The sequence below is a fragment of the Labrus mixtus genome, chromosome 23 (genome assembly GCF_963584025.1).
Source record: "Labrus mixtus chromosome 23, fLabMix1.1, whole genome shotgun sequence".
In the NCBI taxonomy this organism is placed as follows: domain Eukaryota; kingdom Metazoa; phylum Chordata; class Actinopteri; order Labriformes; family Labridae; genus Labrus; species Labrus mixtus.
In genome coordinates, this window is record NC_083634.1 from 6848874 (window position 1) to 6919997 (window position 71124).

Consider the following 71124-nt stretch of genomic DNA (forward strand, 5'->3'; position numbering starts at 1 on the left):
TGCTGTCCGTCAGTTTGTGTAGGTAGAAGTCCAGGAGTCAGTGGATCGGCTCGTGGCTCCGCTCTCTCTGTGTGAGTGTGTGCAGTCCTACGGCTGAAGTATCAAACATGTCAGAAAGTAATTCAACTGATGGAGAGCAGCTGATCGGTGATCGTCTGTCGTGTCTCAGTCGTACGACTCAAACATCGGGTCTAAATGGGCCTGAAATCGTACAGATTACGCCCGGACTAGGAGCTAGTTTACATCTGCAGTCCATCATCGGGTCACAATTAAAACATCACAAAGTAATGAAACATCGCTAAAAAAATAAACAAAACAAAAAAAGATGCTGTGTTGCTAAGATACTATGGGAGGGATGTCGCTGGACGACGCCTTCTTTTTATCCTCCTGCCATGGATGGATGTCAGTAACTGAGCTACTTTCCTTTTTGCTCTCCTCTCCTCCGACCTGAGGGTTCCTGTGGACGCTGTGTTGCTCATGTATGATAAGATAGTAGCCGTACAACCGGGCTTGATAAGGTTGATGACACTTTTGTGTATCTTACTGTCTCTGACGTAACGTTGCCAACACAGTGTGCTTTTCATTTCTGATAATTCAAAACGACAACCGTCCCGGTATCGGGGGTGTAGGACTTCAGTCTTTGTTGTTGTGATGTCAAAACGTTTGATTTTACTGTTAGTTTAAGTTTAACATTCTGCTGTCTTGTCTAGTTGCAGGACGCGGTGAAGAAGGGTGACAGCTCTGGTATCTCACCCTGGAAGGACCTGGCAGGCTCTCTGTCCGCTGTGGCGAGCGTGTGCGCCGCAGAGAGGCGACAGCAGAGAGCTGATGAGTGTGAGCCGGACATCCAGACCTCCAGCTGCAGCGAGGACGAAGAGGAGGAGGAGGAGCCAGCGGGGGACAGGACCCGGGCGTTCACGCACTGCAGCCCGCTTCTCATGCACAGCTACCCGGGCAGAGATGGGCGACCGGGCGCCAGGGAACCGGTGAAGGTGAGGGGGGCGGCGTAGTCGTGGTTATCAGGGTGGGGAGGCGGTCTCCTGGGTTAGGGGACGTCTGCTAAAGTTTGACGACACTAATTAGAACTTAAACCTCTGAGCTGGTCATACCGCTTTAATGGAGAGGTCACAGGAAGTTCCCCTCACAGATCTGACCAGAGACCTCAGGCCTTTAGGCGCCCACCGTGTCTTTAATTATCTGTGGTATGTGAGTCTCTCTGATAAACTCTCTTGTTGCACCGTCTCTGTGCTGCAGATGAGTCCAGACTTGACTGAACGTTCAGCTCCCGAGGCGCTGTGAACCAGATCAGGTCTCCGCCTGTCGGTCTGCTGACTGGGGGGGGGGGGGGGTCCTCAGACGTCTGCTGACAGGGAGGAGGTCCTTGAACAGAGACAACTGCTTCCAAGGCTAACAGTCGAGTGCTCTGTGATGCAAATGTACGAGAGCAGCATGTGAGCTTCATATTTCATAACTTCTTCATGAGTTATGAGACACTCTGTTCAAAGCTGAAGAGCGATCAACTCAGACACTTCTAGTCTAAACTGGAAAGATTGTCCCTTCAGGCTCACCGTAGATAGTCCTCCTCAGTGTCTCCCTGTAGTCACAGTGATGTAAAAGAAGGACTCTGATTGGACCGCTGAAGAGAGACAGGAAGTGTTGGGAGGAGAGAGTGTGTTGGTGACGTGCAGCAAAGGGCCGGGGTCGGATTCGAACCCACGGCCGCTGTGATGAGGACTTCGGCCTCTGTACATGGGCTATCAGCGCCCCCAACAGCCCAATAGAAGAGTCATCATCATCATGTTCTTCTGCACAGATTAAAAAAAAAAAAACATCCTGAACACGACGGCTTGTTGTCAGAAACACGAGGGAAACGTTTGCAGCTTGTGAGTCTGCCTTCTTTACATCAGATAAATATGTGATGTGTGAGTGAATTCTACTCGTGAAATACTAAAACTAAGTTCCTTAAACAGTCAAACTGAAATGAGATAAAAGAAAGGATTTTCACACCTCCAGAAACCTTTAAGTGTTGGTGCTGAGCGTCATGTGTGAACTCAAACATCTGAATGTTTGTCTCTTCACCCGGAGTTTCTCCTCCAGCCTCCTCGTGTTTATTCTGCAGAAAGTCAGAGTGAGCTGATGTGAGAACGCAGCAGGATATAATCAGGAGAATTCACCTGGAGCGAGTGGGAGGGGGTGGTGACGTTTATTCCCTGTGATCGCTGCACGACCATAGACTGTCTGCACGCCACCTCTACCATCTCCGTGCTCTAATGAACCTGCTGCATTATGTTTCCTGTTCTCCAGTATGTTCTTCTCCACTCTTTAGTTCACATTGAGATTCTGTTCAACTACACGTAGCATTGATAGAAAGACACATATTCTCATTATAGCGTTGTATAGAGGACTCTGTCCACCACTTTTACGTCACGTCTTGCCTCAGGAGACACCCCCCCCCCTCCTGTCTGACAGGGATAGTCTCCTAAACTCAAACACTTCACATTAAAATCGACGTGCAGCTGCAGCTCTGTGCTCTGATTATTTTCACACATCGTCTCTCTGTGTCCTCCTGCAGTCTGCTCTGGTTCTGGACGATCAGGTCGTCTTCTGTCTCACCGTCTCTCTGGACAAACTGCCCGTCAACACGGTCAGAGCAAAGGTCAGACACACACACACACACACACACACACACACACACACACACACACACACACACACACACACACACACACACACACACACAGTAATGATGTGATCAATATGCCAACCGTTGTACCTTTCCTTTTAAAATCTGTCATTGGCGGTTAGTGAAATATTGTGTGTGTGTGTGTGTGTGTGTGTGTGTGTGTGTGTGTGTGTGTGTGTGTGTGTGTGTGTGTGTGTGTGTGTGTGTGTGTGTGTGTGTGTGTGTGTGTGTGTGTGTGTGTGTGTGTGTGTGTGTGTGTGTGTGTGTGTGTGTGTGTGTGTGTGTGTGTGTGTGTGTGTTCTCAGGTGGTGGTGACGGTGTGGAAGCAGGATGACGAGGAGGTGGAGGTGAGAGAACACGGATACCTGACTCTGCTGCAGCTAAGGAGTCCAGCACAAACCTTCAGACAGGACCAGAGCTCCTTCAAGGCTCAGGGTAAAACACACACACACACACACACACACAGTGTGCAGGTAAAGCTCCCGCTGTGACTTTGTTCTCATGTTGTGTTTCATTCTCAGTCAGCACCTTCCTCAACGTTCTTCCTCCTCCCAGCCTTCAGTGTCAGCAGATGACTGTGTCTGGAAAACACCTCACTGTCCTCAAAGGTAACACACACACACACACACACACACACACACACTCGTCTGAACAGGTGAATTTTTAGAAGCTTGTAGGGAGATGCTTCCAGAGAGTGGGTGCTAAAACAGCGAGGGCCCGATCACCTTTAGACTATTAGGTAGAGGGCGGGATGGAAAGCAGGCCTGGAAAGCCCTCCATCATCTGGCCCCTCCCCCCTTCCTGTCTAAGCCCCTCCCCCTTACCTGTCTGAGCTTCTCCACCCGCACTCTCAGGTCTGCTGAAGCGAACTCCCCTTACAGGATGTTTTTCCTGCATGACTTAAAGCCTCCTGATTTGTGATTGGTCAATGCTGCTCAGACTACAAGTGATCGCAGAGCACATGCTGAAGACCCAGATTCTACATTTAAAATAAATTAAGAGTATATGTTCTCTGACCTGACAGCTGATTCTCTGTTTCCTCCTCAGTGTTGAACTGCAGCTCTCAGGAGGACGTCTGTCTCAGAGACATGAAGATTCTCCCAAACTACAACTCGTCCTACCTCCCCATGATGCCCGACGGCTCCGTCCTGATCGTCGATACCGTCTGGTGAGTACAGGAGCGCCGAGTCGGTGAGGTGTTCTTCAGAGCCTCCACACAAACACTAACTCTGTCCCACTGCAGCCACCAGCCGGCTGAGGTCTCCACGGCGTCGTTCTGTCGGATAGACAGCGAGTCGTCACGTTTACCCAGCATGCTCAGCGCCCTGGAGGAGCAGAACTTCCTGTTCCAGCTGCAGCTACAAAACTCAGACGATGAAGACTCGAGTGAGGTGAGAGGACACGATGAAGGAAATGTCTGTTCCCTTTAATCGTCAGTGTGGGAGACAAACTTCTAAACATTGTAGAGACCTTTAAGATCCAGAATCCCAACGTTTAATATCCTTTAATCGAGGTTCGAGGTTGAAGACTCACCTGTTTACAGCTGCCTTTAATGAAACAATTTTAATAAGATTTTAAACTTTTACTCCGCACTGTAACTTTTAACTCTTTTTATATTTTTACTTTAATTATTTCAGTGATTTTTTAAATTTTCTATTTGAATGTTTCTTTACTTTCCTCTGTCATGATGCTTTTATTATTATTATTATTATTATTAATAATAATAATAATAATAATAATAATAATAATAATAATAATAAATTATCTTTATTGGTTTTTCAAGCAATCACAGGAAAAACACACATTAACATCACACAATATTCAAAACAGTCAACACCCCCCCCCAAAAAAACAAACAAACAAACAAACAAGAAAAAAAAACTAACAAAAAAACAAAACAATATCACATACCATACAGTACAAGGCACATATAGGCATCAAATTGGATTTATGATGCTTTTGATATCTTGTGTGAAGCACTTTGAATTGCCTTGTTGTTGAATAAAATAAATAAACTTGCCTATCCTTTATGCAGTAAAGACAAAGTGTGACAAAGACTGTTTGAACAATCTCTGCAGAAATCATCTGAAATTTAAATAAACTTCAAATCATCCCGTGTCTCTTCTCTGCAGGGTTTGGAGGTCCCGTTGGTGGCTGTGTTGCAGTGGTACACTCCAAATCTGCCGTACACCAGGTAACGGCTCCTCCTCTCATCGACCTTTAGCAGCTTTAAAAAGTGCGTGGAGATATTTCAGATTCAATCGTAGAAGAATGGTCTTTAGATAAGAAGGCTTACTCTGTGACGTTATGAACATGACGATTAAAGTGGTCAAATTAAAGCCATAGCCATCCGAGTTATCATCACCGTGCATATATCGGTGTGTGGCTCCCTGTGTTTCATCGGGCCTGGCTAACACCTGGAGCCGCCCCCTTGCAGCTTTTTAAAATCTATTCCTGCCGTGAAGTCTGGTGATCTTGGTTCGTTGTTTTAAGAATTTTATCCTCCTCAGTTCTAATAAAAACTCTGTAAATCCAGCGGATTATGAGGGGTTAAAGTGTTTATAATTGTTTAAGAGTAACGATAGAAACAGGAAGTGTTCCTGTGAGACGGTTAAAGATTTCGATCAGAGGCGAGGTGGTCAGTAACTGCTTCATGTCTCACAGTTTGTTTCAGCGTCTGACTTTCTGCCGGATTCATGTTTAATCTGCACGTGACGTGGATTTCATTTGAACTGAAAATGTCCCAAAAACTTCAAACAGATCTGTTTAAAATCCTCCGCAGGAAGAGGAAGTACAGCAGCGGAGAGGATCTACTACAAAGTAAAAGTCTTTTCAGAGACGGTTTGAATGTTTTTCATGTTTAGTGTTTTAACTGGAGGAGCTGAACCCTGGATTGTCCCACCTCCATGCAGGTGTTGGAGTTCATTTGTTTCAACATCACACCCTCGTGTCCGTCCTGTCCACATATGTTTATGGAGATGTCCTTTTTGTTTCACTGGTGCATGTCTAAGTCCTGGAGTGGCTGACTTTCATGACCTCACTGGTTCCCACTAGATGTCAGGAATCTATCATGTCCTCTGTATATCAGGGGTCTGACTAAATCCTGGTCATGTGACTTTCATTCCAAGGTTGAGTGATACCAGGGTGGTGATGTTGAAGGTGAGGGCTGTACATCCGTGTGTAAGCAGACTCGAGCGGTAAAACATTGATGATACAAATAGAAACATGTTGACAGAGGGGTTTAAAAATGGCGGCTGGTGGACCAATCACTGTGCACTTACCGTATGAGTCCCTCCTCTGGAGCAGAAACTCAAAAAGGTTCCTCTAAACTAAAATAGTTCAGATGTCCTGAGGTGCAGATTGAAGTGAAAAGGGGGAGGGTCCAAAAGGTTCCTGGAACCATGAGAAAGTCCGTAGTCACGGCTCACTGGGACACTTTAAGGAATAGTTCTTTTGTTGCTATGACAACCCAAAAAAAACGCCCTGGTCAAATGTTCAACAAAAGGAAATGACACACACTTCTTTCTCGCTCTCCAGATTTATCTCCAGTTGTTACTCGTTGCCGAGTATCCGCCTGGATCGTCCTCGCCTGGTGATGACAGCTTCCTGTCCCCGGGCGGTCAGACCTCTGGAGCTCTTCTGGGTTAAATACACCCTGCTCAACGACCTCCAGGACTTCCTGTCCGTCCGTCTGATCTGGAACGCTGAGGGTGAGCACCTTCTCAGTTTGACCTCCTGCTTTAAAATCTGTTCGTGTCATTAACAGACAAATGGTTGAAAACGTCTGAAATCAAATGTACAAGTCAGAATGGGACTGTTCAGGAGGAGGACGTCCCGGCAGCTTGGTCAGATATTTGTGTGTTAAACAGAAGATGAGATAAAAAGTTTGTCATGTCTGATTTAATTACCCAGCTCAGTCCGGGTGTGTCCACATTGTTGTGAGTTGAAGTCATCTTCCCTCGTCTAGCTGTGTTGCCATGACGACCGTGTCAATGTCCAGATGTGACAGATTCAGTGAAGTCAGCGTTAAAATATTCTGAAGCAGCTTTCAAAGTGTTTGAGGGAGTGTCGGAGGAACAGGACGCTGAAGATGAGATAATCTTTTGGCGCCGGTAGTCTAGTGGTTAGTGCGTACAGCGGACGGCCCGGGTTGGAATCTGACCTGTGGCTCCTGAGTGTTTTAAAACACTTACATGATTCAGTTCTAATAACTTCAGATTATTACTTCCTCTCTGTCCGTCCCTCAGCTCGGCGAGGAGGTGCGAAGGACGCCATGTTGGACTCTGTGGTGTGTCAGTCTCCTCTCAATCACCTGGGTCGGTGTAGAAAAGGCTCCGTCCTCTCCTTCAGCGTGGCGTTTCAGATCCTTAACTCAGGACTGTTCGAGGTAACCTCATTGATCACTGATGACCTGAACTCTGATTTTAACTCAAAGACTTATTTCATCAGAATCCTGAAATATCTGCCGACACAGACCATTTCTCTCTCTCTCTCTCTCTCTTTCTTTTGTCCGCTCGTCTGAATCGAGCGGACGTCTCCACTTTGGCGGTGCTTCTCTGTGCGTTAGTGATCGTCCTGTTTCTAATATTCTCGCCATGTGATCACCGTTGAACTGCTGTTTTTATTTTGATATGTTTTACTTTTCTGTAGAGCGCTTAGGTTTGTTTAAAGTCCTGTATAAATGAAGTCGACCTTGACCTTGACCTTATACCCCCACAGCTGAGTCAGCACATGAAGCTGAAGCTGCAGTTCACCTCCTCTCCTCCGGGGGAGCCTTCGTCCCCTCTGAAGAACCCTCCACCATCATCATCCTCACCTTCAACCAGCCGAGCCGTCAGAGACCTGCAGGAGGGACACGGCCTGGGCCGCTCTCAGAGCTTCTCCCATCAGCGTCCGTCCAGGAGTCACCACGTCAGGTACGAGGAGCAGCGTGGTGCCTTCACTGCCCTCTGTTCAAACCGGAGACTCTAGTGTTTTCTGTCCTCACTGACTCTGCTGTCTGCAGGTCGGGCAGTGTGATGGACCCTCACATCATCACCCCTCCTGTGGGGTCTCCGTCGGGTCGAGCAGTCGCCCCTGAACACGCCTCCCTCCCACTGGACAAGATCGCAAAGAGAGAGTGTAAGGTGTTGGTGCTGCAGCCAATCAGAGGGACACACAGCAGGTAAGCTGCAGGAGGGTCATTTGAAGCGTTAAACGACTCCAGCGTTACTCTGTCGTTATCGGAGTTCAACTTTGGGGTAAACCTTTTTTAAAGTTTCCTAAAAGTTTAAGGAGCAGAAGTGTCTTTACGTCCTCATCCTCAGAACGACTCTGAGCGAGGAAGGACTGAAACTTTGATCTTATCGAGGAGGCGTGGTCGGCCCCGTGTGACACGTTCTTTCAGAAGCTGTGATTGGTTGATCCAGTCCAGAAGTCGATTAGGTCCAATCACAGAATCCAGTCAGACATCGTGTAGTGTTAACCTGCGTTTATGTGGTGTCGGACGCAATGGGAAGACGAGTGTTCGAGTTTGAAAATGCACGGGGACGCCGGCTCAAGTCGGAACAACAACTCGTAAACTCTGGAAAGAACGAGGTGCCCGACTTGCCGGCGCGACGTCATATTCGTCATCAACATGAGGGGCAGAAGACGTTTACTTTATGTTTAGATACTTTTGATTTATTCTCTTATTCCACATCAACGTTTAGCTCAAATATTACTCGTTAGAGAGATTCACACGTCGTCTTCTTTGTTGTCGTTGTTTCTACTTTCAGACTTTAGGGACTGTGCAGCAGTTAGTCAGTGATTGGATGAAACTCAACATGCATGATGTCTCACTCTGCACGGAAAGAAGTCAGAATGTCTGCTTTATCATTTCTCTCTGTTCGTCTGAAATACCCTGAAGAGAAACTGTGTTTGATTTTCTGTTCATCCATCACGCAGAGTCTCATCTACCGCCTGAGAGAGAGGAACCGAGGCGAGGACGAGGAGATGAGAGGAGGAGGAGGAGGATGAGGAGATGAAAAGAGGAGAGGAGAGGAAAGAGGAGAGGAGAGGAGAGAACGAGGAGATGAAAAGAGGAGAGTAGAGGACAAGGAGATGAGAGGACGAGAGGACAAGGAGAGGAGAGATGCTGCAGGGTAAAGATGATGAATAACAGAAAATATGGAGTGAAGAACATTTTTTCACTTAAAGAGTTTACACTGGTTCATCATCTCACTGGTTTATCATGACCTGTGTCCACAGACGGCGCCCATAGCCTCATTTTCAGAGCGCTTCACACTAGTGTTCATGGTTGCTATGGTTACCAAAACTAACTTCCTCTTTAATTCATCATGAAGACGATGTAGAGGAGTCGTGTCCTGACGCCAGCAGGAAACTGTTCCCTCCAGAAGACGAGGAAGACCAGCGTCTCCTCCGCCATTGTTGTTGACAAAGACAATGTTGTAAGCCCCGCCCCTTCTTGATTCTGATTGGCCGGAGAAGAAGAAGATATCGACGAGTGTGTCGTTCCAAAAGTTGAACAGACGGCAAGGGCGTTTGAGCACTCAGGACGCTGAGACGCTGACTTACATTTGTTCAGTAAGAAAAAAGGGCGGTGTCTGTGGACATGGGCCTAATGGTTCCTTTCCACTGGTTTTTAAATGAACTGGTTTATCCTTCCATTCATTTAATGAATCCTTCACTGGGATTTAGTTTTTCTGTTGTCTTATGATTCTGGTTCATTTCTAATGGTTTATCATTTCACTGGTTTGTCATTTCACTGGTTTATTATTGTACTGGTTTATCATTTCACTGGTTTATTATTGTACTGGTTTATCATTTCACTGATTTATTATTGTACTGGTTATTCTGTAATTTCACTGGTTCATGGTCTTACTGGTTTTCTGTTCTATTGGACACAAAACAGAAATTTGATTCCACTGATTTATCGTTTACAGTCCATTGTCATTCCACTGGTATTTGAAGTTTAACTGGTTTATCTTTTATTTTGAAAATCCTTCCATTGATTTCTTGTTGAGTTATCAGTTTATGATTCCACTTCCTGTGGGAGCTCGTCTCCTTCACATGAACGTCAGAGTTTTAATTTGAAGTTTGTTTTAACACGTGCTGCTTTATTGTGTTAATGGTTTCTGAGAGTGCGTTCCAGTTCAGCGTGGCTCAAACCTTCAGGAGCCCGAGCTAAAATCAGGGCCCGACCGATATGAAGGTTATATACCGATATATCGGCCGATACCAATATGAGGCAGATATCTTTCTTCGATCTGTCGAGATATATTTAGATATTCACATTCACTGTTTTGATCCCTCAGTTATCAAACACCGGAATGGAACGCACCATGAAGAACATTTGACAGACTGTTGGAGAATCTGATTCTCTGCTTTGTTTTTAGTTTTTAGTTTTTCTGGCAGCTTTTGGTTTTTGGTCGGTTTAAAAACAAGACCGTATTCTTAAACTGTTCGATGGACCGAAGACGTCGGTGTCAGTCGATGTTTTCATGGAGAAACACGGAACACGTTCCAGTTCAGGTTTCACGTTTGACGACTTTGACTTAAAGAAATCCAGCCGACGTGATGTTTGTTCATGAAGATGTGATTAATGTTCTCTTACTTGATCAAAGCTGAGTCTCCGCTCATCTTTACGACGGCTCGGGAGAAAGATTCTTTCCTTCTTAGAGGTTTCTGAAAGTTTATAGGCTTCAGGTTCTTCTTTTATTTATTTAAAGTGTTGGAACGTCAGGAGTTTAAAACACTCCACGCTGCAGCAGAGCGCCCGTTTGTTTCAACGTGTAGTTCTGCTCAATTCAACGTCCAAACTTTCAGAGCATGAAGCTGAAAACGACCTTTACAATGTGAGCTACATGCGTCCGCCATGTGGCGCCGCTTTGTGCGTCCTTATTTTACATTTCAAGTCTTTGACTGCAGAATTACTTTGAATTTACTTGATAGGACCCTGAAAGCAGGGGCGTGTCCAGAGGGGTGGAATGGGGCCCTCCTTGAAATCTTATTGGCCCCCCCAGGTGCCACCCCAAAATCCTTGACTATGATTGGCTATTTGCTATTAAGTTGCAATCCACCATTCAGGCTGTGTTGTAACAGCCAGCCGAGTCGTCACTGTTTTTAAGAATTGACTTGTCAATCACATGTAGCCCAGCCCCTAACTCCTCCCCCTATTCCTGGTCTCTTTGGCTGTGTCGTAGACTTTTGTCCTTCAGACTCACTGTGATGTCACAGCGCGCATGAAGGATGATCTGAAATCATAGGAAGACATTTTGTGTACTTGAGAAATATCCGGATGTTTACGAGAACGACCAGAATTATGTATGAAACGGGAGCCCTCTGGTCGTACTAAACCATCCCACAATGCACTGTGGCTCTCAGACTGTCCAATCGAGGAGCTCGCCAGCCAGCCGACTAGCGGCTTAAATGAAAAGTTCTGTGCTGAAATACATTTGACATGTTCTTTAAAATGATTCAAATGACCACGTAGCTGTATTAGTAATGAACGTTAGCATTTTGATGAATTATATTTACGGACCGACGGTCGCGTTAGCTTGATGCTAGCTCATCAAACGGAGCTCGGCCAGAAGTACGTTGTTGCTAACGTACTTAATGCTAAAGGTCGGGTTAGCATGCCGTATGTAGGATGTGTTTTCGGACTTTGACTCTTAATTGGGTAATAACGTACTAAATGGACATCACGCTGTGGAGAAGGACACTTGGATCTACGGGTTGAAACAATAAACTTGTTACTGAGGGAGCCTACATGCTCTTCTACACACTCAGACTGTGGAGTCTCCCCCTACTGGCTGTAAGGCAGAATGCAGGTTTAAGCTGCGACATCTTCTTATTTACACTCTTTGGTATAGATACGATGTTCGTATTGACCAAAGGTGCCACACAAAATCCTGGCCTACGATTGGTTATTTGCCAGAGGTGGGACCGTTCACAGGCAGAGGAATTGTTGACGCTGAGGCGCTGCACCCCGACAGAGATGACAGCGATCACAGCTGCTGTGTGACAAACTGAACGTGCCTTCTTCTAACACTCCTCTAGCGGCTCACATGTTCAGAGTCCCACTCCGTATGTCAAAGTGTTTTTGTGCTGTCGTCTCCTGCTGCGACAAATCTCCTGGTTTCTGTTTACTTGAATGAAGAATAAAGTATTTCTAGGTGACACGTCTCCGTCGTTCTGTGTTTCTGTGTGTGTTTATGTTAAAGTGTTTGCAGCAGCCATGTTTTAAGACAAACTCAGAGAAACGTTTTCTTAATAAGCATTTAATTTTAAAAATACAGATGAACATTCTCACGGTTTCTTCTGATTAAACAGATCGGACAAAATATCACATTTCAAAGCATAAGTTAAGAAAGCAAAACAACAACATTCACAAAACACGATATTCTTCCATTAGCGACGATTTCCTGTCTCCTTAGAGGACGCACGTTTGTTCAGTTCAGCTCAGCTCACAAAGCGCCCGTTTGTCTTCACATGTTGGTCAACTTTTCTTTCCTCTCATCGTCGATGTTATTATAACGAATGCCTGAAAGGAGAGAGAGAGAGAGAGGCGGGGAAAGGTTACACAGAGCGCCATGATCAGGACGAGGTCTTTGTGTTTCTGCTCAGATTTTGTTACCGTGACGACCCTTCGTTCCAAACAAAAGAACAAAGTCCTCCACCGACTCTGCGGTCAGATGGTCGACTGTTTGAGTTTAAAGACGTTTCTTACTTGATGAAGATGTCATGCTGATGTTTGTGGAATCAGTCATCTTCTTCCTGCAGAGACACAAACTGAGGTTAACCACGAACATATTTCTGCACGCAGCTACGACAGACGAGACGCACAGATTGTTAATTAGCCCCTCCCTCTCCCACAGCTCGACCACGGATTCAGGTTGCACATTGTTCTCACCTATAAGAATATGACTGCTGAATGACATAAGTTTTTGACCTGCAACGAAAATGAAACTTTTTGTTAACTGATCACATCCCATTTGTACCAGAGCTTCTCCTCGCCGCGTGTTCAGACCAAACGCAAAGCAAACTTCAGCGAGCAGTTTGAGGGCTGAGATCTGACGGCAGGACAAAGAACCCCAAACCTAACGGATCTGAGGTTTGAGGACATGCCGGCTGTAAAGCTGCTGAAGTAACGACGCCATGAAGAGGATTTGTTAAAAGTCTGAAGTCTTGATTCGTGCGCTCGACAAGAAAATAACTCTTAAAATACTCGTTTCCTGAATGGGGTTTGGTTTGCCCGACTGATGCAACGATTTAAAGGGACAGACTGTCAGCTCAAACTCAGCTTTGACTTTACGCACACTTGATGGATTCTTCTGCCAAACTGCACCGCTTCATTCGTTTCTCTCTGTTTTCTAACCGGAGGCGAAGGAACCAGCAAACATCTAAACGTTTCGCCTGAGCCTGCAGTGTGCATCAGCTGACGGGCTGAGCATCAACGCTCGCCGTTGTTCCCACAAATCATCCCAAAAACTTTAATAAGATGTATTTATGCTGCAGCCCTGTAACGCCTTTGCTTCTTCATTCCCGTCGCCTGACATGAAATCTTGTTGATTATCTTGAACTCTTTATTTAATGGTTAAGGCCGATCCATATGAGATGTTTAGGGCCGATACCGATATCGAGAAGAAAACACAGTGTGGAAAAGATTTATAATGAAGACAAGATGGTCACTCGACTGGAAAGTAACTGACCACGTACGTGCGTCACCGCTCGACTCTCTGCAGAGTGATGATGTTTGTTGTAATCCATATAGCGCCCTCTGCTGGTGACAGAGAACTGCTAGTGTAACACAATGAAGCTCAGATTAAATGCTTTTTGTCCGGAGAATAAATCGAGTAATAGCGGATATCTGCCATACAATTAGCTGATACTAATAGTCACTTGATATGCTAATATCCAATGATAATATCGGCTGGTCGATTCATCGGTCGGGCTCTGGTCGTTTGCTTCGTCTCTGCTCTGAACACGGCGGCCGGTTTGCGGGATGTGAATCAGGAATTTCCTCAAATCATTCAGCAGTCATAAAGCAGACAAACACGTGCATTAAGATCCGGACACAGGAACTTTAGGACGCTGCACAGAATCACACTGACCTCGATTTGTTCTTGCAGACACACACGGCGGTGACCACGACGATGATGATGACGGCGAGGGAGACGAGCACGGCGATCAGGATGATCCACTTTGTCTCTGAAACACAGAACACAAAGTCAGACTCTTCATGGAAGGAACATAACCTCGATACATTCCAACACACTTCCTGCAGCCAGAGAGAGAAGTTTGAGCGAGACTTACCGAGTCCTCCTTCGGGGGGCGGCGTGATCTCCACCTCACAGTTGGAGCCTGAGAAGCCGTCCACACACTGACAGGTGTAGGTGTTGTTGGTGCTCACCTTGCACGTTCCTCCGTTCTGACACGGGGAACTGAGGCAGGGACTCTCTGCGGCACACAACCACACCATCGTCATATTTTGTCACAGCAGATCGGGTGTCCTTCAATCTGCTGCTTTAATGTTGTTACCTTTGTAGCAGTCTCGTTTGAACTCGTAGACGGTGCACACGTATCCTTTCTGGCAGCCCTTCGATTGACACACGGCGCCGGTGGTGGTGCATTCACAGGCCTGAGAACAATCCTCCGTCACAAACTTCTCACTCAGCTGCAGGACGGGATGAGAGAGAGAGAGAGAGAGAGAGAGAGAGAGAGAGGGTGAGCGGAGGTCACATGATCACCACGCTCTCAGGTGTTCTGAGCGATGTGGACTCTTACAGGATAATATCTGTCGAGGAAGGTGCAGCCGCACCGCGGGTACGGCACACACTGGCCCTCGCTCATCACGAAGCCCGCGTCACACTTGCAGCCTTCGGAACAGGAAGTGACGTCACACTCGGAGGGGGCCGCCAGGTTGGCGCAGGAGGCGGGGCAAGGGGACATGCAGGTGGAGTAAGAACTGTTTGCACCGCAGGAGAGGACTGAAAGAGAGAGAGTCAGACACCTGTTCACAGTTTGTAGTTTATTGAATGACTGTAGTTGTAGTTTCAAAAATCACACAAATGGCTGTAGAAGTGGAAGTGTCTGTGAGGCCGTGTTTCCACGGCAATGATTTCAGACTAAAACAGAAACCTTGTGTTGCGTTTTAGCTGAGGTTTTTTTTCTGACAATAATCCAGCTCCTCTGAAAACGGAGACCTTCTGCACATGCTCAGTACGCTTCTAGCCAATAGCCATGAGCGAGTATGTGGACTACAACAACAATGGCCGACTCCTGAGTTCTGTTTGTGAAAATGACGACTGTCATATCGCCCAGTCGACGTTTCCTCTAAACGTTCTCTCTGTTGTTCAGGGTCACTCTGAGTACCAAACTCACCTCGTCGTCCGTCCACACAAACGTTTGTGTGTCAGACATGTTTGTATGTTTACTCCTCACCGCCATGTAAGGAGGAGGTGTGTGTGTGTGTGTGTGTGTGTGTGTGTGTGTGTGTCTCACCACAGCCCAGTTGTCTCCTCCAGGCTCCCAGTTTCACTCCGGTCTCCTGACATGCTGCAGCGTACGCTTCATAGCTGGCACAGCGCAGCTCTGCACTGCCCTGCTCCGCACACAGGTCGAACACACAGTCACTGAAAAAACACACACACACACACACACACACACACACACACACACACACACAGTCAGTGATCTAACACTCACACATTAAAACAGCACGCTAACACACACACACACAGAGGGGTAACTCACTCCTGGTAGGGTTTTGGCGGCAGCCCCTCGTGGCAGAGTGAGAACACCCCGGTGGGGTTGGACAGAGCGCCACACTGAGACGCACTGTTGAGCTCCTCGAGCTGAGACTGAGAGCAGCCTGACGTCTCAAAGCCGTTGTCCGGATCTGTCTCTGTCTCACGTCTGAACACACACACACACACACACACACACACACACACACACACACACACACACACACACACACACACACACACACACACACACACACACACGGAGGAAGCAGAGATGTCTTTAGGTTTCCCTAAAACAGCCACTAAATGATCAGATAAGAACAGTCTTTGTGTTTCACGCTGTGGTTGGCGTCCTACCTGTGGACGGTGTGAGGGTGGGGACGGTCGTAGCTCCTCATGGCGCCCGTCTGTCTGTCGGTGGTCCTCCAGCTGTCTCCGAACGTGTTCAGGTTTCTGACCACGACGCCGTCCGGCTTCATGTACTCATTCCTGGTCAGCCCGTCGTAGTTTCCACACAGACCTCTCACCTGGTTGGTGTAGGTGCTCGGCAGGATGATCTCTGAGGTGCAAATTTAAGAAATGTGAGTTTTCTTCTTTTAACGTTAAAAATCTAAATCCTAAAGTTTTCACATCAATTTGAGACTTTCAGACGGCGAGGGCGAGGATCTCTTCTTCTCACCTCCTCGGCTGTTTCCGTCAAAGCGCACCGTGAGTCCAAAGTCGGTGCTGAGCTGAACCTGCCTGGAGTTCATGGTGATGGTCAAACCGTCCACGGGGCTGAGGGGCGGGGCTACACGCTCGCCGTTCACCTGCAAACAAGAGTCCATCGTTTGAACAACGAGAAACAGCAGAAAACAAACGCTGTGTTTTCATAGGACGAAGACCGAACGACTGACCAGGACCGTCTTCTTCTGCAGGAATCGAACTTCCACGCCATACACGGTAATGTACATCTGGTCGAGGAAGGACACCCTCCTGTTCCCGCCGCGCCGGATGTTCTTCCCCCTCACCAGCAGGGGCTGCAGGTTGACGTTCTCCACGTTGTGACCCTGAGCCAGGATGTAGGTGTAGGGACCCTGGTAGTGATGAGTGAAGCCGTCGAAGGTTCTGTAGTGAGGATCCCCGGAGATGGAGCACCTGTTGAACTCTGTAACACACGGGATCAGAGCGATTAGAACATGAAACACGTTAGAGTCAGGATGTGCAACATGTTCCAGACATCCAGTCTCTCCTGTGTAAATGTGTCTCTGAGTCATGACTGTCTACAATGAGTGAGAAGCTCGAGTCCCGCTGGCTGTGTTGTTGTCAGAGCTGTGTTTACATGGACGGGACGGCCGGCTCCTCCCCTTGTGTATAAAAACTGTTTTAGTCAAGAACTAGAGAAGAAGAAGAAGAACATACTCACTGATTATTTAGATGTTAGTAAGAGTTTTTAGATCACCGTCATTCTGTGTCAGTTTACATGCAATGTGAAGCTACGAGCTAACTAAAGAGCGCTAACATTAGCTTGCTAACACAACAATGCAGGACACAGGAGATTGCAGCTCGAGCAGAGGACCATTTTGGAGGAGGCGTGGCCAAACAGCAGTTTGTTATTGTTTCGTGCTGGAGCTCAGGGGCGACATCCACTGGATCAAAAAAGTCACACATTCTTCCTTTAAAGGTTCAAAGCGTCTAAAGGGAACCTGAGCAGGTGTTTGACTCACTGGTGGGTTTGCAGTAAAGGTCTCCCAGGTTGTCCAGAGCACACAGGGAGTTGGAGTTGCAGCTGTGGTCTTTACAGGTGATTTTACCGCCCTTCTCACAGGTACAACTGTCTGTACATTTATCTGTCAGCCATGAGTCTCCCACCTGCAAACACACACACACACACACACACACACACACACACACACACACACACACACACACACACACTTGGTTAGAGAATAATCAGATTTTTTTTTGAACACCTCTCTGACACCAAAGAGGACTAAATGAGTTTTATTGAACAGATTTGTATTTCCCTGCCTGACACAGGCCGATGCCACTCCAGGCCAGTAGGTGGCGGTAATGAAACTCTGAGCTAGCAGAAGTAATCGTCCTCCCTGACAACACTTTGTGATTTCGTTACTCACGTCGTGGTACTCTCCGTCCTGGTCCAGACAGCCACAGCGGTCCAGAGGGACGCAATTGGTGTCGCTGAGCACGTGCCCGGCGTCGCACTGGCAGCCCTCCACACAGGTGGTCGGTGGGAGGTGGCAGAAGATGGGGAACAGGTTGGAGCAGGTGGGGGGGCAGGCGGCCGTGCAGTCTGAGTAGTGGCTGTTGGGGGGGCAGGGCAGAGCTGCGAGGAGGCGGAGCATAAAAACAGACGTGAGAGGAGAATAACACCAGGATCATTCTGTATTCAAACCGTTATTTCTACTCACGACAGAAGGTGTTGTTCCTCCAGCTGACCGTCACGCCGGCGCTCTGACACGCCTGAGCGTACGACTCCACGTTGTCACAAAGCGTCGCCTGCATGCCGTCGTACTCGCACATGTCGTAGATGCAGTTACCCAGGAAGGCCTCCGGGGGCACCAGAGAGTGACAGGGCTTGAAGGTGTCTGAGAGGATGATGGAGCTGCACTGAGCCTCAAACTGAGTCTCTTCTTCTGTGGTGCAGTTAGGGTGGATGTCAGGGCGGGTGTCGGGCGTACAGCTGGAGAGGGAAGATGATTGGACGGTTCATTAATATGTTGTTCTTCTATGTTTAAGGATTTTAATCACAGATGACGTCACATGTTATACTATCTTCGACTTCGATCTAAATTTTGCTTCTTATTTATCAAAATCAACTCAACGAGAATAAAGCTCAGCAGTAATCATAGAATAGTTAACGATAAGCAGCACGCCACTCCTCGCTCTGTGAGTCAGATCTAAAGTCATGAAACTGAAACAGGAGGACTGACCCCGGGTCGCTGTCTCCCTCCGCCTTCCAGCTGTTTCCCAGTTGGATGGCGTCCTTGGCTGGTTTCTTGTTGGGCATCCGGTCGTCGTCGGTGGAGTTGTGGTTGTAGTTTCCACACATGCCGCAGAGCTGCAGAGAGCGTTAGCGGTGAAAGGGTTAGGGTCACTGACGGCCGTCTTCCCGTCAAACAGAAACAAATAAAACGCGTTGTTTTCTCCTCGTTACCTTGTTGAAGTATTCTCCGGGCACCGTGATCTCCAGCTGATGGACTCCATCAAACTTCACCTGCAGACCGAAGTCGGTGTCGAGCAGAGTGTAGGCGCCGCTCGTGATCACTTTGGCTCCGGCCTTCTCGATGGTGACCGGCGTTCTGACTCGCCGTCCGTTCACCAGAACTCTGCGGCTCTTCTGCAGCTCCACCACCTGCTCACCCGGCAGGTAGATCTTAGCAGAGCGGACGTACGACGCCTGGGGCTGACCACGCTCCTCGTTTTTGGCCACGATGGTAAAGTCAGTTACCTGGGTGGTGTTGCACACCTGGAGGACCAAGAAACAAACTCTCCATGTTTCCTCTTATTTACAGAAACGATGTGTAGAATATACACTCGACATATAGAGTCTTTAAATATTCAAAACGTGCATAAACTACGTTCACTGGAACACTATTAAACTCGACAGGTGTGTTTTCTTTACCTCCACCAGAGTGTAGGTGCAGGTGCCCATGAAGGTGTGCATCACTCCGTCAAAGGTGTAGTAGTGAGGATCTCCAGCCACCATGCACACACCTTTACCTGAGGATGGATATCAGAGGGAGTGAAGCTCAAACACGGGACTTAAAGGTTCAGTGTGCTGCAGCGTGTCCTCAGGGGACTGTACCTGTAGAGTGACAGTCCAGAACGCCCTCCACCACCTTACACTCCTGGGCGGGGCTGCACACCCACGGCTGACAGGTCACGTTGCTGAAGCCGTTACACTTACAGCGCTCCGAGCAGTCGAGCTCCGAGAACCACGAGTCTCCAACCTTAACAAGTCCACACACACACACACACACACACACACAGAAGTTAACGTCGTGTTCAGACTCTTAGTTTTTCTCTCTGTGGATTAAAGTCTCCTGCTCACTGACCGGTCGGTACTTCCCGCCCTCGTCCGTGCAGCCGCACTCGCTGGGAGGGACACACTTGTCCCCGCTGAGGACCAGACCCGGGTTGCACACACACCCCTCCACACACGGCTGGTTACAGGACTCTCCGGAGCCCGCCGGATTCTGACAGCTGGGCTGGGAGCAGGCGGGGCCGCAGGGGGTGTAACTACTGCCAGGGGGGCACTTCAGGGCTGGAGGAGGAGGGGAGGGGGGGAGGGGGGTTTGGAAAAGAACAGACAACATCCTGTTTTTTTATCTTGTTGCAAAAAGTAAAGCCTTTTTAAAGAGTCTTAAAGAGTCTCAAAGCCGGGCTCTGGATCTCGGTCAGACTTACGACAGAAGGTGTTGTTCCTCCAGTTGATGGGGACTCCTGCAGCAGCGCACATGTCGGCGTAGCTCTCGATGGCCTGACACAACGCCACGGTCTGCCCCTCCGTCGCACACATGTCGTACACGCAGTTTTCAAAGAAGGAGTCGGGGGAGACCACCGAGTGACACGGCTTGAAGATACCTGAGGACAAAACATCACAAACACACACGACTTAGTTAACCCTCGAGGGGAAACACACACACACACACACAGGATCCTGTGAACACACACTGATGGAGCCACAGCCACTGATCCAGCTACCAGACTAGTTAAGTTAAGTTAAGTTAAGTTAAGTTAAGCACAGCGTCCTGCTTCTGTTTCTGATGATGACTGACCGTTGGGATCGGTGATCATGCCACAGCTGGTGGGCTTCATGGCGTCTTCCTCCACGCCGTCGTCACAGTCCTCCTGTCCTCCTCCGTTTGTGCAGCTGAAAATAAAAAAAAGTCAATGACTGAGACTCCCTGACGACGGTTTGCTGAGTCAGCTGTATTTTTGAGGATTGAACACGAGCATGTCATGAGAATAAAGGCGTCCATCTTTGATGATTGTTGACTCACTCGGGGCGGGGGTCCGGGATCTGCCAGCTGTCTCCCAGCTCGTTGGTGTTTGCAGCAGGTTTGTTGTCTGGCTTCAGGTTGTCGTCTTTCGGGTTCTCGTTGAAGTTTCCTGCAGAGAAACGGGTTTTAAACTTTTGCGTCGGGGGGATTATGTTTAAAAAGGTCGATGTTAAATGTTTCCGTCTCTCACCACACATGCCGCACAGCAGGCCGGAGTACGAGTTCGGCACGGTGACGTCGGCGTGGTGGTTTCCATCGAAACGAACCCTCAGACCGAACGACGTTTCCAGGACGACAAACTTTCCGCTCAGGTAGATCTTAACTCCATCGATGGAGGTGACGGGAGGGACGACCATGGTGCCGTTCACCTGAGAGAGAGAGAGGGGGAGTGAGTGAGTCAGGGTCCTCTAACTGTTCTAAGAGCACTAAATGATGCATAAAAGCGCCTCGTTCACTCTTTAGAGGAACACAGATTCCGCTGAGTATCATCACACGTCTCCGTCAGGTGTCCTACCTGCACCCTGCGTCCCTTCCCGAGGATGACGTGCACGCCGTTCACGTTGATCATCACCGCTCTGACGTACGAAACCTTCCTGTTGCTTCCTCTGTGCTCGTTCTGGGTGTCCACGGTGAAGTACGGCAAGTCGGAGGACTCGTTGCAGGGCTTGGTGAGGGTGTAGGAGCAGGCGCCCATGTAGTGGTGGGTTCGCTTGTCGAAGGAGGTGTAGTGAGGGTCACCGGATACGGTGCAGATACCAGATTCTGAACCAGAGAGGGAAGAAGTTAGCTGAACTCTTTACTCTGTGTGTGTGTGTGTGTGTGTGTGTGTGTGTGTTTGTTTAACGTACCCACAGGACGACATTCATAGTCTCCGTCTTGCAGCCCGCAGCTCTCAGTGACCGGTGCACAGCTGCTGTTGTGACACTGAATCAAACCTCCGCTGTGACACTCGCACTTCTGATTACAACCCTCCAGGTACCAGTCATCGCCCACCTGACACACACACACACACACACACACACACACACACACACACACACACACACACACACACACACACATACACACACACACACACACGGTTGTTATACACACAAGCAGATACATTACACATGTCTGAGTTTTGTGGGGACGTCATGAAGCTGATTTATTTGAATGGAGTTTGGTGCAGACGTTGATGGCAACAAAAACAAAAAAACTCTTCTGCTGCTCTCTATGACCTCGGAGTGTCTCAGGGCTAGTGTCAGTAATCAGAGTGTCGGGGGTCACACTCACGGGGTGATAGGATCCGCCGTCGCCCACGCAGCCGCAGTCCCTCACAGACACACACTTGTCGTTGCTGAGGATGAAGCCGGGGTCACACTCGCAGCCCTCCACACACACGTCCTCACAGCCGGGGGGGCCGACCACGCCAAGACACGTCTCGGGACACGAACTCACACACACAGAGTACGAGCTGTTCGGAGGACAGGTCAGCGCTGTGGGGAGGGACGGGGGGGGACGGGGGGACGGGGGGGGGGACGGGGGGAGGACAGCGGAGGGGGACAGAGCGGGAGGACATCATCAACAGATAGAACTTGAGAATGCAAAAGAAACCGTTTAGATTTTCAGAAACATTTTATGATATGTAACGACAGATCTTTGTGTTCTTCATTTCTTTCTGTCTTCTTTATGAGAACTGGTGGTGAACAAGTGCTGCCTCTCTGTTTGTATGCTGTGTGATGACTGGGAGAAAACTACAACTCCCAGTTTTTGAGGAGCAGCTGATTGGTTAATCGGGCGCACCTGGTGAGGACGCGAGAGGAGTCAGACACGTCGACGAGGAACTGTGAACTTCGTTCCTCCTCCTGAATGGTCAGTTTAACAGCTGATCACGGCGGCCCCACTGTGGGTTACCTCGTTTAGCTGTACCACCTCCCTCTCCTCCCTCTCCTCTTCCAAACATCTGAACGAGCTGGCGGCGGCTCAGGGGGCTGAAGACTGAGTTCTTCGAACCCCTGTGGAGAGACGCCTTCGCCGAGGTCAAGATCTAAGATCGAGCTACGACCAAGTAAGCATCGCTGCCTTGTTGTCTCTCGCCTCTCGTTAGCAGGCCGAGGTTAATATCTCAACGTCTTTAAGTTTCACTATAACAGATCGTTTGAAACAGTTTATGACTTTCTAACATGAGCTGTGTGAAAAACGTGCAGATTATTTATCTACAAACAAATTACATTTTTAATTTCAAATGTAAAGTTTCTGATTCGCAAACGTTTCCTTTTTTAAATAAAGTTTGATATTCAAAGTCAAAGGTATATTCAAAGGTATTCAAATTCTGATTTATAGTTTTCTAAAAAACAAAGCGACATTATATGTTATTGCATTATTAATTTTAATTGCAATAAAACATTTTTTTGGTTGCCATGGTGATCGTTTCCCACATCATTTATATTTCTTTATTTCAGACGTGAAATTTTTGTTTTAGATATTTTGCAAAATTAAGACAAAAAAATGCAAAAATAGAACAAAATAAAAATGTTCTCCAAGAATTTTTAAAAGTTGCAAAAAATACATTAAATAAATATTTAATCGCAGCTCATGGAATGAAATAATTTTTATTGAACATTTTAAGTATTTCTTAGATTTAAAAAATGATTGAAATGTTGACTTTTGGTGAGTAAAGAAGAATGACTGTTGACTGTGTTTGGAAGACTCACGGCAGAAGGTTGGCGTCCTCCACTGGTGGACTTTGGCTCCGGCGCTCTGACAGGTGTCGGTGTACGCCTGCAGAGAGTCACACAGGACGCTCTGCAGCCCGTCGTAGCGACACATGTCGTACACGCAGCTCTGGAAGAACGGAGTGGGATCCACCACGCTGATGCACTCCCTGAAACGGATAAAATCAAAACTCAGGAGGACGAGCCATCACGGCAGAGGCTCAGAAAGAAACTGAATACATAAAAATATATAAACATAGAGCCAGCAGCTTTTTTCTTCAAGCTAAAATACAGAGCTTAAAGATAGAGTCAGCAGTTTTCTCCTTCAAAATAAAACACAGACTTCTCCTAAAGTAAAGCTGCTTCATCTTCCCTTCTGGGCCTCCATACATGTGTGGTGGTGACTGTGTCTGCAGAGGCTCTGTACTCTGACTGGATTTTACTGTTCTGGTTGATTTGGGAGACGTTTCTGGGCGGTTAGCTTGTGCTAGCGTGCATTAGCTTACAGTGTAGGTACAAGCAATAAACGTACACACTACGTCCTGCAGGGAGTGGGCGTGGCTTCTGGGGGGCGATAAACCCAGGAGGAGGGGCCCAGTTTGAATGTAGCGTTTACATTTCTACTGACTCCATCTTTACATATCTGATCACAAAGCTTTCAAACGGTATACGGCACGAGTTAAACACACACAGCTGTTCTGTTCATGATCGTGAATGTAAGGAACACGTTACGGGGACCATTGGATCTCTAACGGGTACAGCTGTTAAAACACGGACGTATTATTTACGTCTGCACAGAAAGATCCTTTCTGTACAGTCAATATGTCAGGTGTGTGTGTTTAAGAGTGTGTGTGTGTCGTTCAGAGTCCGACAGGCGATAACTGTAATCTGAATCAGATTAACGAGTTGATTATCTTTATGAAGCTAACACAATCTATGTGTTGGGATGATTGGTGACCACGTGTGTTCTTTAGTCACTGCGACCCTTTAAAAAACTGCAGCTGTAAAGTTAGCACTCTGAGTATGGTATCTCTGAGCAGTCACACCCTCTGACTGGCCTTTGTGCACAGGGTGTGGGACACACTCATGCCCACGCGGACAGATTAAGAAGAGCTGACTCTGCTGACGACAGGGAGGAGCGCATTCAACATGAAAAGGTCAAGAAAAAGTTGAAATCAGTTCATAAACGCACTCCACAACGTGGAGGACGCTCTTCTGTTGCTGCGGCCTCCTGTCAGTCTGAGGCCGGAGATCTACTCGCTGTTTACACAACGGTCTGAGTCATGAGCGTACCTTTACTTAACTATACTCGACACGTGTTACTGGAGGTTACCTGTAGAGGGCACACCTGAGCGCTCAGGCTGTTTATAACTACCTGATGTAAACTAGAGACCCTCGAGGACGGAACTGTGATGTTTAGTTCCAATGTCACCCGTTAGTTTCTGCAGTGGCGGTCTCCATATTGGAAGTACCGTCTCAAACTAACTTTCAGTCAATCCTAGACACAGGCAAAGAGCTGGAGCGGAGGCGGGGCTTAAGCGTCCTGACAAACAGCTACAACACGCCTGCTTTCAGTGAGATCAGCCCCGCCCCTAATATAACAAAACTGTTTTTGTTTCAGGCTGTAAACATGTTCATATGGGGTGTGTAATTTTACAGCCAGCCTCTAGTGGACACTCGATGAACTGCAGTGTTTTGGCTTCATTTTTTTAACGGCTGATGTTTGCTGTGTTGACTCTATCACATCCACTCTGCCTCAACACTGCCCCCTACTGTTCATGCTCATACTGCATCTTACGTCAGCGTAGACTTCATTTTTGAGGACGTGCACCAAACAGACGCAGGCGCCACGAGGCCGCCATCACGGGCTTAGGAGGTCGTGCATGGTCAGCTTTGTTTGTGCATTTGGATGTGATCGTTCACATTCTGTCTGAATCAGTGGACAGTTTTATTATAATGAGGTCTCTTCTGATCAGGTCCTCACCTGAACGGGCCGTCAACGTCTTTGATTTTTCCACATTTTTCTGGTTTGGAGAACTCTGCCTCCAGGCTGGGGTCACAGTCGGGGTCAGGGCCGGTGCCTGGGGTACACCTGATCAACACAACAACACAAACATGTTTGTTTCTGAGCACAGAGACACAGTAATATTCTGTGTCTGACTGTCACATCCTTTCTCTCCGAGCTCGTGTGCAGATTAGAGCGTCACATGCGGCTCACACGCTTCACATTATAAGAAAGCCCGAGGAATTCCAGAAATGTCTCCGATTAGAGAGACGAAGCACGGGAACTCACGAGTCGTCCTCATCCTCCGCAGTCTGCCAGCTGTTCCCGAAGTCGTTCACGTTCCCGACCTGGACGCCATCTGGTTTGGTGAAGTCGTTGTTGGGGTTCCCGTCGTAGTCGCCGCAGAGGCCGCACATCTGGTCGTAGTAGGAGCTGAAGGGAGGAATACGAGGAGGGATTAAGAGAGGAAGAGGAAGAGGAGCGTCTTAAGGAGTCTTAAAGTCGACAAACACGGAGACAGAAAGCAGAAGTGGTGTGTGTGTGTGTGTGTGTGTGTGTGTGTGTGTGTGTGTGTGTGTGTGTGTGAGAGTATGTGTGTGTTTCTGTGTGTGTGTGTGTGAGTATGTGTGTGTTTCTGTGTGTGTGTGTGTGTGTGTGTGTGTGTGTGTGTGTGTGTGTGTGTTTCTGTGTGTGTGTGTATCAATAGAAGATATGAAAGCTGCAAGGATTTATAATCAGCGTGGCCTCTGATCTTCAGCGGCTCCGATCATTTCTTAATCTGCTTCCATGAAAAATTCCTCTTTTGTTGATTCAGAGATTAAAGTGCAGGATTCAGATTTGATCCAGATTATCACGTCCTGCAGAGACTCTCTCTGTTTTCTTCTCACTCTGAACTTTTCTCTCTGAATGTCGTGCACGTGTTCTGGAGATTAAACTGCTGATTTGCTTTCCAGAGATGCAGCGTGTTGACCTTTCAGGGCCACCGTAGTCTTTACAAACCTGGGCACTGAGATCTGAGCGTAGTGGTTCCCGTCCCATCGCACCGTCAGGCCGAAGGTGGTCTGCAGGGTGACGTACTGCCCGGCCAGACTCAAGGACATGAGGGGGGAGGGGGAGTGAGGGAGCGCCACCCGCAGTCCATTCACCTGCAGAGCGGGAAGACGAGACGATGTTAAACATGGGGGACGGCGAGGTCTGCAAACGTGGACAAACAATCGGCACACGGGGGATTTAAAAAGAGACGAGAGAGAGCGCCCGCAGATTTCTGGGATTATGGTATTAAAAAAGATCAAAGGAGCGAGGATAAGATGGAATGAAAAGGTGGAGAGAACGAGGGGCGGTTTAATTTCACTGGACCCTCAGACTGAGAGGGGAGGGGGGCTCACATCAGCCTCCTGTGACGGCCCGATAAAGTCACGGACATCGTTTTCTAGTCTAAAGAAATGAAGCCAACGCGTGGGACGATAACTCCAGTGCTGTATTGGTACACGACCCCCTCACCTGTGATGTTTGATAGTTCAACACGTGTATCAAGCGTCCTGGTTTTGTCTCTGATAATAAAATAACACAGAGAGGTGAACCTTCTACAGCTACGGCTTCAGACTTATTTAACGAGCCGGATTACAGCAACATGAACTGCTTTATTGCAGCTACGGTAACTCTCCAGGGACATTTAGTCGGTTTCACCTGCAGCGTGTCCACTGAGAGCAGAGAGCAGAGAGCGAGATGTCTGGAAGAACTTTGACAGAAAGACGACGACGACGTGCCGTGACAGATAAACAGCGTTTAACTTGCATATGATAAAAGTTTGATGTTTGACCACATGAGCTTAAAGCAGAGAACAGGAAGTCTGCATCACATCATTTTTATGAGGGAGGAGAAGGCTTCAGAGAGCTGATGGCGTTTGACGAGCCAGAGAACAACAGCTGCGAGAGAGAACGAGATGTTTGAGGGGCGAGCACGGGGTCACCACGGGGTCACATTTCACCATCACTCATTCAGAACGGCCGCCGTCCTACAGACACACAGACCTGATGAGCGACGCACTGCTGGAAACAGAACCGACCACGAGGGGTCTGTGTCCGACTTTTTTTTACCTTAAAAAAGTATCAATAATTAGCGAGTACTCGAGTACTCGTTCATGAGGTAATGCGGGTACTCGAGTATTTAGATGACTGTAGAAGCTCATCCCTATTCCACACTGACCAGACTCCTCCGGCTCTTCATCAGGGTCACCGTGACTCCGCCCACCGTCACGTAGAGTTTCTTCAGGTACGACACACCTGACATTCCTCGCTCCTCGTTCTTCGCCTCCACAGAGAACCAGGGACCTGCACAGCGACACACACGAGCCAGGAGGTTAAACATGTCCTGTACCCTAAAGATATTCTCGCTCTAAAAGATGGAGAATATCTTTGAATGAAATCTGGAGCTGAACTTTAAGACGATATGTTTAATGACTGTCTTGAGTTCACATCACGTCTGAAGGTATCGGGTCTCTTCCTACCTGCCGTCTTCACAGCTCACACGTTCTGAAAACAGGTTGTGGTCTGCTTTGTCTCTTCTAGGTTTCATCATGTGGAGACTTTATGACTCATGTCAAATGTGCATGTTTAGAAAATGTGTCTCAATCAGAAATATGATTTCAAAGAAGACGGATTCTGTTTGAGTTGATTACGTGGTCGTGGCGCCCTCTTCTGGTGTTAGGAACATTAACAGGATCCCTTTGAGTCCATATGTGATGTTCAGATGATGAGTGTGTGTGTGTTCAAGAGTTCAGGCAGGTTAAAGGTTTTTAAATGTTTTAAGACCGTCACTTTCAGGATTTAAACAAAACCTTTTTTTTTTTCCTCTTGACCTGAAGTTTCAGAATGTTTAAAAATGTGTTCAGAGTTCAGGCGGCGTCCCTACCCGAGCTGTTCCGGCAGCTTCTGGCCAGCGTGTAGGTGCACGTCCCCATGAAGGTGTAGAACTTTTTGTCAAACGTGTTGTAGTGAGGATCTCCAGACACCACGCAGTCCTGAGAGCCTGAGAGAGAGGGACAAGAAGCTGCATGATCGACTCAGAACACCAGACAAAAAGTCACATCAGAGAACATCGGACAGATACTACAGGATAACACGACCTCAGATACATTTTGTAGATACGCAGCTCTACGGGAAAGATTCTAGAAAAATGAAAAACACCAAAATGTGTCCAGAAAAAATATTTTTTTAAGCAGTCTGCCTTCTCAGAGATGTTTAAACTGTGAACTTCTAACCGACATGGTTTTTTCTATAGACCTGGACTTCGTCAACGCTTGCTGTGAGACATGTTGTTCTCATCCAGCTCAGTAATAAAAGCGCTCAGAGAGCAGCAGCTGTGTCGGGTTACTTCTGTCTTCAAAGCAAAAACAGTCGCTTGAGAGCAAACTTGTAAACTGCCGTCACTAAATAGTAATTTAACCTTCGATAAGTGATGCGTTCATGCAAATCATTTTGGTTTGCATTGAGTCCAAAAGTTTTTCATCCCAGTTGAGCTGAATGTCGAGGGTGAAACCTCTGCAGAAAGGCCAACGGCTGCTTTCTATTGGTTGATCTCCCTTAGAGGGTCACCTTGGCAACAACCACAGTGAATTTGAATATTAATAGTCCACCCTTCAAATGCAAAATGGTTGAATTTGTAGCCAACATGTTCTGACATTGTTCTTTGATGTGTTTTAAAATCTCAAATAATTTCATTTGCAGTTCCAAGAAAAGTCATGCACAGTGGACAGTTTTGCTCTCAAACGTATAAACTTCACAATAACACAGGAGTTTCCTCACACAGTGGGTGTAGACTTACTGGTTGGATAGCATCCCAAGTCTCCGTCCTGGTTTTTACACTCGTGCATTGGGGGGCATTCAGAGGCGGAACAGGTAACGAAGGGGGAATTACACCTGCACTTTATCTGGCAGTTCTCCAAATAAAACTCCTCTCCTGGCTAAAACACACACACACACACACACACACACACACACACACACACACACACACACACACACACACACACACACGTGTTGAAGGAGAATTCTCATTTAGTTGAAAAGACAGTTACTAACCGTCACAACATAATGTCCAATCCCCCCATTAATTTCAATTAAACCCAGCTCTAATTTTCACCTACCTCGTAGTACTGTCCGTTAGTGTGTTTGCAACCACAGGAACTCTCCTGGACACACTTTCCAGCACTCAGGATGTAGCCTGGATCACACACACAGCCTTCAGAGCAAGGCCCGCCACAGGATGGAGGTTTCCCAGAACAGGTGTTCTGACAGGGGTCTGCACAGGGCTCATAGTGGCTGTTGGGGGGGCATTTCAGAGCTGGGGGGAGAATGAGAAACTGAGTTAAGAGATAAGAGTAAAGTATCTTTGCCAGTATCTTTGATATTAATTTGAATGCTTATTTTTGTAAGCAAAAACAGGGTTGTGGCAAATAAGCTAGCTATACGGTTAAAGTTGGCATCCTCACTAGTCGCCACCATAAATACTAGTTTAATTTGGCTAGCTAAACCGTTCTTTGAAAAAATGTGTGTAGAAAAATGAAAAACGAAAAATTTGTCTGAGTGTCTCACAACAAGTGCCTTGTAAATCACAGGTAGCCCCGCCCTAAACCCTCCCCCTGCCTCCTGGTCTCTTGATTCTAAATTGGACCATAATTTACTAACTTAACATCATTCTGTGTTTAAGAAGACTTGACACCAAGATTGAGACCATAAACTTATTAAGAGAGTATTTACTGAGGGAATAAATCAACTGAAAAATGGGAACATTTTATAATAAACTTCCATTCAAACTGGCTGCTTTTCACCCCCTGCTAGACATAAGAAATAATCCAGGTTTAAGAAACTTTTGCATTCCCTCTAGCTGTAGAAAAATATACTCTAACCTTAACCCTCTAGACCTCCCACATTCCTCTATCCAGCTATCATTTGTCCATCCATCTGCTCATTCAACACTCACGGCAGAAGGTTTCATTCCTCCAGGGTCCAACGTTAATCCCACGGTCTTGACATTCGTTGACGTATGCTTCAATGGCTTCACACAGAATGCGCTTGGCTCCATCCAGCTCACACAGATCAAAGATACAGTCTCTGAAGTAATTCTGAAGACAACAACAACACTTAGTCACAATAACAACATTCAAAGATGCATCCACCCAGAGGTATCAAAAATATTCACATTCATTACTCAGGTAGAAGTATAGATACTTGGGTTTAAAAAGACTTCTGTAGAAGTTGAAGTATCAACTCAAGCTTTTTACTCAAGTAAAAGTGTAAAAGTACTGGTTTCAAAACTACTTAAAGTATAAAAGTAAAAGTAATGTAAGGGGGAAAAAAATGCCATTGAGGACAAAAGCTTAGGCCGCGCCACAGGGGTCTATAGTGCACTACCCCACCTCCCCAAAAAAAAAATTTTCTAAAGGCCATAATGACTATAATGTTATATTAAAATGTTAATGTTGAAACATTTGGGATGCACCTGTTTCAGCCGCATTTATGCCCATTGAAAATTAATGCATTTTAGTACAATGCAAATACATTAAAGAACTATATAAGTGTACTACTGAGCATTAACATGTGTTTCATGGAGCAGAAGATATGATGACTAGTTGCCTATAAGTATTGTAATGGTGCAAAAAGTCAAACTTCAGAGGCATGTTATCAATAGCCTTTACTGGAATGTAAATGTACATCCAAGCTTAACTGCAGGAATCTGTGAGGGAAACGGATGTAAGATAACAAAACTGGACAAGACAATTGATGTACCCAGGGCAGGCTTAATAACAATTACCCTTGTATGGTTGTCTTTGCCACGGACATCTTCATACTAGGCTACATACGTCTGCTATTTCCTTGCTGGAGTGTGACTTGATTTGTGTCATGTGCAGGTGCGATCGATCGAGTACAAACCAATAGGGTGTCAGAATAGTATATGTTTATACTTCTCATCTAACCACAATCAAATTCACTCTATCCGGATGGCACGATTCATCTGTCTATGGATTTATCTGGATAGGTTTCTTTTTGTGTTTTTTTGAACGATGACAAGCCGGAATGAAATCAAGCCGAAATGAAATCAAGCCGAAATGAAATAGGAGTAACGAGGCTATTTTTAAAATGTAAGGAGTAGAAATTACAGATAATTGTGTGAAAATGTAAGAAGTAGAAGTAAACAGTCGGCTGAAAAATAATTACTCCAGTAAAGTATAGATACCCAAAATTTCTACTTAAGTAAGGTAACAAAGTATTTGTACTTAGTTACTTGACACCTGTGCATCCACCACATATTTACAATCTGAAGGTTACGCTACCATGGACTGGATTGTCAGACATTGATAAACTCCAAGAACTTTTGGAGAAGGGAAAAGTAAAATGTATTTTTTTTTTGGCTAGTAGTGGATTTTGACTCTTTTAAAGATTTTATTTTTTGTTAGTTGCTAATATGACTTTGTACTGATTGCAATGTATCTTAGGCACACTTAAACCCAATCCCAATTACCCCTAGCTTTGTAGTGCCCTTTATTGGGAAGTAGACCTTCAGAAATGGTGGTACGCTCAAGAATAAGAGGTAAAAAGCTCTACCTAGTCAATTGGACACTACGTGTAATCATCTTAGTTTTCAACCTATGTACCCTGGACATGGAGATAACTGTAGTGACATTCACAATAAATTCACACAAAGTTCTATTCACAGCATGGATAGCCTTATTTGGAAATAACTTGATTAAATGACACAATTACATATCATTTGTTACTACCCTAAACTTAGATATTCCAGAGACACAGGCTTCTTCCCAGTACTGCTAGCCATGTCTCATGTCACAATGCTTCAGCTCATGAAGTATACTTAGAAAATGGTCTATAAATTCTAAAGTCTACATTGGTTTGAAGGACCATTTGGTGGGTTGAATAACCCCTACCAATAGATCACCAAAAGAAAGGAGACAACTTACCAAACCTGGCAGTAGCTTAAACAGAGGGGTACGGCCGGGTATTGTTGGTGTGTAGTTGTATGTGATTGTGTGCATTATGACTTACATTGGGGTTGACTTTGGGGTGGCACACAGCGAAGGGACCCTTTTTGTCCAGCAACATGCCACAGTATCCAGAGCTCTCGTAAAGGTCCTGTTCTTCTTCATCACATCCAGGGATGGTGGTGTTGGGTTTCTTGTTACACCTGCCAACGCAGACTGTCAGTTAAAGAAGCTCTGTTCGTGGGAGATCCGTTTGTTTTCTCCCGGGCAGTTGCAAAGATGAAGCTATATGGTATCTGATTAGGTTGCTCCAAGGAACAGCAGGTCCTTCAGGCAAATCAAACTGGGAGGAGACTCTGTGACATATTTGGAGTTCTCTAGAGTAAGAATTATATATGGACTAGACCAGGCATGGGCAAACTACGGCCCGCGGGCCATATATGGCCCGTTGGGCTTTTTAATCCGGCCCGCCGAACTTGTCCAAATTATATTATTATTAAATAAAATTTTATTATAATTAAACCTCGTTCGTTTTCCCCTGTAATGCCCGCGTTTCACCAATAGATGGCGCACTTCAGAGTGTGGTGTATTATTCCCTTCTTCACTTTTTCGCTTTGCCCTATGAACCCGTATGAGCCCTTCTGTAAAAATGAGCGGATCAAAGAAAAGAAAAGTGGACAGTGAATGCCAAGTGTTTAATACGGAGTGGACAACTGAATATTTTTTCACTGAAGTCCGATCAAAGGCTGTATGCCTGATATGCCAAGAAACTGTCGCAGTTTCAAAGAGTACAATATCAGCCGTCACTTTGCTACGAAGCATGCTAACTACGCTAGCAAGCAGTCCACGCAAGAACGGGCAGCTGCGGCTCAGAGGTTGAAGCCTAATTTACAGACTCAACAACATTTATTTCACCAACAAACTGCGATTCAAGAGTCAACTGCCAAGGCAAGTTTTTTGCTGGCATTCAAATTAGCAAAGGCTAGGAAGCCTTTCTCCGAAGGCGAGTTTTTAAAAGAATGCATGGTAGAGACAGCAGGTCTCTTGTGTCCGGAGAGCCAAGGCCAGTTTGAAAAAATCAGTTTATCACACAGGACTGTGACTCGCTTTGTGGAACTGATTGACGAAGATATAGCCAGCGAATTAAACAAAAAGGCTGAGTCCTTTAAGTTATATTCACTAGCGCTGGATGAAAGTAATGACGTAAAAGACACTGCTCAGCTCCTCATTTTTATCCGAGGGATTAATGACAGTTTTGAGATAACGGAGGAGTTTTTGACCATGGAGTCCCTGAAAGGAAAAATGCGAGGAGAGGACTTGTATAACCAGGTGTCTGCTGTCATCGAGAGAATGAAGCTACCTTGGAGTAAACTTGCCAATGTCACAACGGATGGATCGCCAAATTTAACTGGAAAACATGTTGGGCTGCTGAAAAGAATCCAGGATAAAGTGAAAGAGGAAAACCCTGACCAGGATGTTATTTTCCTTCACTGCATCATCCATCAGGAATCTCTGTGTAAGTCTGTATTGCAGCTTAATCATGTCGTGAATCCAGTTGTAAAACTTGTTAACTTTATACGAGCAAGGGGACTTCAGCATCGTCAGTTTATTATGTTCCTGGAGGAAACTGATGCGGATCATCAGGACTTACTGTACCACTCTGGTGTCCACTGGTTAAGTTTGGGCAAAGTGTTTCAACTAGTGTGGGAGCTGAAAGAGGAGATAAGCGCATTTTTGGAGTTAATGGGGAAATCCGACAAATTTCCTGAGCTAAGCGACAAGAACTGGCTTTGTGACTTTGCATTTGCTGTGGACATATTTTCACATATGAATGAGTGTAATTAAATGAATGCATTTGGAAATCAATTTGTACAATGAGCCTTGCATATTCATGCTTTGCTACCTGTTAAAGGCCAAATCCTTTCATGTAATGGCTTTTACATGTCATTTATATTAGTTCACACAAACACTCCATCCATCTGTTCCTGGCCCGGCCCCTCTGTCAAATTTTAGAACCCATTGTGGCCCGCGAGTCAAAAAGTTTGCCCACCCCTGGACTAGACAATCCTTGAAATTCCCAGGGAGGAGAGAGGGACATCTGGATACCATGTTGAATATGCTGCCCCCCTAACAAGCCTCTGGAAAAGCGTAAGATAATGGTTGGATGAACTATCCATTTATCCATTTCCTCCACTTATATTGGCCTGGAAGGAAGTGGCATTAGTCTAAGCAATTTGACACTGAAATTCCTCATCCTAGCAGCATTTTGCAGCTCCTCCTGAGCGATTCCAAGGCATCCTCTGGCCAGATGGGACATATTATCCCTCCAGTGAGATCTGTGTCTATCCTAGGGTCCCTTCCCAGTTGGACGTACCTGGAAAACCTCCAGGAGGCATCCTAATCAGATGCCATTAACTGGCTTCTTTTGATGGAAAGGTTTAGAGGCTAGAACCAGACGTCCCTCCAGCAAATTCTCCCTTCAATATTCAACCAAACAGGGTTTTATGGACTCAGAAAGAGACTTCAAAGTGTATGATAGGGTTTCTAAAGAAGCAACAATGCATGCTACTCACTCTGGATCAGTGTTCCAGCTGTGTCCAAACTCATTGGCGCTGTTGGTCAATATTCCATCTGGTTTACGGAAGTCATCTTTGGTATCTCCATCATAGTTTCCACACAGTCCACACAGTATGTCCTGATAGCTACAAACAATTAACAAAAAGAACAAATTAGTGATTTGTGGAAGTGAGAGATCTTAACCATGCACATTTTTTTTTTAACGTAATTAAAACCAAGTACTCTCATTATTCATCAGTGACTATTTCAGCATTTTAACTTCAGCCTTCACTCACTCTTTAATAACTTTAATGTCCATGAAGTGGTTTCCATCATAGCGAACAGTTAAACCAAAGTCTGTGGACACTGTGTAGTGCTTTCCAGATTTGTACACAGAGACACCAGGGGCCGGTGACACAGGCAGGTTAACATTGGTCCCATTCACCTGTTTTAGGAAAACAGACATAATGACATTATGAGATATAATGTAGAGTAAAGTTACATGGGCACTCTTGTAGATATGTGGTATATGATTCTTGTAACCCTGCCAAAATTGTGTCAGGTCCTCCCTTCATGCCTTACCTGGACAGTACCACCTTTGAGAATGGAGATCTTCACATGACGTACGTACACATGTACGGCTTTCACATAGGAGATGGCTGGACTGTTGTAACGATTTTCATTGTCGGCATGGACCTCAAAGTACTGCAGAGATGTTGTATTGCACGGTGCAGACATCAAATAGCCACAGTTACCCATGAAGTTGTACTTTCGTTTGTCAAAGGTGGTGTAATGGGGATCACCGGACGCTATGCATGAAGATGTACCTAAGGGAAATTCAAATGATGTTATAAACTTAACAGGGATTTGAAGTCTAAGGTAGCCCAAATTAAACCAATGAATAAAAAATACATCCATTGGTCACATCACCCAGGACCATATTGGCTATTCAGAGGTTAAGTTGGAGGTGAGACTTGTCAGATGCAGAATCATTTACCTTTAGGATAGCAGCCTGAAACACCATTAACCTCTCGACACTCTTCATCTGCGGCACAGGAGTTATCAACACATTCCAAAGTGTAGTTCCCTGCACAGCGACACAGCTTTGAGCAGCCATCACCGACAACAATCTCCCCAGGCTGAAACAACATTCAACAAGGAATCAGTACCATGATTTATCGTCATTTCATCCTTGTACTGAGCAGAAATGTTTGCATATGGGGAATATTAGCCAGGACATCTGACCTCATAATAGTTGTTGTTGTCATCCAGGCAGCCACATTGTTCCAATGGCACACAGTGCCGCCCCTTAAAGACAAACCCTGGTTTGCAGAAGCAGCCGCTAATACAGGAGCCAGTGCAGTTGGTGGAGGGTTCCATACAGGTAGGAATACAAGCTGGACCACAGTCTATATACTCTGCATTAGGGGGACATGGATCTGTACAGCAGGGGGAAAAGGAATTGGTTAATGGAAAGCTTAGAATTATAAATTATTTGTAATTGGAATACAAAACCTGACTTCAATAACGACATATCTTACTTGGTGGTTTAGTTGTTGTAGGTCTTGGAGTTGTTGGTTTTGGTGTTGATGGACGAGGAGTTGTTGGTGGTGCTATTGATGAAAAATAATATTTTATCATGAAACCAGGTTTTAACGTTCATGCTTTCATAATTTTACCAGCATCCATGGTTATTTAGTACTGGAGTCACAATGCTCCAAATATCTAAATTGTATATGGAATATATGGATTTAAGAGCAAATTTCTCCAAGCAATCAAAACCCAGTTACATCATACCTTTTCTTGCAAATCAACTAAATATGTGGTTAACACTGAAATGAATGGAAATAGAAAAATTTGGCATGTAAACAACCTTCACAAATTACAACAAGTTATTTCACTAAGGAGGAGTTTAAACCCTTTTTGTTACATACATTCAAAGGTCTCCTCATACTGGTGTTAACTTACCGATTGGATAGCATCCCAAGTCTCCGTCCAGGTTTTTACACTCCTGCATTGGGGGGCAGTCATGGGCCGAACAGGAAATGAAGGGGGCATTACACCTGCACTTTATCTGGCAGTCCTCCAAATAAAACTCCTCTCCTGGCTTAAACACACACAGAGACACAAAAACAAACATGTCTGAATAGTTAATTACCATTTTAATGAGACATTTAGAAATGTGCAGAGGATCAACATTTACTAAACCTATACCCCCCCCCCCACACACACACACACACACACACACGTGTTGAAGGAGAATTCTCAATTAGTTGAAAAGACAGTTACTAACTGTCACATAACAACATAATGTCCAATCCCCCCCATTAATTTCAATTAAAGCCAGCTCTAATTTTCACCTACCTCGTAGTACTGTCCGTTAGTGTGTTTGCAACCACAGGAACTCTCCTGGACACACTTTCCAGCACTCAGGATGTAGCCTGGATCACACACACAGCCTTCAGAGCAAGGCCCGCCACAGGATGGAGGTTTCCCAGAACAGGTGTTCTGACAGGGGTCTGCACAGGGCTGATAGTGGCTGTTGGGGGGGCATTTCAGAGCTGGGGGGAGAATGAGAAACTGAGTTAAGTGATAACAATAACGTAGAGAAGAGGCAGATGCTTAAACCATGACCTGTCCTCCTCCTAAGCGGGAGAAATGTAAATGCTTTCTACTGATTAGTGGACAGACACATAAATACTTTGCATCCAAAAATTAGCTATTTCCCCGACTATTGTTTCGGTCACCTAGCAATTAACGCCGTTGCTTTGTGCGTGTGAGCTCTCCCCTTCTGCTATGTGCCCTAAACTTCGGCGAGCGCAGCCTACACTGCATCCAATCTGAAAGACTCTAAACCCTTTGGAAGAAACTCTATAGTTGCTTCTGTCTAGACCTCCCCACATTCCTCTATCCAGCTATCATTGGCCAATCCATCCGCTCACTCAACACTCACGGCAGAAGGTTTCATTCCTCCAGGGTCTAACATTGACACCACGGTCCTGGCATTCATTGACGTATGCTTCAATGGCTTCACACAGAATGGGCTTGGCTCCATCCAACTCGCACAGATCAAAGAGACAGTCCTGGAAGTAATTCTGAAAACAACAAACAAGACCAAGTCACAAAAAAACACCTACAAAGATTATTTAACCACATATTTACCATCTACATGCTACCAATGACATGACCCTTGCTATACCATCTGAAGAATGTTTGTCAAGTAAAAGTTACTCAATGAAATCAATCATTAATTTGAGTGCAGGAAATCTTCATATCTTAAGATTTTCCACAGATTAGCAATACCACACAAAGCCCCCCACCAAGTACTGAATTTGGGGCTTTTTTTCAAATAGGCCCACCACCTGCAGAGATGGTCATGGGGATCTAGTGCTTTGGAAGGCGAAAGCAGGGGCCTGGATATGCTGATCCCTTGCAACGCTGAGTGGTTCTTGGTACATAGCATGTCAGACCTCTGGCGGGGAAGGAACCGAAGTGGTGCAGGAGATGGAGAGGTACCAGCTAGATATAGTTGGGAACACCACCACACACCTGCACCAATTCTTGAACCAAACTCCTAGGGAGGCACCGGACTCTCCACTTTTCTGGAGTTGCCCATGATGAGGGGTGGCAGCCATCTATGGGAATACTCAATTACTCAATACCCAACCCCAACCAATGTGTTCTATGATGAGGAGGTGAAGTATGAAGATCCAGTGGAAGCTTTATCAAAACCCTTGGCACAGGTCGCTGAGGTAGTCAAAAGGCTCCTCAGTGGCAGGGTGCCAGGAATGGATGAGATCAACCCTGAGATGCTGAAGGCTCTGGACATTGTTGAGCTGTCTTGGATGACATGCCTCTTCAGTGTTTCCTGGAGGTCTTGGACAGTGTCTTTGGAACGGTCTGGGGTGGGGGATCTGACCCTCAGAAAAGTAGGACCAGAGGGTGTGCTTCAACTAACAGGGTATCACGCTCCTCAGGAAAAGTTAGCTCTAGGGTGCTGGAAAGGAGATTTCAGATGTTTTTAAACTTTTTATACTTTAGGACAACGCAGATTCTGTCCTGGCCATGGGACAGCGGACCAACTCTTTACCCTTGCCATCTGTTCCATGTATGATCAAAGTGAGAGCTGTGGAAAATGGTGGATTGTTTCACTCCAAATGGGGAGCAAGTCTTTTCCCTAAGTGAAAGAATAAAAGTAAATCGAGATCTTGTTTTCAGGTGAGGATTAAATGGATCATGAGATTGGCAGGCAAGTTGTTCCAGCATTAACAGTAATGTAGGCAACTCTGCACTGTACACTTGTGGTGAAGAGGGAGCTGAGCATAAAGGCAAAGCTTTCAATTTACCAACTGACCTAGGTTCAGCGACATCCCCTGAAGAGTTACTTGGTTCAGCCTAAGAGACAAGGTGATGAGCTTAGACTTCTGTAGGGAACTCTAAGTAGAGCTGCTGCTCCTTTGCATTGAAAGTAGCCAGTTGAGGTTGTTCAGAGAAGGAAGGAAGGAAGGAAGGAAGGAAGGAAGCAAGGAAAGAAGGATGGAGGAGGAAGAAAAGCTGACAGTATGCTGATCCCAGGGGTACGGCCCAAGGGCGGGATGGAAATGTACTTGAAATTTAACAACATCACAGGGGACATTTCTATATTCATATACCTTATAACAGTGTAATTGTGTTTGTTTGTGAGCGTTATTGCTTACATTGGGGTTGACTTTGGGGTGGCACACAGCGAAGGGACCATTTTGTTCCAGCAAAATGCCACAGTATCCAGAGCTCTCGTAAAGGTCCTGTTCTTCTTCATTGCATTCAGGGATGGTGGTATTAGGCTTCTTGTTACACCTGCCAGCACAGACTGTCATTTAGTGAAGCTCTGTTTGTGAAGGTCAGTAAGTTACTTTCTCTGGTAATTGCAAAGATGAGCCTAAGTGACATCTCATTGGGATCCTCTAGTGCACAGGAGGTTTTCCACATACTAAGAGGAGACCATGTGGTACACTCAGAGCTCTCAACAGGGCATATTTATCATGTATAATATTTGAACTAGGAAAGCCTTGAAATTTCCAAGGAGGAGCATGCAAACATTGCTGGAAAGAGGAACATCTGGAATACCATGTTGGGAATACTGCCATGGCAACAAGTCCCTGGTTCAGTGGAAGAGAATGGTTGGATGATTTAACAAGTATTTGGTGAATTATACATCTCCTTAACTTATCAGGGTCTGGAAGGCAGTGGCATTATGCTAAGCATGTTAACCCGGACATTCCTCATTCCAGCAATAATCTGTAGAATCAATGCATGCTACTCACTCTGGATCAGTGTTCCAGCTGTGTCCAAACTCATTGGCGCTGTTGGTCAATATTCCATCTGGTTTACGGAAGTCATCTTTGGTATCTCCATCATAGTTTCCACACAGTCCACACAGTATGTCCTGATAGCTACAAACAATTAACAAAAAGAACAAATTAGTGATTTGTGGAAGTGAGAGATCTTAACCATGCACATTTTGGTTTTTTTATGTAATTAAAACCAAGTACTCTCATGATTCATCAGTGACTATTTCAGCATTTTAACTTCAGCCTTCACTCACTCTTTAATAACTTTAATGTCCATGAAGTGGTTTCCATCATAGCGAACAGTTAAACCAAAGTCTGTGGACACTGTGTAGTGCTTTCCAGATTTGTACACAGAGACACCAGGGGCCGGTGACACAGGCAGGTTAACATTGGTCCCATTCACCTGTTTTAGGAAAACAGACATAATGACATTATGAGATATAATGTAGAGTAAAGTTACATGGGCACTCTTGTAGATATGAGGTATATGATTCTTGTAACCCTGCCAAAATTGTGTCAGGTCCTCCCTTCATGCCTTACCTGGACAGTACCACCTTTGAGAATGGAGATCTTCACATGACGTACATACACATGTACGGCTTTCACATAGGAGATGGCTAGACTGTTGTGACGATTTTCATTGTCGGCATGGACCTCAAAGTACTGCAGAGATGTTGTATTGCACGGTGCAGACATCAAATAGCTACAGTTACCCATGAAGTTGTACTTTCGTTTGTCAAAGGTGGTGTAATGGGGATCACCGGACGCTATGCATGACGATGTACCTAAGGGAAATTCAAATGATGTTATAAACTTAACAGGGATTTGAAGTCTAAGGTAGCCCAAATTAAACCAATGAATAAAAAATACATCCATTGGTCACATCACCCAGAACCATATTGGCTATTCAGAGGTTAAGTTGGAGGTGAGACTTGTCAGATGCAGAATCATCTACCTTTAGGATAGCAGCCTGAAACACCATTAACCTCTCGACACTCTTCATCTGCGGCACAGGAGTTGTCAACACATTCCAAAGTGTAGTTCCCTGCACAGCGACACAGCTTTGAGCAGCCGTCACCGACAACAATCTCCCCAGGCTGAAACAACATTCAACAAGGAATCAGTACCATGATTTATCGTCATTTCATCCTTGTACTGAGCAGAAATGTTTGCATATGGGGAATATTAGCCAGGACATCTGACCTCATAATAGTTGTTGTTGTCATCCAGGCAGCCACATTGTTCCAATGGCACACAGTGCCGCCCCTTAAAGACAAACCCTGGTTTGCAGAAGCAGCCGCTAATACAGGAGCCAGTGCAGTTGGTGGAGGGTTCCATACAGGTGGGAATACAAGCTGGACCACAGTCTATATACTCTGCATTAGGAGGACATGGATCTGTACAGCAGGGGAAAAAAGGAATCGGTTAATGGAAAGCTTAGAACTATAAATTAATTGGAATTGGAATACAAAACCAAACTTTCATAACGACATGTCTTACTTGGTGGTTTGGTTGTTGTAGGTCTTGGAGTTGTTGGTCTGGGTGTAGTAGGTCCAGGAGTTGTTGGTCTGGGTGTAGTAGGTCCAGGAGTTGTTGGTTTGGGTGTAGTTGGTCCAGGAGTTGTTGGTTTTGGCGTTGATGGACCAGGAGTTGTTGGTTTGGGTGTAGTAGGTCCAGGAGTTGTTGGTTTTGGCGTTGATGGACCAGGAGTTGTTGGTTTGGGTGTAGTTGGTCCAGGAGTTGTTGGTTTGGGTGTAGTTGGTCCAGGAGTTGTTGGTTTGGGTGTAGTTGGTCCAGGAGTTGTTGGTTTTGGCGTTGATGGACCAGGAGTTGTAACAGGAGGTTGAGGAGTGGTTGGTGGTGCTATATGTAAAAACAATAGTTTAAACATGAAGCCAGGTTTTTTCCTGGCTCAGAATGGGCCTTTGGGGGCTGACTATACACGCTGTAGTAAATGTTCTACCCACGTATTACAGTATAGTCTAGGAGTCTGTATTACCTTATTTGACAGAAATCTGTGCATTTCCTGTTATTTCTGACCATTTTAAATAATATTATCATTATGCTTAAGTTACTGAAACCCCAATTAATTCTGGTAAAGATTTTTCTTTATTGCAACAGTGAAACATGGGAGGGGAGGGATTTTGAGGGAGAGGGGTGTAATGAGATTGGGAGAGGGGAGGTCACATCCTGCCAGTGCATTTCACCCTCTTCCTATGATGGCTGCTCTTTTCCTTTAAATTGTGTTTTCATTTTACATACACATTTGTTTAAGTACATTTCTGAGTTACTAAGGTATTATGTCAAATAATCACAGATTTAAGTCACAGATAATTTGGATCATTTGATCAGATCAGGAAATTGAGAAATTATAAAAAGATATTTGCTGGCTATAATGCAGCGCTGTTTGACAGTCTGTGTGGAGAAGTTCACAGACTACAGCTGGCTGACGTTACGATCGTTAAGTTATTGATTGTTGATAAAAGCAGACACGGTGGAAGTGAATGGAGAAAAGTTGAACGTGCGTTCCCGACTTGGTCCATACGGATAGCGGATCAACCGTGTTCCGTTGCACTACAAGTCAACAGGTGCGCGCAGTGGTTGGCGTTCCGGTGTGTGTGTGCGTATACAGCCATGTATGTTGGTGTGTCTCGTCTCGGTGTGTCTCGTCTCGGTGTGTCCCCGCGTTGACCCCTGTGCAGACAGCAGAGGAGCAGGGACAAGTAGCCGCAGCTACATCATACGTGGTTTAGTATAGTTTTAACATGACTGTTGGGATAAATATTTACCGCCATGAAGTTGTTTGCTCTTTGAAATTAACTCGCCAAATGGAAAATCAACCCGAATTTAGCGCTTGTGGGTGTCAGCAGAGCGTCTGGAACCAGTCAAAAGAAAAGAACAGTCAATCAGCTGGCTATCCAGCGCGAGCCGCATGCGTAAACGGATGAGAGGGGAGATGACTGCTGGAAGTCAGAGATGTTGTATTTAAGTTTATGTTCTGCTTGTTCAACAGTCGTTTGATGTATTGATATTTTTAACACACATTCAGAGAGGATTTGATTTGCAATTTGAATCGTCTTTTTTTTCTTTTGGCGCTTGTGATTTTCCTTTGGCGCTGGTTAAAACCTCTTTGGGGGGGCGCCAAAGAATTCTCTATGCAGGAAAACCCTGCAAGCCATATATTATTTAGAGAGCATGAACATATTTCTGATTGAAGGTGAAGTAACATGAGTCCCTCAGTTCAGTTCCTCACCTTTGCAGGCCAGGACACACACGGCATCAACAGCAATATCTGTCAGTAGAGTCTCTCCAAAGGTACCCACAATAGCAAACTGAAGCAAAAAAATACAAAGTCAATACAAAGTTTTTTTTCTACACATGCTTAAACATACATGGAGACACATTCAAGTATTTACCTTGATGGCAGCAGTTCCTATGTAGCGGACCTCTGCAGGCCTCCATCCTTGACCCTGGTTTCCTCTGACAGTGAAGAGAGCAGGTCCAAGGGTTCCACCTGGTAAATAAAAATAACGACTTCAAGTCAAACACTTTTTGCTGTCTGACATCCTGTATTGGCTGACTTTAGAAGAAAAGCAATTTGTTATACCTGCACTGATGGTGTGCACGCTGATCTCCATGTTGTTGCTGGTGCCAAACAGGGTATAGTAGAAGGTGAGGTCCAGACATCCGGAGGTTGGGGTTATGAGAGGACTTATGAGCTTAGACTTGCGCCCAGAGACAGCCTCAGCAGAGTCCATCAACATGTATTGGCCCACTACATAGGGGAAAAAAAACAAATAAACATCTATCGTTAGATATGAGTAAAGCAAAACTAATCAAATAAACTTTCTATCTTGTTGATTATTGACATTATTTTGTGCTCATCTTAACAACATATGTTTGACAACAGGGCTAATATATTATTGTTAGTCATTGTTGACATTTTTATTTGACTTTTATCTCAAGAAAAATGTACCATAGGATTTCTGACTTTGCGGCTTGTAGTAGACATTATTATTAGAATTCTAACTTCAATACAATAATTGATTTTATGAGAATGAGTATTTGAGTTGGTGCTCATCTCCATGTTTACATGGCGGCCAACTACCAATAAGTTAGAGAGTAAGTCTGGGTCTAAGACAAATGTATTGTATAATATAGTATCATATTTTATTGTATTGTATCACAAGTATTTAAAAGAAGAACCACTTACAGCCAGGTTTCGAGTAGTCGTCATCGGGTCCACTTCCTTCGGTATTCGTTGATCCAGTAAAGTAATCAAATCCATACATTTCCTCGATATCGTTTTCAGTCGTCCACCCACAGGAGTCATACTCGTCAAAATCACAGCCAGAAACACAAGCTGTGGAAAACATTCAGACAGATTAGATAAAGTGATATGTGTTTCTGTATGAATGTATGTGTAGATGTGTGTTAACTCACAAGGACATGCTCCGTCGTTTATCACAATGTTGTCCACAGCTGTGTCACAGGAAGCAGTCAAGCCTCTTTTAGCCTCGAAGACGATCTACAAATGCAGAAAGAAAACATGATGACTCTGTTTGAAGGCACGTTAAGGCAGATCCTTTTGAGTCTGGTTAGGTCACATACATTTCTATGGCGGATTACTTTTGACACCTTGTGGGATGTTGCCAATTTATATCAGGTTGTGAAGACGATAGAAGCATTTCTAGTGGCTTTATCATCAACCATGTTTTTTCACAATATCATTTGATGCAGGACACTGGAGGGTAGGGTTAGGGTTTGCAAACCCCTAACCCCTTCACTTGTATTTACAAACATTTTCTTTGATAGTGTGGTAAATTAGTTTGCAATTTGCACCAAATTTGTCATGACATTTTTCTTTTGACTTTAACTCCTCCCCCTTACAGCTTCACAATTTGCTCATTTATGGCTTAAAAAGAAATCAAGATGGCGATATGTTAAATTGACTTTGGCTTGTTTAGTTCTTTTCTAGACTTCTGACTCCTCAAAGTGCTTTTACACCACATTACTTACCAACTAAGGGAACGGTTAGCTGAGAAACGTAAATGAGATCAGGGTTTACTGTTGCAAACTGTACTGAACCAAACCAGACGGCTTGGTGGAAACGAAGCTTATCACACGTTGCTCACCCTGGCTCTATTTTTGTGCACATTCATTTGCATATCACCCCCCCCCCCCCCCCCCCCCCCCCCCGATCTCCATTTCTATTTGAACTTAAAGCTGCTGCGAGCCAAAGAGTTCCATTCCTTGGTAATGTAAGTGTGCAATTAAGACAGAGTGCAGGAACTCGTCCCCATGCACTTTTCACTGTTACACCATCACAACACTACGACCTGCTAACACTTACTTGAACATTTTCGCTGCTTGGTTTTGACACTGTGACAGAACCCAGAAGCCAGGATGGACTCTGGTATCCGACTTTCTCAAAGACTTTTTCCTCTTGGCTGGAATTCTTCGCCAGCACCCTGAAAACGTTCCTACTGTCTGAGCCATACATGTAGTAATGAAACTGGACACAGATCTGATTGGATGGTGACGAGATGACGGGACTCAGCAGACGGACCTTCTTTCCATTTGCCACGTTATCACCCTCGTGGTAGATGTAGAATCCCTCTGCAGACAGATTGATGGATTTGTCATAAGTCAGTCTTGGTCTGGTTAGCAGTACAGAAATAAGACATTTCTAATAAATGATTCAGCACTGACTTCCATCAGGGTAGTCTCCAGGGGGGCCAGTGTTTTCTGTCGGGGTGCCCCCTTTGTGTCTCGTCCAGTCGCCATCGTCTGTGTAGTCCTGTTTGAAGTTACAGAATGGGTCGCTGTCCAGGTTAAAGTCGCAGGAGGTCAGCACCGCCGCTGGAGAATGACAAACAACATAACACAGAGAACACAGTGTCATAAAAAACCACCAACAACACGATTCAAATGAATAAATGGAGCTTTAGAGGAGTTAAGTTACTTCTAAAGTTTGTGTGATTTTCTTTAAAGTGACGGTACGTTTAAAAGTCAAATTTCTCTCTACTCTTACTTAAGTCAAATTGTTTACATTTGTAAAAAAAGAAATAATTTCACTGAAGTCTTATTTCTTTAGAAATTTGCAAAGGTTCACCGTTTCCAGATTTTAAAGATAGTGTCAGCAGCTTGTTCCTTCAAAATAAAATACAGACTTCTCCTAAAGTGAAGCTGCTTCATCATCCCTTCTGGGCCTCCATACATGTGTGGTGGTGACTGTGTCTGCAGAGACTCTGTCCTCTGACTGGATTTTACTGTTCTGGTTGACTCGGGACGTTTCTGGGCGGAGCTGGTGTGTTTCCTCCAGCCAATGACAGAGCAGCAGGTGAGTTTAGGAGTGGATACAATTCAGTGATTGGACGTGATTCAAACTGGTGAATATGACAGACGTGGACGTAGCAGCAAAGAAGAGAAAATATAATCACAGTAAGGAGAAACACCAAGCGGATAAAGCTCGTTCTAAAGCGAGGGTGAACCTTGTGTTGTCTTTTACCCGTGGACGCAGAGTTGGTCTGCTTCCTGTTGGACAGGCAGGTGACAAACACCGGCGGTTAGCTTGTGTTAGCTTGCAGTGTAGGTACAAGCAGTAAACGTACACACTACGTCCTGCAGTGAGGGTGAGATTCTGGGGGCTATGAGCCCAGGAGGAGGAGGGGCCCAGATTGAATGTTGTGTTCACAAGCTGCAACCACAGACTGTGAATATGAATGTTTGAAGCCTGAGTGACGCCACCCGTCTGTTCCTGCAGGGGGCACTGGAGTCCAATGGCGGTCTCCATGCTGGAAATGCTGTCTCAGTCTAACTTTCAGTCAACCTAACGACAGGTTGAGAGCTGGAGCTGAGGTGGGTTATACGCCTCCTGACAAACCGTTACGCCGCGCCCGCCTATCAATCAGGTCAGCTACACGCCTTATTGTGAATAACTCTTATCCTTCATCAAATCAAAACTGATGAGTCATCAAAACATTCACCCCCCGTACAGTGTGTGTCGATCGAGACATGAGCTAATCAGACCTATTTGGTTTTTTGAACCAGGCTGTAAACATGTTAATCTCTGCTGTAAAAATAGGCTTTTAGAATGGGTGTGTATGTGACTTCCTGTGCTTCTGCAGCCAGCCTCTAGTGGACACTCAATGAACTGCAAGATTTTTGCTCTTCAGCATCGTCTTCTTTATTCAACACCGGAGGTTGCTGATTGGCTGCAATGAACATTTCTACTGGCTCTACCTTTAAGCGTTAAAGTACTTAAAATAGTGTTAACTCTTGTGAAACTATTTTCATTTAAAGTCCATTTACCAATTTTAAATAAAGAGTTATTTTTTTAATGAGAGGTTTACAAATACGAGGCAGTGATTTTATTGCTCTGACTGAGTGCTGATATCTGTGTGTTTGTACGAGCTGCATGTGTGTGTGTTTACAGTATGTGAAAGTGCTTGCTGGGTGTGTATCTGCAGATAAGGAGCTGTATAGATCTAAAGTCCAAGTCCATCTCAAGGTCAGGCTGTGGATCACATGACTTGCTGCTGTCACGTCACTCCAGTTATTTTTATATTGTTTTCTAATTTATTTAATTCCTCTGTGTTTGTACGAGATAAAGATAGAAGGTTTATTGGATCATTAAAAACAACTCACCATCGTCTCTATGTGTTTTCTGCAGCCTGTAAATCAGATCAAAAACAAACGTTTGGTGAAACAGCTGAAAGCATGTGTTCAGTTCTGATGATTTAACATGAAGGAATTTCTTTCTGAGCATTGATCTGCAGTTAGAACATCCTGAGGTTATCTCGCTGTAGGTGTATCGTCTACTGCTTCACATTTACACATTCTCTCTGAGTGATAACTTTAGTCCCCACTCAGGTCTATTATCAGCTTCAAATCACTCAAACATCGACAGAACATCGCTGTTCTGTCGTCAGTCTGTCCTCTTACTGTCGTCAGTCTGTCCCATGCAACAGAAAATATCTACATCAATTCATTGCAATAAAACGATTCTGTCATTTAAAGGCAGTTTGATCCATAAAATCCAGCTGATGGTGTTTAAACAGCACAATATAAAATCATGACATAAGAAAACAATCATTGTTTTGAATAAATTATTTTCTTGAGTGAGTAACGATGCAAAATAAGAATATCAGAGCACATCCAGCAGGTCATTATAACAGACACAAACCCCGACAAGCTGCAGAGACATGGTGTTTTAAAAACAGGATTAAACACAAATAATGATAATAATTATATCCTTCTGAGTCTGGAGCACCAATCAGCTGACTAACAGAACATTTATTTTGATTACTAATTAAGAAACTCGAAGAGAGAATAAAACAAAAACAAGATGACAGTAAAAATCAATGAGTCACTTTAGTTCATCCGATTTATCACTTATTTAAAAGTTCTTTAACAACACATGCTCAAATGCTTATTAAAGTCAGGGCGCCGATGCCTAGCGGTTAGCGCGCACGACCCATGTACAGAGACATAGCCCTCCAAGCAGGCGGCCCAGGCTCGAAACCGACCTGTGGCTCCATTCCCACAAGTCAAACCCCTTCTCTCTCTCCCTGATTTCAGACTCTATCCACTTTTAATGAAATATCTAATCGAGTGATTTCTTTCTCATGGACATGATGATTTCAGAGGGGTCGACTCACCTGTGTCCTGCTCCACAGCTGCACATCCATAAGAGCAGGATTATAAAATGTAAAGAGTCCATTGCTAACTGTTAGCAGCTAGCAGGTGGAAGACACAGGGACACGGCAGAGGGCTTTATATACAGAGGACTCAGGGACGGGGACGGGGACGGGGGGGTTGGGTGGAGACAGGGTGGCTGTGACTGGTGGAGGGGGGGGGTGTTTGGATGCTGAATTGCTGCATTTCTTGATGTTGCAAACTGTGTGAATGAGTAACCGAGCGATAGAGACGGGTGTGTCCTCCTGGGAGCGTACATGTGCTTTCTGACCTCTGAGCTGTTCACTCACTGGGCGGGGATGTCCATCAAACGCTACGTTACAAAAAGAGACATGATGGAGCTTGTTGTGTAATAAACAGAAAACTTTGATCGGGACACACCTTCCCCGTCATGTTCTGTGTTTAGACATTTTGATTTATGAGACAAAGACTCACCTGTGCTCAGGTGAAGGGAGGGGACACAATAAGGAAGGAATCTGAATAATAAGGAATATTCTGCTCATGAATAGTAACCAGGCTCAACAGTGTAGTTAAGGAAGTCAAAATCCCCGTTAATTTCCTCATAGTGGATTCAATTATTAGCCATGATATCATAACCATCTCAGGTAGACTGACCACGAGCTACCTGAGAAACGATGGTTTATACTCCTGGAGGAGACACAAGCTCGCATTATATTAACCTTGTTTTTTATTTATTTTTTGACTTTGCTTTTGCAGTTTTACAAAGAGTGAATACATAATACATGCCTATATGTAAAAAATAAAGACATTTGGCAGCCAAGCCAAACAGGAATTTGTGATTTGAGAGACGGGACAGTACGAACTGGACACACAGGACACAAGGGACAAAACCAGACACACATATCAACCTCGATTTAAGAACAACATGCTTTATTCACGATATCGGGGAAAAGAACTACACTACCCACGGTCATAGAGTCTTGAGGCTATGTCTCTGATTGGCTGAGCTCGCTGTTACCATGGCAATGTTTCCCGCCCCTCAGTGCCAAATGTGAACAAATGCATAGTTTCTCTAGCTAACTAGCTAGCTAGCTAGTAGCTAACAGTAAAGGTGCTAATAACCTTGTTCTCCTGAAGTGAATGTCATTTATATATTCAACAACACAGACTACAACATATCACAACCCGTGTATTAACACAATAAACACAATAACAACGACTAAAGTTACATTGAAGAAGAAGAGGCATTATTCACAATGCATTGTGGGATGTGTAGTTCACTGACTCCAGACGAAAATGATGTACACAGTCTCTTACCTTAACTTTTTTCTTTGTCTTTTAACACTGTTTTTGCGCTGAATTAAATGATTTATAGTCACGAGTATTGGGGTAGCTGGTTGTCATGGTTACAGGCGTCAATCTCTTGATATAAGGATGTAGTTAATTGTCAATGGAGCATTTGAACGGGGAACCAGAGCCGCCGTAAAAGTGGGCTCTCTGGTATAGCGTCATTATGTATGAAGATATGAAACTTTTTCTTGTGAGTGTTGAGATGTTGACGTCTTGCTGAAGAGCTGAAAATGCATGAATTCAGGCTGCGTTCCATTTTCAGACTCTTAACGGTCATTTGAAGGGTATCAGGTCTTTCACTGTCTGTATCTTCTTCTTGGTTTCTGTTTTTAGCATCATTACTTCAGTGCTAATGACATAGACAGTGCATTGTTGTTAAACTTTGTCGTCCATAGCAACTGCACTGACTAACTTTCCATGTGCAGTTTGACCTCTGGCTCACTGCGTAGACTGTGACACTTTATCTGAGTTCTCTAAGAACTCACTGATTCCCTTTCTACTGAAATGATCAAAAACACTGACACCCCTTCATTCTAAGATTGTCATTTTTTTAATGCCCAAACATTAATATCGGATAATCAAAAATAAGAATAAATATGTAAGAAGATGAGAAATGATTGGACTAATGAGCTTGGAAGTGTCTTGGGGTTCAATCAATCATAGATGTGCTCACTTTGCAAAAATAATCCTCACTTCACCAAAAGCCACGACTATTGATGTGACAGCGGTTGATCTTTTTTTGTTTAGGACTGCCCAAAAACGTACAGTCTTCACCGGGCATGAGAAACAAAGCTTGACGTTTAGAGAAGATGAGGAAAAAGTCTGTAATAAAAAATGAAAAATGTAGTTGGGTAAAAAACACAGTTCCTAAATTACTGTTTGGTACAAACTTTTGAACAGAGGATGAAGGAATAATAATCAGTCTTATCAGGAACGTTCTGTAAACCTACAGAAGGTTCCAGATAATATTCATTTAGGTCACTGTGTATGTTGATAATTGCACCTACTTTCAGTCAACTTGACGACAGGCTGAGAGCTGGAGCTGAGGCGGGTTTTAAACCTCCTGTCAAACCGTTACACCGCGCCTGCCTGTCAGTCATGTCAGCTACACACCTTACTGTGAATAACTCTTATCCTTCATCAAATCAAAACATTAACCCCCGTACAGTGTGTGCCGATCGAGACATGAGCTAATCAGACCTATTTGGTTTTTTGAACCAGGCTGTAAACATGTTAATCTCTGCTGTAAAAACAGGATTTTTGAATGGGTGTGTATGTGACTTCCTGTGCTTCTGCAGCCAGCCTCTAGTGGACACTCAAGGAACTGCAGGATTTTACAATTCAGCATCGGCTTCATGTTTCAACACCGCAGGATGCTGCTTGGTTTACAGCCTGGTACAAAAACAGTTTGGGTTTCTAGAGCTCATTTCTCTCTTCAACTGTACGAGCTGAATGTTTACTTTATATTAAGGTTTAAAGAGATTTAGAATCAGGGGCATGGTTTCTTACGGTTTTGTATTAAACTATTATTTTTGTTTTCATTCAATTGCAGTTTTTTTATTTATTGTCTTTTTTCAATGAACAATTTTTCTGCACATTTAAGTATGAAGCGACAATCTTTTACATTTTCCATGGTATGGACTAAGATCTGCCCAAAGAAAAGGTATAAATGTGTTTGCGAAATTTGTTTTCTCCCCCGTCACACCTAGGCACATTAAAGTTTCTTTATCTCGACTTTTAAAACTTCTTAGTCACACATTTCAGTCAGAGATAAGAGGAGCAGGAGGAAGACGCCAGATTTTACAATACGGATAAATCCTTTAATTAGAGCTCACATACCGTAACAGATCAACTGATACTATCGTGGTACTGAATCAGGCTCAATATTCTAAAACGGTTGTGTCAAAGTTTTATGTTCAAGACCTTTGAAGATACAAAGGAAAACAAAGAAGTGATTGTACCCGACCTAAAAAGGCTCTGATGTTTCTAATAAGCTCCACGAGCAGAATTGTGTTCAAACTAGGATCAATATTGGAGATGCTTTTGAAAAATGGAGAGAGGTTAGAACACAGAAAGGTTTACAGGCCGATGCAGAGCTGGATAAACACTGAAGCTTCAGTGTTCACCACATGGTGACCTGTGAGAGCATCTACTCTAGAGAGGAGGGGGCGGGGGGAGACAGCGCTCTACAATGTTTAGATTTTCGACTGCAGTACCCATTTTAAACACTAGGGGTCAGAGTTACATATTGCTCCTTTAAACTGACTTTCTTAATTAAGTGATAGTTTCTGTCAAATCTTCGTACAATGTTTTACTCTGCTGTGACTGATAAAGTTACTAACCCCCATTTTGTTCTCCCTTTGTCTTTTAGGCCAGGCATACACAGCAGTGTTTTATACATTTTAAAGTGAGTGTGAGTTAATGGAAGAGGAGATGATAATTGTGAAGGAATACTTACAGTAAGCACGGATATGACTAAATTCACTCAAATCTTTAAACAAATTGACATTTTAAATTCAGCTTGAACCCCTATGCCACATCCACGTTTCGGGCGGTTTAACTCATACACACACAAAATGGGCATGAAGAGTTTTGTAGTTTAACTTGTGTCAGAAAGTTCAGGTGGAATGAGATTTGTATAACTTAAAGCTGCTGTAGTTAGTCATTGAATCTGAGTGCAGCCAGTGTTTGAGTTTCGGTGCATTTGAAGAACTTTCTCTTTCTTGTCTTGGTCGTTTCTCTTTAAGAGTTTTTATCTGAGTCACAGGACGAATGAATAGAAAGCAGACAAAGTGTTATTTGTTCTGTTTAAACAAGAATGTGTGTAAAGTGCTTTTGATTCACAGATATCTTGAAGGAAGCTTACAGGAAACCTGGGGTTGTATTTTTTTTGTAAGCGTCATAAAAGAAAACATTAGACCACAGAGTGATGCAGTGACGAGTCCTTAAACCTGGAAATAGATTCTGCTGGTTCTGTCATCTCGAGGTCATGAAGACACATTTACTGTGCTGCTCAGAGGACGTAACGGGTCGGGCTGCGGGGATATGAAGGTTTTAGAAGAGACAGGGTCAGTTTAGAATGACGTCATAAAGCAGTCCACTTCCTGGTTTGAACAGGGTTGCGTTCACATCTCCCATGGACCGTACTCAAGTACACATGAATCGTGCCCAAGACTGCCTCTTTAAGCGGACTCAGGCACGGTACCAGAGTACGGTACGTTTGTGATCAAATGAACCGGACTTTGGGGTCAAGTGTACTCTGATCTGGGCCCAGGTCCCTCGTCTGAAACCACCCTCAGACTCTGCCATTCACGGTTTCTTTAAGTCACAAGTCCAACACCAGTTTAGCCTTGTATCCTTACTTTACCATTCTCTGCTTCTTCTTCCATGATTTTCTTGATGAACGTGTTAGTGTCCTTAAAATGTTTTCACCACAGAGCTTATTGTCAGCAATAATCCTAAACCCATAGAAAACCCCAGTAGGCTTTTTGTCGAGGGAACCAGTGTGGTGCTAACTTCTGGGTTAGCTTACAGAAATACTTCATCCCCTGTAGCACTCTATACTGTGCATGATTCAAAATGACAAACATCGCCTGATCTAAAGCTTGAGCTCAGCTCTCGTCTAAGTGTGATTGGACTGAAATCATAAAAAGATAGCATCCTCAACATGACTCAGGAGTTTCTGTGGAAGTCCCGATCTCATAAAGATACTGAGACGAGAGAAAACTCCTCCCAAGTGAAGACATTCATATTTACGATCCAGTGAAGGAGATGAAGGGGTGTTGTTTGGATTCAGAGGCTCACGTTGCTAAAGTACGTTAGATCCTGGCTTCATGTTTCAACATGAACAGTAATGATTTATCCAACTTCCCTACAGTGTTTCTCTGCTGTTCAAACTTTTTCTTCTTGCACCTGTTATCTCTATCCACTCCTAAACTCACCTGCTGCGCTGTCATTGGCTGGAAGAAACACACCAGCTCCTCCCCGCCCAGAAACGAGGACAGGGTCTCTGCAGACACAGTCACCACCACACATGTATGGAGGCCCAGAAGGGACGATGGAGCAGCTTCACTTTAGGAGAAGTCTGTATTTTATTTTGAAAGACAAAGCTGCTGAATCCATCTTTAAGGAAAGCTCTGGAAGTCTCTCTCTCTCTCTCTCTCTCTCTCTCTCTCTGAACGTAGATAAATTCTTATCGTTATAAAACCAGGAGCATGAACTAGAAACCAGAGGGAAACACCTCATGGTTATCTTTTTGTACTATATGACTGTGAGGGAATGCCACCCAGACGATAAATCTCTGATCTTTGTACCAACACACGACACAATCACCTCAACATCACCATGGCACCAACCAGGTGTGGCGCCCAGGTGTGTGTGGGTGTTCAAACAAAGTGCATGTGTTTGTGAAAATGCACAAACTTCCTCTCAGTTATTACATATGTTTTAGTGACTGTCTTCCAATCTGGTCACTTACCACTAGGGAGATTACTGAACCAATAGCACGACTGTACTATCGAGCTCTTAAGATCCACAGTAACCTCCCAAAGTGGTCACACCATTGCTCTGCACTCACACGCTCCAACGCCTTGACTTTCCAGAATTACATACACAGCCACGCTATTACATACTATTTTCAGATTAAAAACAGCACTTCACCAACACTTGCTGCACTTCTACCGACACATAATATGAGACAAGTGCGCCTCACTAGGCCAGTCTCACAGGCACTCATCCCAGTCCCTGCATACAAAAACAACTATGGTCAGAAGTCCTTCTTTTCCCCATCACATTAGAACTTTACCATCTACCTCATATGTCAAAAATACATACAAACGACACCTTCTCCACACTTACACCTGCACTCATTAATTGTTCATGTGTTGTTCGCAGTATCTGTAATGTTTGTTTCTATTTGTCTGCATTTGCCTAGCTCATGCTAATGTCCTGTAAATGTGTTTGTCTGTATGTGTCATGACTGTGGTTTATGTTTCATGTTCCGCAGAACAAGAACCTGCTGGAAACCAGTTTTTAAACTGAGTCAGGCCCGTTGAACTGTAACTGAATGTTACTTTTAAACTTTCCTGTATAATAAATGAAATGAAATGAGAGAAATGAAGGGTTCACGGCGAAGAATGAGAACACTTTGACCTATCTCTCGTCACATTTGCGTGTTGAACTGGTCACCAGTGGCGATTCTAGGGTCTGTTGGGGCCATAGGCAAAGGTTCTTTTGGGGAGGTTTTCTACTGTCATTGCAAAATTAGCACATTTTGGGTTGCTGCTTTGGTTCACAGTTTGTCAGCCCCCTGGGGCCCCAAGCAGTTGCCTGCCTTGCCTGTTGACACGCAGCGTCCCTGCTGGTCGCCAGCCAATCACAGGGCTGACATGTAGAGACAGACAACCAGCCACACTCACATTCACACCTCCGGACAATTTAGAGTCACCAGTTAACATAACGAGCATGTCTTTGGACTGTGGGAGGAAGACGGAGTACCCGGAGAGAACCCACACATGCACGGGGAGAACATACAAACTCCACACAGAGAGGATCCTGACAGACGGAGTTCAAACCAGGAACCTCCTCACTGAGAGGGGACAGCACTAACCACTGCACCACCATGCAGCATAGTAAAGAATATTATTAAAGACAGCTGGACACTCGTTCATGTTTTCCTTGGACCAACATCTGTCCAATTCCACATCTGGGTGCTGAATATTTGGCAGCATGTTGCAACAGCGCTCTCTCTTTACGTTTCCATCTTATAGTTCTGACTTTTACTCTGAGTTACCTTTCTACAGAGCCCTGAAGACCCCAAAACTAAACCTAAAATCTTGTGTGCACAAGATATGGAATTGTGGGCACAACCTTATTCTTGAGCACCTTATTTAATATCTTGTGCACACTTGGTATTTATTTTAATTACTTTTTGGGCCTCCCTATCACATATTCCTCATACATACATTTTATTGAATCATTCTGGATATCGTCTAAATGTTTTAAGTTGAATAACGTAGGACTTATTAGCATTTCTATCCAGGCCTGGTGTCTTTGCTGAAGTATTCTGGGATTGTGAGATCATTGTCTGAACTCTTACCTGTCTCAGTGACTGGGTTTGGTACCAGTAAAGAGGTCAAACTTTGTTTAATTATGGCACAGTGTGGTAATATTCCTGCTGCAGGTCTACCAGCGTGTTTGGAGATAGTAGCCTACAAAGCATGCGCGATGAGAATTACAGTTCAAACGGGAGACACGCTTGATTTGAAAGAGCATGACTCCGTCTTCTTTCAGGTCGTTTTCGTCTTTTGTTTAGCTGTGTTGTGGTGCCGGTAGTGTGAACCGGTTTTAAATGAGTCGACAGCGCCATCATGTGGACGACCGCAGTCATAACTCATGGAAAGCTCGTGTTTGCTGTCCAAACTCGAAGCTTTCATTAGCGGCACCAAATCGGTAGATCTACGGTGACGTTTGTAATGAAATACAAAGATGACACGCTTACAGGACATCTGGCTGCGATGGCCGAGTGGTTAAGGCGTTGGACTTGAAATCCAATGGGATCTTCCCGCGCAGGTTCGAACCCTGCTCGCAGCGATACCTTTTCTCGCGAGATTTGATTTTAAACAATACATTTATCTATTTTCCGGCAACAACTGACGGAAACTTTGGCAGCTGACTTCATAGCGGACATATACATATGAATATTTTATTGAAATGTCATTATATTTCAAGTTAAATGTTACATTAATAAATGTGAGTTTACCAAAGGAAAATCGCACCGTTAAAAATTAAAGGCATTACTTCAGACAAACACAAAAAAGATATTAAAACTGTGAGTTTGTGCTCCAGAAGTTTTCATTTAAACCTAGTTCTAAATATAATATAGGCCCTATGTATGTTTAAAAATATATGTAGTGAGCATATAGTCTTGAATTTCTCCACTGGGGATCAATAAAGGATTATCGGTGTTTAATGCCAATGAAAAAAGAATGTGACTTTTGGTGCAAAACAATTAAGAGGGAAATATAAAAACATCAGAACTCCTGCTGACAGATAAATACGATACAAAAAATAGACTATTAGAAAATTCAATAAATGTACTTTTTGTTATTTGCTTTTGTTTCATATTACTTATGTCTGTTTTTTCCCATTTTAAAGAGAGAACAATAAAGCCGTCCTGCAGTTACAAAAGGCACCGCTGGGATTCGAACCCAGGATCTCCTGTTTACTAGACAGGCGCTTTAACCAACTAAGCCACGGCGCCACCTGCTGCACGCCTCCGGTATCTTCCTTTATAAACGGTGCCGATCACCGTTAATTAAACTGCCATCGATTAATCACGACTTCAGAAAAACAGTTTACACATTTAAAAACTTTAATCACAACTTTGTGTCCGACAGAAAACTTTTAATTCATTAATATCATAACACAGAATCCAAAAAGGGAGTTTATTTTTTACATCGGCTAACTCATGTTACTTCCGGGTAGGATTAATATTTGTTTATTATTTTGTATTAGCCTTTAGGTAAACCGTGTATTAACCCTTTACCTGCATGGTCAGTATTATAAACACAAAGTTTGATTATTTCTCTCCATTATAAACCTCCTTTCTCCTCCCGTTCCTGGCAGCTTATCTTTAAATATGTTTTTAGTCATATTGCATAACTTTTAAAAATCTGTCCTTACTCAACAAACTCTTCCCTGGAAATAAAAGCACATAGATCATTCCCGAGCTTCTGTATAAAAAACAGACTTTAGTTCTTATCATGAAACCCTCCAGTGACTAAATCACTTTCTTTAAATAACACACACATATTTTCTTCAGTGTGAAACTTTCATTTTCCATGAGTTACTTCCTGTTCTTAACCACACGAGCTTCCTGTGTTCGTACAGTCCAACCTGTTGACTCACCCTGATAAAACACTAATAATGAAATCCTGACTTCATCACCCTTATTCTTGTTTCTATTTATTTATTTACTCCTGTGTTGTTGTTGTTGTATTTTTTTTAATGTGCTCTTTCAATAAACGTACATCACAGAAAACAATCACTCTTTTGGACACGTGTGACTTCATAGCTTTAAAAATAAATATGTAATAATACAGTTTCATATATGGACAGTAAACTGAAACATGCTGTAGGATTCATCACCTGAGCTTAGTATTTAAAGACACTGGATGAAAAACTATGGTGGCTCGGAAGTGCAATCCAAAATTCCAAAGTGTGAAATACATTTGCAAAGCTTGAGAAAAATGTACATTTTGGTAAACATTTTTACATTTTATAAAACAAAATTACAAAAGCAAAACACTTTTACGAGTGTTTTGTAGAACCCACCTGAGATAGTTCACTCAGTCTTTCCGTCAAAACCAATAAACTCATTCAGTAGGCTCCATTCAGTCACGTCCGAGGTCACAATTGGTACATTCCTTTTTCTGTCAAGATTCTGTCGTTAGTACATTTGTTTGGGGACTGGTAAAAGTGTTTTGCATCTTGTAAATTTGTTTTTTAAAATGTAAATTTGTCTCAAGCTTTGCAAAAGTGTTTCACACTTAGTAATTTTGTTTTGCACTTCCCAGCCTCTGTAAAAAATCATCAAAACTCATATCAAAGTACAGTTTTCCTTTTAATATTTCCCCACATGCAAAAAAAATCCTGAAAAGTTCCTGAAATTTTAGCGCTGACGGACAAATATTTCACCCCGACTTTATTCGCTGACATTTCATGACTTTATATTTTGCAACCGGTGAGATCTTTGTGCACGAAATGAACATTATGTTCTTTTGGTTAATATCGTTCATTATGTTCAATTTAACATTAATTCAAAGTAGTGTGCTTAACTTCATGTCCTAACCTTCCATCTTCCAGAAGCTCCTTACTTTATTTAAAAATAAAAGCAAAGAGCAAGTAAGGTACTCTCAGCTTAAGACATTCAAAATAAAAGTTGTAAGGCTTTTATTTTGAATGTGAAATATTTGTTTTATATAAAGTGATTAATCATGATTAAAATCTGTAAACCTTTGACAGCTCTAATTTTAAGTCAACAAACTGTCATTAAAGCGTCAAACTATGTCGTGATGGCCCCACGCCGTCTGAGCAGGTTACTGGGGAGTCTTCAGGGTCAGTGTGCTGGAAACCTGAAATGTTGAGTAGTGATGTGTGATTAATGATGTCTGCTCGTGTTGGAATGTGTGTTTGCTGTATGTGAGGTGTCTGATGATTAAAGCTCAGAGTTTGTAAAGAATGAAGCTTCGTGTTGTGTCATCAGAGATGCCGTGACAGTAAAGCTGACACCACACATCCTGAGTCGTCTCTTGTTTGAGTCTCACTGAGAAACATCACCTTATTCACTTTCCTGTTTCACAGTCAGTTCAAGTACTGACTCAGAGTCTGAAACTATGGGAGGAACTTCATCCACCAGACCAGTCCTCCAGTCCTCAATGAGACTAGTCCTCCAGGAGACCAGTCCTCCAGGAGACTAGACCTCCAGGAGACCAGTCCTCCAGGAGACTAGTCCTCCAGGAGTATTAGAGTCATCCAGGAGACTAGTTTTCCTTCAAACACCAACTCATGCTGATACGGGCTTGGTTGATACTCTGAGTGCAAACTAAGTCCAAATAGAAAGCCGAACGCCTCCCGTAGACCCCTGAGTGCAGTCCAGAAACCTGAACCCCCGTCAGCAGGTGTGTCAGTAAAAGTCTTTAGTCATGTTACAGACGGACCTGAAGAAGACATCAGGTGAGTGACTCATCTTCACATCACAGAGTGACCCGCTCCTTCATCATCAGACACTCATCTTCTAATCATTATCATTATTGAGTCTGTGCAGCCGCCCCCGTCACAAACTGCACGCCACCTGAAATGTTTACAAATTCACCTCCATTCATTGACGCTCGCAAACTGTTGTGATGCAGAGCGACCCAGACCGGGCTGGCGGCGCCACTTTTTACCATCTTTTCTCCGTCACGAGGTCATAATCCTCCAGTAAAGGTAACGGTGGCGTACTGTTCAGTAAATAAAGCTTTGTGGCGTGCTGGACTGACTGAAAGACTCCTCGATTAAAGCCAACGAGTGACCAGCAGAGGTGAGCAGCACGACTCGCTGGCTGTCGGTACTTCAGGCTGAGAGCTTGACCATCGTACTGCAGCTAGTAAGAGAGCAAACTCCTGAAAGGAAAACAGACGGGACTAAAGAGCGACAGAGCTCCACGCTGTGGACTTTACTGAGCGCAGGAAGACCGTTTGAAAACCCTTTTTACCTCTGGGAGACCCCCAAACACTGAGTGACTTATAAAGCAGTGCGACTTATATTCCTGTTTTTACGGTTTATCCCGTGACCAGGGTGCGGGACCAAATGGATCTCCATGCTCATAATCAAACTCCTTTGTTCTCTTTGACGTTCTTCACCACTCCTTTGTTGATACAGTGAATGTGTTGAACTGCATGTAGAATTTATATGAATTATACAAACGTAATGAGTACTGGATTCCGTCGCTTCGTCCGCCATGACAGATGTTTGCTTCCTCTTTTTACGTCATGTGTTGCCTCCCTGTGTCCGCTGTAAGGGGGGCAGACTGTCCTGAGGAGAACTCAGGAGGTCACATGGTGAAACAGCTCGATGCGTAGAGAATGTGAAGAATAGCTGGGACTACTTCCTGCAGCTCCTTGAAACACCTGTTACTGTTCATCTGGTCCGGCCTGAGCCGGGAGCCGGGAGTGTTCAGAGAGTCGGAGTGTGACAGGAGGTCAAGTCTTTAAGAAACGTGCTCAGTGGGACGGGTGAGTTTCTGAATAAAGGAGCTCTGTGACACTCAGGTTTTCCTGCTCAGGGGAACAGGCGTGCTCTGTGCAGTGATGACACCGTGGGCTGCGTTCACACTCACTCTACAACCCGCAGCGTGTGCAGCTCTCTGTCTGTGTGTGGTGTTCTGCTTTACTGGAAGCCTGCACGGTTTGTGGAGCCTCACTGTGAACTGTGCACATGATGGAAGAATGTGCTCAGGGTTCAGGCCGGGCTCGCAGGGATTCAAGCTTCCTCAGAGAGCAGAGGAAGAGGACGGATCATTTATCATTTGTCACAGTGCTGTGAGGAGTGAGTCACTGCAGAGTGTGTTTAAAGATCAACATGGAGGAGCAAAGACACAGAGGGGAGGAGCCAGATGCAGACGGAGAGGGGGCACATGGTGCTGTCTACACTGAATTATTGCAAAGGGGGAAAAAAACTGAGGCAAACTAAAGGGGAAGACTACTGAGGTGCAATAAGTTCCAAGTAGGGTAAAGGAATTCCAAGTCCAACAGATGGCAAATAAAGGTGTAAAAACAGACACGGAGAACAACGCCAGGACTTACGACCACGTTTAAGTTCTCTAAAAATGCTGTGGTATACATGCCCGGCCAGTAGGTGGCGCTGTGACTTTGTAATGAAACAACACGTGATGTTCGCACAGACTCGTCCTTCTGCAGAGCGCTGCGGTGTAAACAAACAGAAATGGCAAAGCAGACGATGAGGTGGAGTTGTTACCTCAGACTGTAACAGACTGTGAATGTCGCCGCCCGTCTGTTCCTGCAGGGGGGCGCTGGAGTCCCATCGATGGCGGTCTCCATGCTGGAAATGCTGTCTCAGCTTAACTTTCAGTCAACCACCCCAGTCCATTTAAAAGGTTTATTTTCCATCACCTGTTGTCTTTGATAGTTTTAAGGATTTGTCTTTTGAGCATTTATGTCAGAGCATGCAGGCATTTTGTGCAAGAAGTATGCTGAGAGAATATCCCATATGATTCAATTCAGGGACTGAATGTTGAACACCAGCTGAAATCTTTCTGAGGGAAGCAGGTCGGTCTGCTTCAGGTGACCCAGAACAAAGAGAGTACACTTCAAGTTGTTTCACAAACATAGCTTGTTGTTGTTGTTGTTGTTGTAAACCTGCTCCTTCATGTCTACTGACGGGGAAAAATTCACTTAGATTTCTCTGCTCACTGCGGAGACAGAAGAGTGAAGTATGACCTGTATGATCAACCCGGTCAGGTTAGAATCTGATTCTGAATCCTGAAAGATTTGCAGTGATTAAAAATGGTTGGTGAATCCACAGACAGGACCAGAAACACTGTTTGTTTACTCTTCGTGTTCAGACACACTTTCCGTGTCTCTGACAGGAACCAACTTATCAGATCTGGGACATGAGGGCACAGAAGTTGACTCAGTCTCTGCAGGTGGAGAAACAGGAAACAGAACCTGAGCTGAACATCACGTGTAGAAAACAAACTCAAAGCACGCTTCTAAACCCTCCTGCAGACTGTTCGATTTCTGTAAACACTGATCTCGTACGACCTCAGACTGTAAATATTAATGGACGTTGCCTGAGTGAGGTCACCCGTCTGTTCCTGCAGGGGGCGCTGGAGTCCCATCGATGGCGGTCTCCATGCTGGAAATGCTGTCTCAGTCTAACTTTCAGTCAACCTAACGACAGACTGAGAGCTGGAGCTGAGGCGGGTTTCAAGCCTCCTGACAAACCGTTACAGGTCCATGTAGAGAGGCTTCAGTGTGTATCTGTAGATCTGTGCAGGTCTGATCAGGATCAGGGTGTTGCAGATTACATCTGGAGGTGGTCCAGATGTAATGACGGGTCAGCATGTTATGTAAGTGTGCGTGTCTTTGTGTTTGATTAAATACATGTGCGAGCACGGCCTTCAGTCTGCACATTCAGTCTGAGTGTGACCTCGCCCACTTACTCACAGTGAGCCCTTACAGGTAAACACAGGTAAACAGAGGAGGTAGTCTTTGAACTCTGTGGTTAAATAAGCCTGAACATCCTGTTTGTGTGTTTCAGGATGAATCTGCACGCAGAGGCCGGGGCCTTATGTAACAGTCGCTCTGATTTGTTACTGTTGGCTTAAAGAGATGCTGACCAAACATTTCCCTCTTAAACCAGTCCACCCCGCCCCCCCCCCCCCCCTCCACATCTGATGGATGAATAAACACTTGAGTCTGACTCATCCCTCTGTGTTTAACCTCCACCATGTTGCAAATGTTGCCGTACCACAGACTGCAGAAACTGAGATATTTAAACTGGTTTAAAGTTTTCTGCTGCAGCGTGTGGTTCCTGTTGCTCGTGCTTTTTGTAAAATGTTGGGATGAAGGTTGTGAGCGACTGAGGCCGTGTTTACACGATCTTAGCTGAAAACGCTACCCTTCTTTACACAACAACAGCGTTTTGGGTAGGGTGAAAACTTGCTGAAAACAGCAGCGTCTCTTAAGTCGTGTAAACTGGAAGCTCCTCTGAAACTGAGGCTTTACGCACATGCTCAGTACGCTTCCTGTCAGTAGCCATGAGCGAGTAGGTGGACTACAACAACAATAGCCGACTCCTGAGTTCTGCTTTCTCTTAAGGCCCCCGTGTCCACCAACTGTTTTTTCAAACAGTAGAGCGCTGGCTGTGTGCTCGGGAACTCTTGTATGAGGCGTTAGTGCTCTGAGTAGAAAAGTGTTACAACATTTCGGTTTTCAGCTTTTTCAGGCGTTGTTCTCCGTGTCTCTGCCTGTCTTTGCTTTCTAACCTTTTGCCCTGGATTAACTGATTCACCTCAGTCATCTCCACCTTAAAGGTTGTCTCAGTTTTTTTCCAAATTAAAAAACATCCAGGGCAAAGTGTTGTCGTCTGAACAAATATATATATATATATATATATATATATATATATATATATGTATGTATATATATATAATTTTTTTAATTGGTTCCGTTTTCAGTGGAATCCAGTTTTTTCTAAGAAACATGAATAATGCTGCAGGGAGCTCCGGTCATTGTGGGTCATTGAGTTATTTTAAAAATAACTCATTAAAGGAGATCTATTATCCTCACTGTCACCATTAATAAAGTCAGTGTGGGACACCCTGAGCAGCTCAAAACCTCCTGATGTGATATTCAGTTCTTTTAAAGTCTGGTTTATTCAGTTTAATAAGATTAATTACACTTTATTCTGAGGGATACATCCAGACATTCCTTAAATGTAGGAGGAGTTTCACATTACTTTTGTTACCATGGAGACGCGATAAATGATGTCTGGCTGGAAACTCCTCTGTTATCAGTTATTCATAGCAGCTTCTCTTATTGTTGTGTCTTGTTTTTCCAACATACCAGAGTCCCAAAAACAGCCGACATCAAGGAGATAACTTTTGTTCTGAGTACGTGTTTGGGAGACAGGAAGCGTGACTGTCCGTTGATTCACTTCCTGTTTTCAGTCCAATCAGATGTCTGCTGCAATGTGATGTCACAGAAATCATACCATGGGGGTCAGTTAGTCTGAGGTAAAGAAGCCTCTTTGACAGAAGGAACAGTACAAAGGAATGTCATCCACACAAACCAGGGAATCAGAACCTGAAGAACCAGTGCCATGTTGGGGCACTTGATAGGCTGTAGTACTGCGGCGCAGCTACCACCAACTCTCAGCAAACACTAATTTCTTCACTCTGTGAAGACTGTGTGTGGTTGTTAGCGCCCCCTGTCTGTGAGTAAGACTCTTTCTACAATGAGGCTGATTTACAGAGATGACTGAATAATGGATCATTAAAATCCAAACAGCAGCGACGCACAGAGACGCTGTTTGCTCTGCAGCGCAGTTAGGGGAACATTTAACCCTTCGGGTGTGTCATTGAATCAGACAATGTCTCTTGCGCACATTTGCAGGTTTAACAGGCGTAAAAGTTGCAAAATCATTTTCTCAATCAGACCCTGGTAGCCTGGAAACCAGTAACAGCCCTACTTCTACTTTAACCATCATTCAGCTCGTTCCTGAGTAAAGAAAGTTTGTACATTAATAAACCGTGTTGTTATACTTGCATGTTTTCTATCAGTGAACGCTGATAGTAGGCCTCTGTAGGTGGTCCTTGTGTCAACACAGACAAACCTCAGCTGAAGGAGGTCAATGACTGTGTGCACATGTTTAGTCTGAATCTGAGTTTCATCAACAACGAGGTGTAGAAAGCTTCTCTCCACATTCAGACACAGACGAAACCCTGAGAGCTCCGTATCAGACCTGCATGAAACAACAGTGGAGTCTTTCAACAGACTCAGGACCAGACTCAGGACTAGACTCAGGACCAGACTCAGGACCAGACTCAGGACCAGACTCAGGACTAGACTCAGGACCAGACTCAGGACTAGACTCAGGACCAGATGTGGTGACAGTTTCCCTTCTGCATACACAGGGCACATTGCCCTGTGTATGCAGAAGGGAAGCTGTCATGATAATGCTCTTTACTGATGTCTTTACTTCAGTTTTTTCACCTAATGAGGTGACAAAGCAACATCAGCTCAAAAGTTTTCCTTTAGGAGAATCTTCAGTGTTTGTATATTTAGTGTTCGTGTCTTCAGTGTTCGTGTCTTCAGTGTTCGTGTCTTCAGTCTTCGTGTCTTCAGTGTTCGTGTCTTCAGTGTTCGTGTCTTCAGTGTTCGTATCATCAGTGTTCGTATATTTAGTCTTCGTGTCTTCAGAGTTCGTATATTTAGTCTTCGTGTCTTCAGAGTTCGTATATTTAGTCTTCGTGTCTTCAGAGTTCGTGTCTTCAGTGTTCGTATATTTAGTCTTCGTGTCTTCAGAGTTCGTGTCTTCAGTGTTCGTGTCTTCAGAGTTCGTGTCTTCAGTGTTCGTGTCTTCAGTGTTCGTGTCTTCAGAGTTCGTGTCTTCAGTGTTCGTGTCTTCAGAGTTCGTGTCTTCAGTGTTCGTGTCTTCAGTGTTCGTATCTTTAGTGTTTGTATCTGTTTGGAACAAATAAATCAAGATATCATCACAATGTCAGCTTTTATTCCCCTCCTTGTGTCTGAAACATGACAAACTGCAGAGAAGGATATCCTGTGGTCTGATGATGATAATGATGATGATGATGATGATAATAATGATGATGATGATGATGATAATAATGATGATGATGATGATGATGATGATAATATTTCATTATTCATCAGTTAGTGAGATCTCTAACCACCACGGGTTGCGAGCGCTCTGTTGACTCATGTCAGATGTTTCAACACTAAAAGCTGAACACCCTTTGTAACTCTGGTTTATGAAACGTCCTCTTTACAGATCTCATGCTGTTTGAACAGTTTGTAATGAAAGTGAGACTGCAGCCAGAGAAGAAGAGACCTGTAGGGTCAAATAAAGCTTCTTACCAGCTGTTCTGATGGACGTGTTGTTAGAAGGTTTTCTTAAAACCTGCAGATTCAGACGGTTGGTCTGAGGTTAGACTTTTACTCTGACAAAGGAAAACAAGATTCTGAAATATTTAGAGCTCAACACGACTGCTGTGGTTAAACAAATGATCGTGGTTCACCGTTGCTTTCTGGACCATTAAACAAACACAAAACTCAAAGAATACGTACAACAGTTCTCTGTTCTGTAACAGTGTGGGGACCCTGAATAAATAAAGACTGAATCATTGAATTCTTCTTCTCATTGGGCCAAACTGTTTAAAGAGTAAAGAAGATGTCTGATGTAAGAGTTAAACTGTTTCTGAACAAAATTTAAATCTTTAAAAAGTACAGTTTTAGGTGTTTTCTAAAGGTTGGGAGTTAGACCACGTTATCTGCAGTCATTGTGAGTGGTTCCTGACAGACAAAGCTCAGGGTCATAAAGTCAAATAGTGAAAGAGGGGATTCCCTTCAGTCTTACTCACAGTTCAACATGTTCTCCTCTAACTCTCCTCCTCTGAGAGGTGTGGGGTAGAGGATGTTCTTTTTTTAATTAAAAAAAGACACAAACAGTTTGTGTCGGTAAGGAAACTATTACTTAACTCAAACATGGTCACTGAAGTTCATGAGAAGAAGACCTTTAGCAGCAAGTTCCTCTAATTTCTTTATGCAACAGCATGCAGGAAAAAGGGTGTCAACACTTTTGTCTCCAGGTTTGGTCAGAATAAAGATTATTTAATGATAATTCATAAATCAGAGGACATGCAGCAGTTACATGTAGCAGCTACATGCAGCAGCTACACACAGCAGCTACACACAGCAGCTACACACAGCAGAAACATACAGGAGCAGGGGTTTCTTTAGCACAGCTATCTGTCCATCCACTGGTCCGTGTACAAAGATGGATGGGGTGACAGCTTCCTAAATTAGAAGCCAAAACATTTAGAGCTACCCCTGCTGACTGGCAGCAGTATATATCATAAGCTCCACCTCCTTCATGTTAACAGATAGGACATCAGCCAAACTAGATAAATACAGTCAGAATGTTGTGTCCTGACTGTTTCCATCATCAATCCAGGATTATATAAGAAGAATGAGTTCAAGTATAAACAACATTGAATCTGGTTTGTTAAACACTGAACACACACAGCTTTATGAAGGACGCGTTATTAAGAAGATGTAAACATTTTAAAAGTACAATAATCAGAAAGATAGGGGAGTATATATAAAGTTATGACTGTGTGTGATGTTTTGTTTCTTCTTGGCAACAGAAGATTCCCATGTTCCCTGAAGCCCCTGCAGAGAGGTGGGCGGGTGGTACGAGCCACTTTTCCATTCACAGCCTCATGTGGAATGTACCAAATCCTCAGGGGACGGGGGAGTTCCAGAAACAAAAACAGATGTCAGTGTTTATGTATCTGGAGAGAGTAAACAAACAGCAGCGACTCTAAAAATATCTCCTCTGATATCATCCTCTGTGGGTGTGTGTTTCATGTGATTTAACGAGGACATTAAAGAGTAGCGTCACGCCTCTTAGATGTTCTCCACAGACACACGATGACATCAGAGCGTCTGCGTTTTAATCCTTTATATCTCCGTCTAAACCTGGACTTCTCTTTTTCTCTGATTACAGTCACACAGCAGGTGTTTCTGTAAAGACTTAGACCTAGTCCACACATGTCAGCGGGGTCTGTGGTGGGACTGTCGTATGAATCAGCAGTGACCTCCGTCGTCCAATCAGGCGTCTCTGCCCGTCAACATAGTGGGAGAGTAACTGTGTATGTATGTGTGAGCATGTAAAAAGTCCAGTTAGCAACATAGCACCAGCGCTAGTTTGGTTACGTCTGCCATCGCTCTAATCTCATGTCAACTGAAGTGACAGCGTCACACGATGACGTCACACGGAGGAGAAACCGGCGCACAGCGTGACGTTATAGAACAAAACTCTGTTTACCCCTTCTTCTTCACCCTGGAAGGAGTTTTACTGAAGGACAGTTTACAGGGACCTGAAACGCCAGCCAAAGGTCAAAGGTCAAAACGCACAGAAAAGGCCACGTTTAAATAAATAACCGCCTACGTGTGGAGGAGGCTTTAAACTGAATGCTCACTGAATGGTGAAGATCCCTGAATGGTTCCTGCTGCATTCTCACATCAGCTCGCCACAACTTCACACAAAAGATTTACAAAAATGGGGTTTCAGGAGAAAAGTCGGAGCGAAGTCAGAGTCAGTCAGGTCGAGCTGTTTGACGAGAGTTCAGGAGTTTGTCTCGTATTGACTGACTCCCTCTGTCATCCAAATCTACAATCCTGTTTTATATTGTAATAACTCACACAGGCTTGTGAGGGCATTTATTCTGTCCAGTTTGGACTTTTATATGTTTGTGCAGGTGTGAACGCACAGTCTGTTAGTGAACGCCTTAAACTCCTGAATGATGAGCGCCAACAGACGAATGTTTCTCTCAGACTTCACCCCGAGTCTCTCCTGCCAGCCTCCGTTGTGACTATTCATCGTGGAGTCCCAGTGAGCTGATGTGAGAGCGCAGAAGGAAGTACTCAGGGAAATTCACCTCCTTACGAGGGAGCTGCGATCGCTACGATCTCCGTGCTCTAATGAGCCTTCTGCATGTTGAATATTCTTCTCTTCAGTTCAGATTGTGAATGTGTCCAGTTACATGAAGTCTTAAAAGCAAAAACTGTCATGTTAGTGTGGACTCTGGTGCTTCATCCACCACATCCACCTTTCTTTTTTTATGTCACGTGATTCCCCATGAGACCCCCCCCCCCCCCCCCACTCCAGCCTGACATTGAAAAGTTCCCGCTGTGAGGGAAACGTGTGATTGTTCAGACGGCAGCCTGCCTGAAGTTTTCAGGAGTGTATCAGTCGCTGACAGATGATGTTTCTCTCTCTCTAAAGTTTCTTTGGTCTAAACAGTGAACGCTGGTGACTCGTTGTTTCTTTGTCCAGATCACAGCAAAGATTTTAGGAGGATCTGTCTCAGTTTTTCTCAAAGCTGCTAAGATCATCAACTCACTTCAAACACCGAGCCTGACAAACGTTTGTGTCACTTGCAGGAAGTTGTAGTTTTGTGTTGAACCCTTCAGCAGGAAAAGTGAGTTCATTGAGTATTTTTGTGTCATTCTCTGGAAAAAGTGTGTGATTCCTGCGGTTTGCCACACGCTGCTGAGTCGTAACGTCAGGAATGTTTGAGGCTGTACGACCATGTTTGGTGTTTCTTTCTGTCCCCCCCCCCCCCCCCCCCACTCAGCCCACAGTGAGGGTCCTCACAGTGACTGTATGTGGAGGCTGACTTCACCTTACAGCTCTGAATGAACTCAGTAATAAAAAAGATAAAAAAATGAAACATCTCTCCTCGTTCTCACAGCGTCTCTGGCTGCAGCAGGTGGCGTTCACTCAGCCTCCAAACTTCACATGTTGAGACTTCAACGGTTACACAACAGCCCGAGGTGTGCAGGTCGGGCTGCAGGAGAAGATCCTGCAGATATGATTCATGGAGGAACAGAGCGAGAGGCGAGTCTGATTCGTCATCTAATGTTTTTTAATTCCCCTCTGAGTTTAAACTCTGCAGGTTTCAGAGTCTTAACATGTGCGAACACGACTGATCAGGATGTCACTGTGGAAATCTTTCCTCTCACTCGCCGATACGTTTATGTTGGAGTGTTTTGACTTAAATAAACAGCAGCAAACACAACAACACAAAGTTTACAGTGTTACTTATAAACTGCATTTAAAGCATTTTTGAAATGGGGGGCTGTACGCTTCACAGCGAGGAGGTTCCTGGTTTGCATCCCCGTCTGTCAGGATCCTCTCTGTGTGGAGTTTGCATGTTCTCCCCGTGCATGTGTGGGTTCTCTCCGTCTTCCTCCCACAGTCCAGAGACATGCTGGTTAGGTTAACTGGTGACTCTAAATTGTCCGTAGGTGTGAATGTGAGTGTGGCTGGTTGTCTGTCTCTATATGTCAGCCCTTTGGTTGGCTGGAGAAAACCGCCTCTCGTCCAATGACAGCTGGGATCAGCTCCAGCGGTATAGATAATTGATGGATGGATATTTGAAATGTAAGTATGACATCATGTTTCATACGGAAGCCCGAAGCGAACGAGTCGATGAAAAGTGTGTTTGTAAAAAAAACGACGAGGCGGCGCAGGAAGCCTGGCGGTTCGTGCGTGCGCTCCATGAATAGAGGGTTAAAAGTCCTCGAGAGCGGGCAGCCCGGGTTCGAATCCGACCCGTGGCTCCTCTCACATATGAAGTTCCCCTCTCTCTCTCTCTCTCTCTCCCTCACTCTCTCGCCCCGGTGTCTGACTCTGTCCACCGTCCATCTCTAAGGAATAAAAAGAAAGAGCTGAGTTATGAGTCTGAAGAAGTTTAAAGTTTAAAGTCGTGATCGAAGCTAAAAATAGAAATCATTGTAACAAAGTTTTCTGCTTTACGTCTCTCTCTTTCTCTTCTTCAGCGGATAAAAAACATTGCAAACATTTTTTCCTGATGATTCTTCAACTTTGAGTTTATTTTCAACAGTTCCCATCAAGATAGTGAATAAAAAATCCTCAGCTTCCTGTGTGTGTGTGTGTGTACGTGCGTGTGTGTGTGTGTGTGTGTGTGTGTGTGTGTGCGTGTGTGTGTGTGTTTAGTGACTTTCCATCTGCTCCGTCATGCTTTGGGGGAAAAGAGAGTGAGGAGGAGAGGAAGCCCGTCCAGACAGCGTCAGATGAAATCATCGTCTCTAATAATGTGTGTGTGTGTGTGTGTGTGTGGGAGGGGGGCAGGGCTTCACACCCTGCAGCCTATATAAACAGAGGAGCAGCTTCAGACAGAAACAGACGCTCTGAGAGACTGAAGCTGAAACAACGAAACCTGAAACTTTACAACCATCAAGGTAAGAACCTGATTTAATTAGTTATTACTAATATATATAAT

At 44.5% G+C, this 71124-nt stretch overlaps 3 protein-coding genes and 2 non-coding genes across 6 annotated transcripts in view; 3 read left to right on the forward strand and 2 right to left on the reverse strand.

The window, feature by feature from the left end:
• The window catches only part of trappc14 (trafficking protein particle complex subunit 14), a 10958-nt gene extending 824 nt beyond the window's left edge, over positions 1 to 10134 (forward strand). The window contains exons 2-14 of one of the 2 annotated variants that reach the window (XR_009666751.1): positions 711 to 992; positions 2573 to 2656; positions 2989 to 3118; positions 3205 to 3291; positions 3731 to 3851; positions 3927 to 4074; positions 4816 to 4877; positions 6221 to 6393; positions 6931 to 7070; positions 7403 to 7599; positions 7689 to 7847; positions 8609 to 8805; positions 8912 to 10134. Coding sequence is in view for 1 of the 2 variants with exons in the window: in XM_061031080.1 (XP_060887063.1) it covers positions 711 to 992; positions 2573 to 2656; positions 2989 to 3118; positions 3205 to 3291; positions 3731 to 3851; positions 3927 to 4074; positions 4816 to 4877; positions 6221 to 6393; positions 6931 to 7070; positions 7403 to 7599; positions 7689 to 7847; positions 8609 to 8627 (1602 nt within the window). In the remaining variant the exon portion in view is untranslated. Of the gene's footprint in view, positions 1 to 710; positions 993 to 2572; positions 2657 to 2988; positions 3119 to 3204; positions 3292 to 3730; positions 3852 to 3926; positions 4075 to 4815; positions 4878 to 6220; positions 6394 to 6930; positions 7071 to 7402; positions 7600 to 7688; positions 7848 to 8608 lie in introns of both variants that reach the window. The other variant, XM_061031080.1, reaches the window with a different exon arrangement.
• A 1789-nt stretch (positions 10135 to 11923) lies between these two features.
• On the reverse strand, positions 11924 to 45918 carry zanl (zonadhesin, like). The gene is made up of 59 exons (XM_061031079.1): positions 45711 to 45918; positions 45352 to 45617; positions 44442 to 44526; positions 44212 to 44361; positions 43606 to 43773; positions 43415 to 43512; positions 43252 to 43330; positions 41499 to 41861; positions 41202 to 41395; positions 40954 to 41095; positions 40539 to 40783; positions 40253 to 40401; positions 39972 to 40100; positions 39366 to 39504; positions 37622 to 37763; positions 37033 to 37229; positions 36637 to 36775; positions 36210 to 36281; positions 35914 to 36107; positions 35666 to 35807; positions 35251 to 35495; positions 34965 to 35113; positions 34686 to 34814; positions 32177 to 32315; positions 30099 to 30240; positions 29263 to 29459; positions 28941 to 29079; positions 28029 to 28145; positions 27324 to 27448; positions 26118 to 26263; positions 25407 to 25550; positions 25098 to 25205; positions 23114 to 23283; positions 21693 to 21895; positions 21266 to 21410; positions 20932 to 21179; positions 20608 to 20785; positions 20418 to 20526; positions 20193 to 20287; positions 19822 to 19998; positions 19470 to 19678; positions 19220 to 19364; positions 19037 to 19134; positions 18569 to 18880; positions 18345 to 18472; positions 17823 to 18094; positions 17529 to 17737; positions 17118 to 17262; positions 16308 to 16558; positions 16091 to 16220; positions 15769 to 15970; positions 15419 to 15580; positions 15167 to 15297; positions 14450 to 14652; positions 14204 to 14339; positions 13979 to 14122; positions 13771 to 13873; positions 12393 to 12439; positions 11924 to 12206 (listed from the first exon to the last, which is right to left on the reverse strand). Exons 1-59 carry the CDS (start codon positions 45901 to 45903, stop codon positions 12151 to 12153), a joined length of 9474 nt encoding a protein of 3157 aa, XP_060887062.1. The 5' UTR covers positions 45904 to 45918; the 3' UTR covers positions 11924 to 12150.
• Positions 45919 to 56518: 10600 nt separating this feature from the next.
• On the forward strand, positions 56519 to 56600 carry trnas-uga (transfer RNA serine (anticodon UGA)). Its single transcript has one exon. It is a non-coding gene; the product is annotated as a tRNA-Ser (tRNA).
• A 596-nt stretch (positions 56601 to 57196) lies between these two features.
• On the reverse strand, positions 57197 to 57270 carry trnat-agu (transfer RNA threonine (anticodon AGU)). The gene has a single exon. It is a non-coding gene; the product is annotated as a tRNA-Thr (tRNA).
• Positions 57271 to 70950: 13680 nt separating this feature from the next.
• The window catches only part of serpine1 (serpin peptidase inhibitor, clade E (nexin, plasminogen activator inhibitor type 1), member 1), a 5027-nt gene continuing 4853 nt past the window's right edge, over positions 70951 to 71124 (forward strand). Inside the window, exon 1 of the mRNA XM_061031524.1 lies at positions 70951 to 71083. The gene's annotated coding sequence lies outside the window, so the exon portion shown is untranslated. The remainder of the gene's footprint in view (positions 71084 to 71124) is intronic.

Coding starts and splice junctions, on each gene's coding strand:
- zanl (XM_061031079.1), bottom strand. CDS start 45,903: ATGACACTGTGTTCTCTGTGTTATGTTGTTTGTCATTCTCCAGCGGCG. Junction 37,230..37,621: donor GAGGAATGAAACCTTCTGCC/GTGAGTGTTGAG, acceptor TTCTCCCCCCAG/CTCTGAAATGCCCCCCCAAC. Junction 19,679..19,821: donor GAGGAACAACACCTTCTGTC/GTAAGTCTGACC, acceptor CTCCTCCTCCAG/CCCTGAAGTGCCCCCCTGGC.